General features: G+C 43.2%; 5 protein-coding genes, 1 long non-coding RNA gene and 2 pseudogenes across 9 annotated transcripts in view; 4 read left to right on the top strand and 4 right to left on the bottom strand.

Annotated features, from left to right (window-relative positions):
• LOC139532324 (collagen alpha-1(XXVIII) chain-like) overlaps window positions 1-7,848 on the bottom strand; it is a 38,255-nt gene extending 30,407 nt beyond the window's left edge. Inside the window, exons 1-5 of one of the 2 annotated variants that reach the window (XM_071329786.1) lie at window positions 7,515-7,848; window positions 7,166-7,326; window positions 5,652-6,226; window positions 2,457-2,477; window positions 2,267-2,326 (exon numbers count right to left, since the gene is read on the bottom strand). In XM_071329786.1, coding sequence (XP_071185887.1) covers window positions 2,267-2,326; window positions 2,457-2,477; window positions 5,652-6,226; window positions 7,166-7,307 — 798 coding nt within the window. In that variant the 5' untranslated portion in view covers window positions 7,308-7,326; window positions 7,515-7,848. The remainder of the gene's footprint in view (window positions 1-2,266; window positions 2,327-2,456; window positions 2,478-5,651; window positions 6,227-7,165; window positions 7,327-7,514) is intronic. The other variant, XM_071329785.1, reaches the window with a different exon arrangement.
• Window positions 7,849-12,849: 5,001 nt separating this feature from the next.
• On the top strand, window positions 12,850-18,597 carry LOC139532327 (ATP synthase subunit beta, mitochondrial). The gene is made up of 9 exons (XM_071329794.1): window positions 12,850-13,044; window positions 15,142-15,315; window positions 15,504-15,678; window positions 15,858-15,979; window positions 16,071-16,255; window positions 16,830-17,111; window positions 17,244-17,456; window positions 17,811-18,012; window positions 18,327-18,597. The coding sequence occupies exons 1-9, from the start codon at window positions 12,942-12,944 to the stop codon at window positions 18,422-18,424; spliced, it is 1,554 nt and encodes a 517-aa protein (XP_071185895.1). The 5' UTR covers window positions 12,850-12,941; the 3' UTR covers window positions 18,425-18,597.
• Window positions 18,598-20,195: 1,598 nt separating this feature from the next.
• Window positions 20,196-24,513, bottom strand: LOC139532331 (retinol dehydrogenase 7-like). Its single transcript, XM_071329798.1, has 5 exons — window positions 24,397-24,513; window positions 21,642-21,956; window positions 21,178-21,436; window positions 20,831-20,994; window positions 20,196-20,613 (listed from the first exon to the last, which is right to left on the bottom strand). Exons 2-5 carry the CDS (start codon window positions 21,952-21,954, stop codon window positions 20,390-20,392), a joined length of 960 nt encoding a protein of 319 aa, XP_071185899.1. The 5' UTR covers window positions 21,955-21,956; window positions 24,397-24,513; the 3' UTR covers window positions 20,196-20,389.
• A 6,802-nt stretch (window positions 24,514-31,315) lies between these two features.
• Window positions 31,316-40,539, top strand: LOC139532946 (bile salt export pump-like; annotated as a pseudogene).
• A 5,579-nt stretch (window positions 40,540-46,118) lies between these two features.
• Window positions 46,119-47,418, top strand: LOC139532944 (cystein proteinase inhibitor protein salarin-like; annotated as a pseudogene).
• Window positions 47,419-56,901: 9,483 nt separating this feature from the next.
• LOC139532278 (uncharacterized) lies at window positions 56,902-57,250 on the top strand. Its single transcript, XR_011666531.1, has 2 exons — window positions 56,902-56,986; window positions 57,099-57,250. It is a non-coding gene; the product is annotated as an uncharacterized lncRNA (long non-coding RNA).
• Window positions 57,251-66,114: 8,864 nt separating this feature from the next.
• LOC139532275 (uncharacterized) lies at window positions 66,115-69,828 on the bottom strand. Of its 2 annotated transcripts, none has more exons than XR_011666530.1 (5): window positions 67,579-69,828; window positions 67,419-67,490; window positions 67,189-67,278; window positions 67,029-67,100; window positions 66,115-66,505 (listed from the first exon to the last, which is right to left on the bottom strand). XR_011666530.1 is itself a non-coding variant. In XM_071329688.1 (5 exons), the coding sequence occupies exons 1-5, from the start codon at window positions 67,673-67,675 to the stop codon at window positions 66,297-66,299; spliced, it is 540 nt and encodes a 179-aa protein (XP_071185789.1). In that variant the 5' UTR covers window positions 67,676-69,825; the 3' UTR covers window positions 66,115-66,296. The 2 variants fall into 2 exon arrangements, 1 of the variants encoding a protein (XP_071185789.1); XM_071329688.1 differs by having other exon boundaries at window positions 67,579-69,825.
• A 17-nt stretch (window positions 69,829-69,845) lies between these two features.
• LOC139532277 (streptococcal hemagglutinin-like) overlaps window positions 69,846-70,682 on the bottom strand; it is a 5,425-nt gene continuing 4,588 nt past the window's right edge. For both annotated transcript variants that reach the window (XM_071329692.1, XM_071329693.1), the window contains 2 exons: window positions 70,361-70,459; window positions 69,846-70,257 (listed from right to left, as the gene is read on the bottom strand). In XM_071329692.1, the coding sequence (XP_071185793.1) occupies window positions 70,087-70,257; window positions 70,361-70,459 (270 nt within the window). In that variant the 3' untranslated portion in view covers window positions 69,846-70,086. The remainder of the gene's footprint in view (window positions 70,258-70,360; window positions 70,460-70,682) is intronic.

The following is a 70,682-nucleotide window of genomic DNA, read 5'->3' as shown; positions in this document are numbered from 1 at the left end:
TTGACAAACTGCTTTTTTGGTCTGTTATAGGATAATGGCAGTGATTACTGTGCACAGGCCCTAATATTAAAGTACATAAATGTACATCCAGTGAGGATTCCTGGTTTTGACCCTCTAGACTATAATATTCTACAATGTCTGGCCACCAAGGGAACAGTCTACAGTAGAAATTGTCAGTTAGGTGAAAGACTACAATGACCTACAGTTGAAGTCAGAAGTTTACGTACACTTAAGTTGGAGTCATTAAAACTAGTTTTTCAACCACTCCACACATTTCCTGTTAACAAAATATAGTTTTGGCAAGTCAGTTAGGACATCTACTTTGTGCATGACACAATTCATTTTCCCAACAATTGATTACAGACAGATTATTTCACTTATAATTCACTGTATCACAATTCCAGTGGGTCAGAAGTTTACATACACCAAGTTGACTGTGCCTTTAAACAGCTTTGAAAATTCCAGAAAATGATGTCATGGCTTTAGAAGCTTCTGATAGGTTATTTGACATAATTTGAGTAAATTGGAGGTGTAACTGTGGATGTATTTCAAGGCCTACCTTCAAACTCAGTGCCTCTTTGCTTGGCATCATGGGGAAATCAAAAGACATCAGCCAAGACCTCAGAAAAAAAATGTATACCTCCACAAGTCTGGTTCATCTTTGAGAGCAATTTCCAAATGCCTGACGGTACCAAGTCCATCTGTACAAACAATAGTACGCAAGTATAAACACCATGGGACCACACAGCCATCATACCGCTCAGGAAGGAGACGCGTTCTGTCTCCTAGAGATGAACGGACTTTGGTGCGAAAAGTGCAAATCAATCCCAGAACAACAGCAAAGGACCTTGTGAAGATGCTGGAGGAAACAGGTACAAAAGTATCTATATCCACAGTAAAACGAGTCCTATATCGACATAACCTGAAAGGCCGCTCAGCAAGGAAGAAGCCACTGCTCCAAAACCGCCAATAGAAAGCCAGACTACGGTTTGCAACTGCACATGGGGACAAAGATCGTACTTTTCTGAGTAATGTCCTCTGGTCTGATGAAACAAAAATAGAACTGTTGGGCCATAATGACCATTGTAATGTTTAGAGGAAAAAAGGGGATGCTTGCAAGCCGAAGAACACCATCCCAACCGTGAAGCACGGGGGTGGCAGCATCATGTTGTGGGGGTGCTTTGTTGCAGGAGGGACTGGTGCACATCACAAAATAGATCGCATCATGAGGGAGGAAAATTATGTGGATATATTGAAGCAACATCTCAAGACATCAGTCAGGAAGTTAAAGCTTGGTCGCAAATGGGTCTTCCAAATGGACAATGACCGCAAGCATACTTCCAAAGTTGTGGCAAAATGGCTTAAGGACAACAAAGTCAAGGTATAGGAGTGGAAATCACAAAGCCCTGACCTCAATCCTATAGAAAATTTGTGGGCAGAACTGAAAAAGCGTGTGCGAGCAAGGAGGCCTACCAACCTGACTCAGTTACACCAGCTCTGTCAGGAGAAATGGGCCAAAATTCACCCAACTTATTGTGGGAAGCTTGTGGAAGGCTACCCAAAAAGTTTGTCCCAAGTTAAACAATTTAAAGGCAATGCTACCAAATACTAATTGAGTGTATGTAAACTTCTGACCCACTGGGAATGTGATGAAAGAAATAAAAGCTGAAATAAATAATTCACTCTACTATTATTCTGACATTTCACATTCTTAAAATAAAGTGGTGATCCTAACTTACCTAAAACAGGGAATTTTTACTCTGATTAAATATCAGGAAAAATTAGTTTAAATGTATTTGGCTAAGGTGTATGTAAACTTCCGACTTCAACTGTATTTACTTATGTGGATATCGTGACTGCCTTTGACTCCAAAAAAACAAATGCATCCTTATTAGATCAACCGGAAACATACTTATTTATGTAACCTATAACAGCAGAATTCTGCAGATTTTCCCAAGCCGATATCTGTCCCAGCTTGCTAATCATAAAGTGAAGCAGGAATGTTAAGCATTTGCCACACTATCACTGCTTCAGGGAAGCAGATATGAATCGCCTCTAACCACACAAATCACTAAAGCCTACCAAAGCCCCTCAATTATCTCACGTGTAAGCATCAAGGCAGGCTTTGTGTGTTGGTACTGTACTGTCCTTCAGTTTTAAAGTAATCGTCTACTACAGGATGTTCAGTTCGAAAGGGGGCTGTGATCTCAATGTATTGATGTCGAGGGGAGCTTGAGGGTGATGTTGGTCATGTTCAGAAACTTACCTGGAGGCCAATGGGTCCCCTCTCTCCCTTGTCACATGCACACATCGGGACCGGAGGACACTTAAACCACAGGGACACAACATAGGGGGTCAGACAGGAGTTCAGACTCCTAAAGAGGGGAGTTCATTGACTAATGTGTGAAAAGGCTGCAGTATATCAAGATAAGTAGGCCTAGATAACTAGGACTTACCCCCTCATCAGCCAACTTTGTCTGTGAAATGAGAAAAACAAAGAATTGGTAAAAATTTAGTGCGCTTCATATTTTTTCTCTACATACAGTATCTCATGGCGAGACAATGACTGTTGAACAAAGTCAGGACATTCCTCTCCCACTCGGCGCAGGCGTTAGTTCAACGTCTAGTTTTGATTTAAATTTGGTTGAGGTGTCAACTAGCGTGAATTCAACGTGAAATCGACAAAAAATGTCACCATGTCATTGAATTTAGGTTAAAAGTTGGGTGTAAAAAATGCAATTCCCTCACGTTGATGACGTTTTTGCAAATCCAATCAGTTTTCCATGTTAATTCAACGTCATCACATTGAATTTTATTGTTGAAATGATGTGGAAACAACTTTGATTCAACCAACTTTTGCCCAGTGGTTCCTTTCCCTAAATTTTGGCGACAAACACGGATTGCTAATGTTTGCTTATGTTTATTCATGTTGCTTGCGATTTCAATCAGATTCCTACTTTTAGACAGCTCTCATACTGTTATACAGAAGATTAAACACAAGCAGCCTAGCTTTAACGTTTAACAACGTTTATTCGAGTTTAAAGGTACATTGTATCACCGACGTGTAGGCTACACCACCGCGGAATGCTTTGTGGACTGGTTATTTTAATGTTGATTGATGAAATACCTGTTTAGGTGCATTTTGGATTATCCCAGTGATATGGGGTTGGGCATCTAACCTGTTCAAGTTGTTCATTTCAGGAGAGTTTAGGCTGGAGTTGTAAGGTCTGCTTTCAACTCACACTCTCAAACACGTAGATCCCTTGAACGCAGCTCCCTTTCCAGCCCACTTTGCCTTTTGCCTATTCCCTGCCTGTACTTTAGCCTATCGGATTTCCTGTTATCAACCAATTGCCTGATCTCCTGGACGACGTTACTATCCTTTTCCCTGCCTGTACTGTCGCCTGTTTGGACCCCCTGTGTATGACCTTCTGCCTGCCCCTGGACCCAGCTACTTGCCGCCTCCTGTGGTCCTTTACAAATAAACACCTGCTGCGCTCTGCGCTTGAAACCAGCTCTCTGTCTCCCATCGTGTTCATTACAGGAGTGACAAGTTTTCCCAGGGCTCTCTAAACTCAGCTGTGTGACTAGTTATTCGTCCATCTCAATCTCTGCCTCCATCTCACTGTACAAGTCTACTACAACCTCCAGCACCTGATCCTGTCAGCTGGAGGCCTAATCCTAAAAAAAAACTGGTCGAAGAATGATCCTGTTGCCCAAAACCTGTTTTTCTCCAAACATTGTTTTTTTTGGTCTGGACATGAAAGCCAGCCACATTCTATATGGATGGGGAATGGTCGAAATTCAACAGAAACAAACACAAACCACATGCAATGGTCAACATAACGTCTCGGAGCATCCAAAGTATATTTCCGCTCGCAGAGAAGCACTTGAAGCCGCCACAGAAGGTCTGTTATTTTTACCGTGAGAGGATTGGAGCTGATCCCGCCGGAGACGGAAGCATACAAGAGATAAAAAGACAAGCTAATGGGACAGACAGCCTTATGACATACAGATGCTGCCTGAAACAGGATGAAGCCGCTGTGTTGACTGGGTGCTATTGGGTACCCGAACGCAACTCGAACCAGTCCATATGGATCTAGCAGTAGAGCGCGTAGCTAATGCAAATGCTGCTGGTTAATGTGGATTTGATGACCCGATTTTCTTGATCGTGTTATGTCGAACACCTTCGTCAACAATTGGTTGAGAAGTCGAGTGGTATGCGTGAGACTCGTTGAGCTATTCAGCAATGCGTGATCTTGCTGAGCTTCCTTCCTACTGCACACAGCAGTTTTCCACAAAGAGTTTTAACGTAGAACCATTGTTATAGTTAAACAGGTCCTGAACTCATATTGTGTCTCTAGACCTATTGTACTGTTTCATTCCCTAATTAGTCTTATTGGACAGACATCAAAGGGTTCATTTCCATGACTACTTATACCTGAGGTTTCAGTTAAAAAAGAATGTGGTTAAAATAGTTTGAAACACCAGAATGGTTTCCAACAAAATGCCTCAGAAACACCAGCCAGGGGCCACTGTCACGTCCTGACCAGAGTTCTTATGTGTTTTACTTGTTTAGTGTTGGTCAGGACGTGAGCTGGGTGGGAATTCTATGTTGTGTGTCTAGTTTGTCTGTTTCTATGTTCAGCCTAATATGGTTCTCAATCAGAGGCAGCTGTCTATCGTTGTCCCTGATTGAGAATCATATATAGGAGGCTTGTTTTGTGTTGGGATTTTGTGGGTGATTGTCTTCCGTGTCAGTGTTAGTACCACATGGGACTGTTTCGTTTTGTTTAGTCTGTTCGTGCGTTCTTCGTGTTTATGTAAGTTCACATGTTCAGGTCTGTTGACGTCGTTTGTTGTTTTGTAGTCTGTCTAGTATTTTCGTATTCGTTATTATTATTAAAATCATTATGTCTACACACCTCGCTGCGTTTTGGTCCGATCCATGCTCCTCCTCGTCTGAGGAGGAGAACGACTTAGACGAACGTTACAGCCACAGTCAAAAATATTGATGTCTGCATTTCCCCATGTCAGGTGAAGACTAAACAAGGTGCTAGAGCGATAACAGTATGAATATTAAGGTACTGTGTTTGTGATGACAGAGGGGACCAAATCACCAGGAACTATGACAACCGTAGCAGGTGCAGCGAGTTCAAACCACACAGGATGCCCCCAAAAAGCATCAAATATTCTTAGTCCTAGACTGTTAGGAGATGCTTAAACACTAAATATACAGGAGTCCTCTTCAACCGGCAAAGATAAAGCATGCAAGTCTTGACATGAGTAAGCCTACATAATGTTGTGTAATCCAAATATATTTGCATCCATTTCTTCTCAAGACATTTTCAAGGCCCAGCTTGTTGTATACATGGTAATATCCAAAGAGTGATTAGCAAACTATGGCCCTGAGGGCGACCTGTTTTGACAAAGCCTGATTTGTCATTCCAATGGTGAATGCCAATTCCCAAGAGGGAGGAGTCCACAGAGATTTAAAATGCCCTACCATAAGCAGTTATACAGCCATAAGACACATACAGCAAACTACAGAGACTTTTTTTTTCTAGACACCTGAAAAATGTGGACTGAATTTACATCTCAACGAACCACAACCTAAACCAGATGACGAAACGTGATGACGTTGCTCTTACGATCTCTTTGATGACCTTGTCCACGATGTCCCTGTCCTGAAGGTGATGGAGGTAGCGATTGGCTGGGGAGCTAGCCAGCTGGCGGAGCTGTGCCACGTTGGAGATGTCATTGGCCGCGGGCGTGATGCCCACCATGAAGAACTTCACGCCCTGGTTTTTGGCGTCGATCACGGCGGAGAAGATGTCTGGGTTCCTGGGGTGGGTGATGCCGTCCGTCAGCAGTATGGCCACCCTGATGCTCCCTGGCTCTGACTCCTCCATGTAGATCTTGGTCAGGTTGGTGATGGCATAGGTGGTGTAGGTGCCGTGGCCAATGTATCGGATGGGTGCGATGCGAGCCTTGAAGTTGGCCAGTCCGCGCCACTCCTTGAAGGTCTGCTCGATGATCACATGGCTGCTGAATTGCAGGAGGGCGGCTCGCGAGCTGAGAGCCCGGCCCGTCTGGAGATTGACTTCCTGCAGGCGTTCAACCACATCTGTGGCGAACGTCTTCTCCTGGGCGTAGTTGTCCTTGGCGCTCTCTGAGCTGTCCACCAGGAAGGCCAGCTCCAGGCCACAGTCATTGTTCAAAAGTGCTAAGAACATGAAAAGTGTTAACCAATTGTTAATTTATCATGTACCATGCACATTACACAAGACGTAGCTAGCTACTGCTAATTTGTCAGTCTTTGGTTGGCAGAGGGCAGAGCTGGGGTCAACCCCATTTCAAAGCAGCAGATCCGATATGGGTAAAACTGGGTACTTTCTCATGTCCACCGCTAACACCAAAGAAGGATCATTCATCAGTTCAATCATCATGTACGTACCGGGTACAACATTAGCTAGCTAGATTACGTAAGTGGTTCACAGAGCTAGGGGTCACTACCATTTCAAAACAGGAGATCAGACCTGGGTCAAACTAGGTACTTTGGTCTGGTCTAGGTTAGGCTAGACCAGACCAAAGTCAGAAGCTTAAATTCTGAGATACTGAACCTTAATGACTCCGAGAGAAGATTGAACCCAGAAAAGATCTGATTTATTTATCAAGGTAGAAGTGATGCTTGGAGGGGCGCCATGACTTGAACTGTGAACTGATGTTCCTGATTCCTGTCTGATATCTAAAAGGCTCTAGGAGAAACGAGTCACACAAGTGCTTACCTACAATATTTTTCAAGGAGCGAGGGCACATATCCAATATAAACCAGGAATAAATCATATTTATGTTCAAAGAAACGTGTCAGAAAGAAAGTGCCCGGGGATACCCAGATCTCGAAGGAAGAAAACGTTCAAGGAACAGAATAGTTGCCACTGAGATGGATGGGTTTCTAAGCCTGGCTGTGAGATATAATCATTTTTTAAGTGGATCCCATCATTTGCCAATGACTCTTTAAAATTTGATTTTCGGTGATGGATGCTTTACCTATGTAGTATTTTCAGAAGTGAAGATATCCTATCAATTCTAGCCAACACTATGTCTCAGAAAAGCTTTTCTGTGTCTCTCCTTTCAAACGAATAAATACTTTCGGGACTCTTACACTGGCCATTCTTGGGTATGACGTTGGTTGTCAGTAGTTTGTTCTTGGCTCTCCTGTCCACGGTTCTCTCATCATAGTCATCCTGAGCCCAGAGACTGTGGAGTCTACAGAGCAGCAAGAACCAGTACAGAGAAGGGGACATCACCACCTGTTCTCCTCCTCTGAGAGAGAGAGAGAGAGAGAGAGAGAGAGAGAGAGAGAGAGAGAGCCAGAACAGCAAATTCAGCTTGTGTTCAGGTAGAAACTTGTCTCACATGAAAATCTACACACCAACACAGAGGTGCAAAAGTCCACCATTGACTGAGACCCATAACCTGTATCATTGTAACTTGATCCTGCACATACTCACAATACAGTGCTGCAGGCTCAGGTCTCCAATATACTCAGCTCAGCGTTCAGGATTGGGAAAGATGAACGTGAGAGAAAGAGAGAATCAGAGGGAGCAAAAGAGGCAGAGGAAAAAATAAGACAGTTTCAAGTGTTGTTCAGGTTAAGTTCCACTTAGACTCCTGCTCTTGTCCTGCTCCTGTGATGGTGTCCAGTCTGCAGGATGGGAGCTGGTCAGATCAGGTAGGATGACTGCAGTACGGCAGCAGTGAGTAGAGGGTCTGTGGAGGTCTGTGCTCTGGTTCACACTGGGTTCCCTGAGTTTTTTTTAGCTGCAGACATCCTCACACAGACACAGTGAGTACAGTAGAGGCAGAACCAGCCCCCTTTTACTCACAGCCACTCCATGTTTGGAGAAGGGTGGGGCAAGGAGCTTTCACGGGGCAGGGCTAAGCTAGGGGAGAGTGTGGGGGTGAAATGTTATTTTTATAATAGTTTTTGTATTTTTATAAATGGGGGTTGGGTTGGCACCTGTGGGCTGTAATAACAAAGATCAATTTTATTAAGACTATAGTCGTAGTCAGTTTATGGGCCTCTGTCCATTTTGGTTTGTTGCCTTGTATCTTTTACTATTATCCACATATTGACCTGATGTCTCATTCTGGTAATAATAGCTTCCGGAAGCCTCACCCACAGAACAAAACAAAGCTTTTTTGTAAGGAGACTGGTAGTGATATACTTCTAGGGCTCTAGGCAGCGCACCTTGCTAGCACAATTTTCCTTGATTCACATTCATGTGAAGGCACTAGTCTTTGGCTGCAGCTGCAGGGGGTGAGGCAAGACTATAAAACTGTTTAGAAGAATAGCTGTAGCTGCTCCTCCAGAGAATTTAGCACTCCAACAATCCATTTCAGTTCACAATACCATGTTCACCTTGTCTTTATGGATTGGCATTTTTTAAATAGGAAAATATATTTTTTAAACTTTTGATTCACTCCACTCTGAGTTTTAAAAAAAATCAGGAATATAGAGCTCATGCAAAGGTAGTGAAAATCCAAACCCATTTCCCTGGCCGCCAGACTTCTGGCCGCCAGAAAGAGAATCACGCAGCTCTGCTCCAGCTGTGCACTTGGTGGTGACAGCATGTTTTTTTATAGCCCACAGTATTCCAAACCTGGAGGCAGAAAGCAATCAGAGGTGAGCTGCCACTCAAGAATGCCATCATGAGAAATAGGCCTGCTCAAATCTGTTTCAGATACCTCCCCCTTTCATGGGGAGACAAGTAAAACATGGTGAGGATCTCTCTAACACATCTTTTATGGTGCCGATCAGCCCAAAGGGATCTCTGCACAGTTCAATTCAACCATCAAGCAACTATAATGTTTCACGGTTTGGTTCATTTCAAGTTGAATTCATGCTTAATGACAAGATAGTGATCTGACGTCTTTTCCCAGTGTGATGTACATATCGTGTGGTGCATGTACACATGTGCAGTAAATTGAAAAGAAGTTTGGCAAGGACATAAATTCAGCTTTTCCTGATAGCGGATGACATAATTTTAACATAAACTCGAGCAGCCAGGTGGTTAAAAATCATCAATCCATAGCATCTCTGCACATTCTCAACCAATACTTAATGCAATTCACAATGTGCTTGCAATCTGTACAGAGTTGGCGTTCTCTTTGATTTCCTAGTAGTTTAGGACTTAGTGTAGGCATGTCCCATGGATCCCGGATAGCACTAACCAATCTAGAACATGTCTGTGGAAGGTCAAAGGTCTCCTGTAGATCGTCTCCCATCAAAGTGGTCATGTCACGGACTGTCATGAAACGCAGTACAAGCTGCTTTCATTATGATGAATGGCTGAGGTGTCGGTTGAATGCACCTCGAACATTGGTGTGAAGAAAAGCATGAAACAGCCGGTTAAATATTTTCCAGAGAGGTGTGGCAAACATATGAAAACCTAAATTTTGGTTGGCAGGGAATGTTGTAGCATCCAATCTAGTCCAGTGTCTGGCTTCTGATCCTATATGTACTTATGAAACTGCGCTTCGAAAGTACCAGTGCATATTTCAGTAACACTTTCAGGTATACTGAAAATGATTTATAAAGGGTTACAAACGGTTAGTTATCCGTTTATAGATACCAGATATGCCAAATACCAGATAGAAAGTTCCATAGACAACACAAGGCCACTGAAAATAATTTACGCTGAGTGTAAAAAACATTATGAACACCTGCTCTTTCAATTAAATAGACTGACCAGGTGAATCTAGGTGAAAGCTATGATCCCTTATTGATGTCACTTGTTAAATCCACTTCAATCAGTGTTGATGAAGTGGAGGAGACTGGTTAAAGAAGTATTTTTAAGCCTTGAGACAATTGAGACATGGACTGTGTATGTATGCCATGAAAGGGCAAGACAAACAATTAAGTGCCTTTGAACGGGGTATGGTAGTAGGTGCCAGGTGCACTGGTTTGTGTCAAGAACTGAAACTCGGCTGGGCTTTTCACACCCAACAGTTTCCCGTGTGTATCAAGAATGGTCCACCATCCAAAGGACACCTAGCCAATTTGGCACAACTGTGGGAACCATTGGTGTCAACATGGGCCAGCATCCCTGTGGAATGCTTTCGATTTCTTATAGAGCCCATGCCCCAATGAACTGAGGTATAGAGTGTGTATGTCTTTCTTAACCAGACAAAACCATCTTAAGAATGTTGAAAAGCCCTGACTCATGTGTAGACAAAGACTGAGGAGACAGGGGCATGGAAATCATTACCACAGTACTTCAGTAACATTCATCCATTTCCATAGTTAAGGACAGGAGAATATTTATTTGGAAGTTGGTGTGACAAGCTGGCCGATACCTTATCTAAAAGGCTTAAAAGAAGAACTGAGAAATAAATAGTTATAAAAGTACTTATTTTAAAAACTGCAGACTTAAAGTAAACGCACATGGCTGGTGGCTAAAATCAATGGCTCTTCCACACAGTCAGGAAACACACCTTTTCAAGAAAACACAGGCCCCGATTAAACATTACAGGCTCCTGTGCCGATTAGCCACTCCCACAAATTAGGCAATACAACAGGAAAAGTTTGGAGATTATAGAAAGTGAAGGTTATGGATCAAATGAATTATGAATTGAAACAGAAAATAAATAACATTGCAACACTATAATTTACAGTTTAAAAACTGCAATAAATACCTTAAATCCATATATTACAGTAAATTGTCCACAGTGAAGGCTCTCTTTCACAGTTGTCATGTAGCTTACTTCAGTTCCCATAACAGAGGATATTCCATGTATTACATTACTGGGATTCTAACACTGGTTGGTAGCATTCATGACCACACTTAATTCCACATGTTGCAACAAAAAAGAGAGCATGAGGATAGAGAGGAAGCACCAAAATGTATAGTGCAGCCCCACACTCTAGTGGAAAGACAGTGTATGTGCTGAAATCGAGCTTGTGCACACTGTATATAGTGTTCTAAACACAGTCTGGGTGTGGAGCTGTGTACAATGCCTTTGGAAAGTATTCAGACCGCATGACTTCATCCACATTTTGTTAGGTTACAGCCTTATTTTAAAATTGATTAAATTGTCCCCCCCCCCCCTCAATCTACACACAATACCCTATAATGACAAAGCAAAAACAAGTTTAGAAATTTTTGCTCATTTATAAAAAATAAAAAACTGAAATATCACATTTACATAAGTATTCAGACCCTTTACTCAGTACTTTGTTGAAGCATGGCAGCAATTACAGTCTCGAGTCTTCTTGGGTATGACGCTACAAGCTTGGCACACCTGTATTTGGGGAGTTTCTCCCATTCTTCTCTGCAGATTCTCTCAAGCTCTGTCAGGTTGGATGGGGAGTGTTGCTACACAGCTATTTTCAGGTTTAAAGTCCGGTTTAAAGATTAAAGATTGGTTTAAAGTCCGGGCTCTGGCTGGGACACTCAAGGACATGCAGAGACTTGTCCCAAAGGGACTCTTGTGTTGTCCTGTTGGAAGGAGAACCTTCGCCCCAGTCTGAGGTCCTGACCGCTCTGGACAAGGTTTTCGTCAAGGATCTTTGTACTTTGTTCTGTTCATCTTTGCCTCGATCCTGATTAGTCTCCCAGTCCCTGCCGCTGAAGAACACCCCCACAGCATGATGCTGCCACCACGCTTCACCGTAGAGATGGTGCCAGGTTTCCTCCATGCGTGACACTTGGAATTCAGGCTAAAGAGTTGAATCTTGGTTTTATCAGACCAGAGAACCTTGTTTCTCTTGTTTCTCAGTTTGCCTTTTGGCAAACTCCAAGTGGGCTGTCATATGCCTTTTACTTTGGAGTGGCTTCTGTCTGGCCACTCTACCATAAAGCCCTTATTGGTGGAGTGCTGCAGAGATGGTTGTCCTTCTGGAAGGTTCTCCCATCTCCACAGAGGAACTCTAGAGCTCTGTCTGAGTGACCATCAGGTTTTTGGTCACTTCCCTGACCACACCCCTTCTCCCCACCGATTGCTCAGTTTGGCCGGGCGGCCAGCTCTAGGAAAAGTGTTGGTGGTTCCACACTTCTTCCATTTAAGAATGATGGTGTTCTTGAGGACCTTCAATGCTGCAAAATTTCTTGGTACCCTTCCCCAGAAATGTGCCTCGACACAATCATGTCTCGGAGCACTACGGACAATTCCTTCAACCTCATGGCTTGGTTTTTGCTCTGACATGCTCTGTCAACTGTGGGACCTTATATAGACAGGTGTGTGCCTTTTAATGTCCAATCAATTGAATTTACCACAGGTGGACTCCAATCAAGTTGTAGAAACATTTAAATGATGATCAATGGAAACAGGATGCACCTGAGCTCAATTTTCGAGTCTCATAGCAAAGGGTCTGAATACTTATGTAAATAAGATATTTCTGTTTTTTATTTGTAAACATTTCTAATAACCTGTTTTCGCTTTGTCTTTATGGGGTATTGTGTGTAGATTGCTGAAGTTGAAAAAAAAAATCTATTTTAGAATAAGGCTATAACGTAACAAAATGTGGAAAACGTCAAGGGGTCTGAATACTTTCCAAAGGCAATGTATGTTTGTGTGTTGCTGTGTTTTGGGGAGATGAGTATTCACTTACTTACTGCATTACACACACAAACACAAACACACACACACACACCTATTGTGACCTTGAGTTTGAATGTTATCTAGGTTGTTAGAACATTGTACATGATTATTCTTGCTGAATTGACATGATACGTGATTTGTAATGTTGCGAAGACAATTACAAGTGTTGTAGTATGACAGTAATATGTGGAAGTAGCAATCAATGCAAAATAAATCACGAAGTGCGCCTGCTCAGTTTGGCCCTGAAGTTGCGCGCACGCTCAGTTCAGCTCCGCGGTCATTCATTATAAAGGCACAAGTCGTTTCGTCTCTTTCCACCTTCAGCCATTTTGACAATGTTAGGAGCTGTGGGACGCTGCTGCACCGGGGCTCTCCAGGCACTTAAGCCTGGGGTCCAGCCCCTGAAGGCCCTTGTTGGCTCTCCATCTGTCCTTGGACGTAAGTTTTGCAAGCATATTGCATGTTACAGGGGTAGCGAATGAATTGTAAAAACCGTTTGGCGCAGAACTGGTATTAGGCTAACTGCTAGTTAACTTTAGCCCAAAGCAAAACGCTGTCATCTGTGTAGCAGGCCTCACATTTTTTACCTTCCATAATTTCGCATACAAATTTTATGTTGAACGTGGAACTTACGCCATGCATTCGATTTAACTGTTATATTAATATGTGACTTAAGTACATATAGCTGAGTGACATGATTTTTGTGTAAATTGAAATGACCTTTGTATGACATGAAGTTTGGAGGCTCGCGCTAGCGAGTCTATACTGTGGCTAGTTAGCCAGCTAAGTGTCATTCAATTACTAATTGAATCACTGTCGGTGTTATTTCGTAGTCAAATAGCTTAGAACGAGTAGGAATGCATTTACTATTATTTTGCTTTAACTAACTAGCAATTTGACTTATTCACACGTTGTCTGGTTAATGTAACGTTACAGTAGATTGCTAGCCATCTGACAACTAGCTAGGGCTAATTTATTAGGCCAAGTTACAAAAATACCAATGTCACCTTAGTAACTCGGTTGGCTTGACATGTGTAAGTCTTCGAAGGTATTCGCTTTTTAAGAATTTAGGTAGCTGATTACTTTAATTGCTGAGCTGTAGCAATTCTCCTGCACGACATGGCCGAAAATACTTGACATTGAGTTTTCTTCGGTGTTTCAGACCTACCAACTTGCAACCATTTTGCATACCAAGTACGCAATTCTGTCGAGTACGACATCCGAGTTAAAAGTACTCAGAAATGAATAGGGCCTGAATTTGATTTGCAGTTTACAAAAAAATAAATCCACTGAGTAAATTTAACGTCCCGATTCTCGAGCTGCAACACAGATATGTACGGAGTTTGTCAACGGACATAGCGAGTAATACATCATTATTCGACGTAGCCCCTCCTGCTTGTTGTGATGCGGAGTTTGCCAACTGTACGTAAACACATGGACAAATCCCCTTTCGACTCCCTGTGTTGTGGAAAGGTAAACACTATTGTTTCAAGTTAACGTTAGCGAACATAACATGGACATTCAGTGGGCTCTGAAGTGCCAGCAGTTCACTCGCATTTGTTAGTGAAAGAAATTAAATGCAAATACAAAAAATAACTAATCTGATTTGTGCTAGTGTGATATAACTAATGGGACGCAGAATTAAATGTATTTTCCACGTAATATTACGATCACGCAACCAAATAGACTAACTGCATTTATGATCCACGTCATAAAACATTACTAAAGTATAATCAAAAATAAATACGCATCTTAGCATTAAATAAAGTCTGGAGTTTAGAAAACTGCGCGATGAAGAATTGAGTATCCGTTATTAGCTAAACGGCAATGCTTCTAAAATGCCTTTGCACTAGATTTGATATTTTCTCAATTTCGAAAATCTGAAATGATGTGTATGTGCGGCAAAGAAATACAATAGGCACCTTTACATAGGCTGAAACACTGGCCTCTTCTAGCGAACAGCGTTCAGATTCCCTTTGTGGTAGCCTACTTAAGCTTTGTGGAGCCAGTTTGCAGTTTGTTTATTATGGATAACATGTTTATTTGATACTGATGCTCTGCTTCAGACATTTGTTCTTATCATATCAGTTAATGGGTTTTTATTGTGGATAAGACTTTTGTACCTAAACATAACTTATTTGTTTAACAAAACAAACTCTGAGAATGAAGGCCCTTTTGTGTTTCTAGTTCTTGTTAGTGACTTTTACATGTGTAAATGGAATGCTGTCAAATATTCCAACATTTTTTGGGCTTCATTTGATACAATTCTATAATATAATTGCAATCATTCAGGAAAGAACCCCATTTTGGCGTGTGGTATGCATGTGAGTTGACTCCACTTTGCTGCGCGTGTCTGGTACTCTAAAGTTTGACAGGTCTGGTGTTTGTTCTTGTGCACATGGCTAGCTACACAGGTGATATTACATTTCCAACTCTGCATTGTGTAGGCTAGCTTGGAAATGGTCAGCAGACATTGCGCATTATTGATATTTCACTCACAAGGTCATACGGTTTTGGGTCAATGCACTTTTACAGGTAGAGACTACTCTGCACCTGCTGCTGCTGCCGCTTTCGCCCATGGAAGAATCGTAGCGGTCATCGGTGCTGTCGTCGACGTCCAGTTCGATGAGGGCCTCCCACCCATCCTCAATGCCCTGGAAGTTGCTGGTCGTGAATCCAGGCTAGTGCTGGAGGTGGCACAACATCTTGGTTAGTCATTTGGCCTGCATTTAGAAGCAGCCTAATTTGTCTCAAATTGTCATTTTTTGCCAATAACTAGGCAGAGATCAGAATTTGTCTACTTGTGTAAACACAGCCATTGTTTGCAAAAACATTGTACCAACATTGCATAATCAATAACATATTTCATCCCAATAAGCTGTTATGTTGACTTTCAGGTGAGAACACTGTGCGTACCATTGCCATGGATGGTACAGAAGGTCTTGTCCGTGGACAGAAGGTTGTGGACACTGGCGATCCCATTAGAATCCCAGTTGGTCCCGAGACCCTGGGCAGAATCATGAATGTCATTGGAGAGCCCATTGACGAGAGGGGACCGATCTCCACTAAGCAGTAAGCACATTGTCTATCAGCCAATTCATAGTTTTAGATATGGCAATCACAATATTTACATCCATATTCAATTATTTAATGCATGACTACTAGAATCGTCTTGAGACTATGAATGATACGCAATTGAAAATTGCTTGTTCGAAGTGAAGTGTTGGCTCTTATTATACATTTTTAATTAGGACCGCAGCCATCCATGCTGAGGCCCCAGAGTTCACTGACATGAGTGTGGAGCAAGAGATCCTGGTAACTGGCATCAAGGTGGTAGATCTGCTGGCTCCCTATGCCAAGGGAGGCAAAATCGGTACGTGGGACAACCAACATCCTCATTGTTACACGTTTTTGCAATTAGCTAATTACATTTTAATGACAGTAAATTGCTTTCCTTTCTATAGGTCTGTTTGGTGGTGCTGGTGTGGGCAAGACTGTGTTGATCATGGAGCTGATTAACAACGTGGCCAAGGCCCATGGTGGTTACTCTGTGTTTGCCGGAGTGGGAGAGCGTACCCGTGAGGGAAATGACTTGTACCACGAGATGATTGAGTCGGGTGTCATCAACCTGAAGGACGACACCTCCAAGGTGACCACCTGGTTACATTTGACTGTCATAAGCAGGTGCCTCTATTTAAGGAATCTTATACAGATTGATGGTATTTAAAGTTGGCACAGGGAAAAAATATCCCCCAGTTGAATGTCAAAATATAAGGTGCAATATACAGGAGTCGCTCTGACATTTCCTGGTTGCATAAATCCAAAGTCGGGTTTCCCAAAAAGTTACATATTGTAGCTGATCACCAGTCTGGAAAGTTGACCTCATTACCCACTTGATGCTCACATCAGCCTTTCTCCTTTACCCTTCGAACACACTGACAGCGTCATTGCATATTGGTACACTAGAATTGCATTCATTTCCATTGAAATGCTATGTTTGCCATGCAGAGGTAGTTGCAGTGTGTTTGGTGTGGTACATACGCTGGATTTATAGAATGCATGTGTAGACTGACAAATGTAGCAAAGGTGAATGTTGTATACATATCCAGATGATGCTGCATACTATTTTGCACAATGACTGTCAGTGTGTGCGAAGCGTCAGTTTCTATTACGGGTTGACCTAGATGTATTCTGTAACGGTGCCCTCTCCTCCAAACCCCTAGGTAGCGCTGGTGTACGGACAAATGAACGAGCCCCCAGGCGCCCGTGCCCGTGTGGCTCTGACTGGTCTGACCGTGGCGGAGTATTTCCGTGACCAGGAGGGTCAGGATGTGCTGCTCTTCATCGACAACATCTTCCGCTTCACCCAGGCTGGCTCCGAGGTGTCTGCCCTCCTGGGTCGAATCCCCTCCGCTGTGGGTTACCAGCCCACCCTTGCCACTGACATGGGTACCATGCAGGAGAGAATCACCACCACCAAGAAGGGTTCCATCACCTCTGTGCAGGTAAGCTGGAGTTCAAGCAGCATAGGCCTGTTGGAGGGCCATGCTAACATGGCAGTCTGTTGTACCTAATAGTCTGACATGGCTTCAAGACTGAAACGCTACTTGTGACTGTAACAACCTGTCTTCTCTAAGGCCATCTATGTGCCAGCTGACGATTTGACTGATCCCGCCCCTGCCACCACTTTCGCTCACTTGGACGCCACCACTGTGTTGTCCCGTGCCATCGCTGAGCTGGGTATCTACCCCGCTGTGGATCCCCTGGATTCTACCTCCCGTATCATGGACCCCAACATTGTCGGCGCTGAGCACTATGACGTTGCTCGTGGCGTGCAGAAGATCCTCCAGGTTAATGTCTTATAGCCCCCCCAGTGTATCGGTAACCCCAACATTGAGTGTTTTTAACAGGGGCAGTGCACATTAATCTGTTTCAGTAGAAGTGCTGGATTTAGCCACCTGGCAAATTTTAACTGCACACACTGGCAGGTTATTAAACCATTCCCATGACAATGAGCACATGCAGAGCAACGTAGAACAAGCAACATGTAGCATGCAGACAGAGCAATAACGATGGCGTAAAATGCTTAAAAGCAACAGTGTTACACACCTCACAAGCTCTGGAAATTGAAAGCGGCAGTATACAGATTCTAATAATGAATGACCGACCTTGCCCCTAACATGCCTACAATTCTCCCCTCTCAGGACTACAAGTCCCTGCAGGATATCATTGCCATCCTGGGTATGGATGAGCTGTCTGAGGAGGACAAACTGATTGTGTCTCGCGCCCGCAAGATCCAGCGTTTCCTGTCCCAGCCCTTCCAGGTGGCGGAGGTCTTCACTGGTCACGCTGGCAAGCTGGTGCCTCTCAAAGAGACCATCAGTGGCTTCCAGAGCATTCTAAATGGTATGTAGTACTTGTGATTAGGTTTAAAGATACTCTGCGATATGACGTAGATACGCAAAGTAAAAAGCTTAGTGGGTCAATTTCTACAACTACTAAGTGTTGGAGGTGTGAGGTTAAACTTCGCTGTTTTGTTGCCGTGGTGCCCATGTAACTGAGTCAAATCATGCGCAGAGTCTTGCAACTTGCTTATCGCAATAGCTGCAGTGCTGCTCTTGGCAACATTTCGGTCAGTCTACCTTTAAACTTAGGAATTTCCTTGTTGTCGGTGTGAAATTCTGATTCTTGAGCTAAGTGTGGTCATTCTTTCCCTCCAGGTGAGTACGATGCCCTGCCCGAGCAGGCTTTCTACATGGTTGGACCCATTGAGGAGGTGGTTGAGAAGGCTGCACAGATGGCTAAGGATCTCGCATAAGTTCATCTAACTGAGGGGAGGGAGAAAAGCAAAGAAACACAGGGTTGTGTAGAAGGTGCACTTGATTTGTAAGAATGTCACATGCAAAAATTATCTGTATTGTCATCCTGAAAAGTTATATTTAATGTTTCCAATGAAAGAAGATGGAATAAAGATCTGTCTTGACAATTTGATTTGGTCTCGACTGTATATTTTGTAGCATTTTTCAATGTATTGTAATGTTGCAATGCTATTCTGGTCTGGGTGCTGTCAGACTGGTTGTAAAATGTCATCCTACAGCACTGATCCACTAGATGGCGTTCAAAGGCTTTGTACAATGCTTCAGTGACTAAATTAAACGGCTGTTAAAGTTGAGGGGAGTTTGTCATTCCTTGCACAAAGTGCAGTGATATATTTGTAAGATGCTTTTTAGACCAGTATGTGATTTTATAAGAATAACGAACTATAAATTGCTGCAAATAAACCACTGCAAAAGGACACCAATAAGACTTGTTTGGGCCAAGAAACACGAGCCGGTGACATCAGACAGGTTGAAATCTGTCCTTTGGTCTGAGTCCACATTTGAGATTTTTGGTGTCTGTTAGACGCAGAGTAGGCGACCGGATGATCTCCGCAAGTGTGGTTCCCACTGAAGCATGGAGGTGGTGTGATGGTGCTTTGCAGGTGACAGTCGGTGATTGATTTAAAATTCAAGGCACACTTAACCAGCATGGCTACCACAGCATCTGGTTTGCGCTTAGTGGGACTATCATTTGTTTTTCAATAGAACAATGACCCAAAACATACTTCCAGGCTGTGTAAGGGCTATTTGACCAAAGAGTGTTGGAGGGCTGCATCAGATGACCTGGCCTTCACAATAACCCGACCTCAACCCAATTGAGATGGTTTGGGATGAGTTGAACTGCAAAGTGAAGGAAAAGCAGCCAACAAGTGCTCAGCGTCTGTGGGAACTCCATAACTGTTGGAAAAGCATTCCAGGTGAAGCTGGTTGAGAGAATGCCAAGAGTGTGCAAAGGGTGGCTACTTTGAAGACTCTAAAATATATTTTGATTTAACACTTTTTTGCTTACTACATTATTCCATGTGTTATTTCATAGTTTATGTATTCTCTATTCTAGAATGTAGAAAATAGTAAAAATAAAGAAAAAACCTGAATGAGTAGGCGTGTCCAAACTTTTGACCTGGTAGTGTATAAGGTAAAAATCTGACATGGGCTGCAAGATTGAAATAAGTGTGTAAATGTTTCATAGACATACTTATCTTCTACCAATATTTAAATTTTTTATAGAATTTTATATTTAATTCCTGAACGTAGAGGTATTTGAATCATAGCGGCTAATATCAGTGAAGTTGAGAGAATCTGAATGATTCAAAGCTTGTAAACTTCCTTTTTGGTCACTTATTGCAGGTTGACCTTCAACATACCAATATCAGCACACCAAGGACAAAGACTGTCAAACCTTTACCTTAATCCCCATTTATCTTGTAAAGTTTTCAAAAACCAACCCAACACTGCCCATGTCATACTGGCCAGAGATGGAAGAGGAAGCTAGACATCCCACAAATTTTCTGTTTCAATGGAAGTCAATGAATTAAGTAGACCAGACCCAGCTGCGATTGAATTGGTGTCCATGGTAGAGTCACTCCCTTAAGTAAACTGTAACTGAATTTTTTTCCAATGATGAACGGCCTGAGTGAACTGTCTTCAGTTATCCACTATCTTTGATACTGGCATAGAGAATGCACTGAATAAAAGAGGGGAAACGGGTGGTACCAAATAGCAATTATGGCTTTTATTTTGTTGTCAGAGGTTAAACCATGTCTGTAGCAAAGCTTACATCATACTGTATTTCAGCCTGCAGACCGGAGGATACAAGAGTGTTATATACATTAAAGACAAGCAATAGCACAGCACAATAATGTATTTGTTCTGACGGCATAAACACTGACAATCTTACGTCAGCCTTAGTAGACAGCCTTGGCTGGAATGATGGCTTTCCTGAGCAGTAGCCAGTCGACGAACCCGGTTGGCATGTAGGACATAGGGATCCAGAAGAGCTTGGCGTCCCACCCTGGCGAGTAACGGGTGCGAGGATGGACTGCAGAGACAGCGTGCTCCATACAGCTCACCACCTTCATCAGGTCGGCGTCGGACATCTTGTCAAGTTTCTCCCTCATCCTCACGTCCACTAGAAGGGACAGGGAAGTCTTTAGCTATTCAACATGGCCACTTACACTAGAACATCGGGGTGAATAATGCTTTCTGAATAGATCAAATCCTTTGCAAGACTGATGTCAGAGGGCAGACAGAATAAAAAAAAAAGCCCAATTTTGCATAGGCTATAGAAAACATTTGTGCAAATTAATATATTCCAGAATGTAGGAAAATAAAGATTTTATATTTACCCTTGTCCAAATAATCATGTCCATAATCATCTCTGACTTCTTGTGGCATCTTCTCCCACAGCTGCTTGAAGTTTTTCCCCAGGACTATCCAGTTGGTCATGGTGGTCTTGAAAAAGCCTGGCTCAATGCAGAGGACTTTGACTCCGAAAGGTACCATGTTTCTCCTGAAAAACAAGGTAACAAAACTTCTGTTTACAAAATTACCTCTGATATGTTACAGATTTTTATAGTTTCATTCGCTGAAGTCAAACAGTTAAGGTAGTATTGTTTATGGTTCACCATTGCTAGATTACTGAATGTATGTATAAAAAAAATATGGCATGGATAGGATGATGTTCTTGTTTCACCTGAGACTGTCATTGAAGGCCTCCACTCCATGCTTAGACACGGTGTAAGGTCCTCCACCTGGACTGATCCTGCCGAACACACTGGCTACATTGACCACGCGACCCCTGGCCTTCTTGATGAGGGGCAGCACACTCAGGGTGACTGCGATGACCCCGTTCAGGTTCACGTCCAGCATGGACTTGTAGTCATCAATGGTCAGCCAATCACAGGGGGCTGAGGGCATGGCCACGCCTGCATTGTTCACCACAGCCCACAGGCCTAGAAGGTGACAGGTCATTAGGTAGCTCTATGAACATGCATTATTTCACAGGTGTTTGGTAAGAAGAGGACATAAGGACAAAGATACCGGCACTCAACATGAATGTCAACACATGTAACTGAACTGGTAATACTGCATCATTTGACTGGAAACAAATGATGATGATAGGACTGTTTGCTTTTCAATATAAACACTGACACTCACCCCTAGCCCCAACTTTGTCTTTAATCAAAGCAGCTGCTTTGTCGACGCTCTCGTTCTTTTTGACATCCAGGTGGAGGGTAGTGAATCTGCCTGAACAGGCCTTCCTCAGATCTTCCTCTCCCTTCTCTGTGAAGCAGGATGCGATCACAGAGAAACCCAGCTCGTCCAGATGTTTGGCCAAAAGGTTGCCGAAACCAGAGTCACACCCCGTGATGTAGACATATTTGTCTCCTTTTTCTGGGACTCTGGGGATCTCCCGGAACCAGCGGTACAGGTAGTAAAACACCACCAGTCCAAGGAGGTAAAGAAACATGTCTGGGACAGGATGAGACAGACAGCCTTTTAATAAGTCATCTCTAGTTTATCAACATTTTAAGCTAAAGGTTCTGATCTGTTGTGTCAGCCACATTGTATAAAACAGGTTTTTAGATGCTAGTGGTTGTATTAATTTGGGATCTATCGCATCCCACAACTGTCCCAGACTATGTTTGGAATATTTATTTCTCACACAGAATTGAATAGTCAACTTTTGTACTATGGGGGATAGTAGACTGACATAGGCTAGTGATTTTGCTGTTCGTTAGGCCAACTCATCTTGTTGGCTGATGAAAAGTAAATGTGGACAGTTCTTCCAATATCTTCAATACGCAACACGAAATTGGATAAGGATGCACGCAGTTGCGTCTCCAATGGGTCTGTCTTAACTTGTAGCCTGTGAGAAAGACCCAATCACGCGATGAGGGCCTTGTGGATTGCGCAGCACTCAAGGAGAAGGGCACAACACAGCACCTGGGCCACAAAATGTATGGATTTTTTAGGGTGCATTACGGCCACAAAGGGGATGCTGCCGTTAAAATCGAGGCATTATCAAGTGCTTGTCAAATTGTGAATGAGCCACTATTGGAGTGTGTACAGCCTGCGCAAAAAAACTAAGCAGAGCTCATGCCTTTCAAGCGACTTTTTTCAAATCATCATTAGAGTCTCATCATGCAGCCTTACAATGTATAAAAATCAAAACAAATACCCCAACATTTGTAGAACAACTAAAGTTACATTAATAACTCTAAATGAAGCATATAGGAGTAACTATTTCTTTGTTAACCGCTCAACACAGAATTGCCGCCGCATGTGCGAACTCCCTCAAATCGTTTGGAAAAAATATTCATATTTTATTTCAGCTTTGTTCAATTTTATTCTTCATAATATAAAATAATGCCATGGAATTATAAGCAAATCTTGTCTGCTAAATGAACTAGTGTAGCCCAAAGCCATTTGGCATAGCCACATCAAGACAACTCAGAGTATGCTATTCATTTCTTCTGAAATATACTATATTTTCTTCATATCATGCTTTTTAGACCTGTTTAAAATAAATAAATGGATTTATTGTGAAAGTGTAGGCTACATTCAGTGGTGTAAAGTACTTAAGTAAAAATACTTTAAAGTACTACTTAAGTTTTTTGGGGGGGTATCTGTACTTTACTATTTTACTTCACTTCACTAAATTAACTGAAGAATAGGATGTACTTTTTACTCCATACATTTTCCCTGACACCCAAAAGTACTCGTTACATTTTGAATGCTTAGCAGGACAGGAGAATGGTCTAATTCACGCACTTAAAGAGAAAATATCTGGTCATCCCTACTGCTTCTGATCTGACAGACTCACTAAACACAAATGCTTTGTTTCTATATTATGTCCGAGTGTTGGAGTGTGCCCCTGGCTATCTGTAAATTAAAAAACAAGAAAATCGTGCGATCTGGTTTGCTTAATATAAGGAATTTGAAATGATTTATACTTTTACTTTTGATACTTAAATATATTTGAGCAATTACATTTACTTTTGATACTTAAGTATATTTAAAACCCAAATACTGTTTCACTTTACTAAGCCCCACCCACCATTCCTCAGTATACCAAACAAAGTGCTAAGGCCATCACAGCAAGTTACAGAAATATGCACATTACACAATATGCAGTTAGACATATATCAAGTGGAATGATAGGATCTGCCTTTTACAAGTTCATCACTAATATGCGTCTTGTAACAGTAGCTTATAGTAATAACGCTATTGTAGCTATAGTAGTCTGTCATCAGGGAAACACTTTGAAGATCAACCACAATTCATGGAGAGTTCATTGAAGCGCTTGGAATGTCAGATACACAGGCTGGAACAGAACAAGGATCAACTGTTATTATGTGCCGGTTTCAACGTGTACTCTTGTGTAGTTGCTCTTTGTAAGTGATCCACTACAAAAATGAGCCAATGTCTTGCCAAAATGGCCCTAAAACCACAACTAACAAATACTATTGAAAATGTGGTTCAAATAAACTGGAAGGAATATGTGCAACACTCCTGCATTTCTATCTGAATGTAATGTGAATCTCATGTTATATGCAAGTTCTCGGTGTTTCAACGAACACAACATGTACAGTCAGGGCGTTGACAGAAGTGAAAATCCAATGAAACCATATCAAAGTACTTTTTTACTATTGAAGAAAAAAAACACTGCAAGTAGGATTATATAGTGACGAGTTGACCTAAATAATGTCCAACTATTGTCATTAATGCATTTTTATTGAAAAAACAAGATTATTCGTGAGCGCTGTCAAACTCTCCATTTAAATCGCATGAATGCACACTGCCCATCACATAATAATAAATATTTGTTCGATCAATTATGATATATTGCCTATACTCAACTTTTGCATGTTCAAGAAGACTACAGTCTGGTGGAATATTGAAGTCTTACCAGTCGGAAATGTTCCACGCTAGCGCAACAAAGTAACAGTTTTCATAAACTACGCAAGACCACGCCAGCGCAACAAAGTAACAGTTGTCATAAACTACGCAAGACCAAACTATGCACAAGGACGTCACATGTCTAGCTCTGACCAATCGGAGCCAAGTTATGTCATTAGAATTAATTAGGTCAAAAATGATTTGATTACACCTCCTTTGACAGGAACTTGAAACCACTTAACATTCTCTTGACTTCAATATGGAAGGAATATGAAAGTATTCCTTCATCCATATTTCATCAATGTCTAATAGATGACAAAAAATGAAAGTAGGCCTACATATTACATTGCATATTAAATCCCGATATAATTAATACAAATATGATTTTTACAGAAAATGTGTTTTAAAATATGGTTGTCATGGATTATCATTTCAAATTTACTGAACAAAAATATGAACGCAACATGTAAAGTGTTCTCCCATGTTTCCTGAGTTGCGTCGAAAAACAACATTGATGAATACGCTGATTCGGTGAGCGAGTTAATTAGCAAGTGCATTGGTGATGTTGTACCCACAGCGTCTATTAAAACCTTCCCCAACCAGAAACCGTGGATTGATGGCAGCATTCGCGCAAAACTGAAAGCGCGAACCACTGCTTTTAATCAGGGCATGGTGACCGGTAACATGACCGAGTACAAACAGTGTAGCTATTCCCTCCGCAAGGCAATGAAACAAGCTAAGCGTCAGTATAGAGACAAAGTAGAGTCGCAATTCAACTTCTCAGACACGAGAGGTACGTGGCAGGGTCTACAGTCAATCACGGAATACAAAAGAAAAACCAGCCCCGTCGCGGACCACGATGTCTTGCTCCCAGACAGACTAAACAACTTCTTTGCTCGCTTTGAGGACAATGCAGTGCCACTGACACGGCCCGCTACCAAAACCTGCGGGCTCTCCTTCACCGCAGCCAACATGAGTAAAACATTTAAACGTGTTAACCCTCGCAAGGCTGCAGGCCCAGACGGCATCCCCAGCCGCGTCCTCAGAGCATGCACAGACCAGCTGGCTGGTGTGTTTACAGACATATTCAATCCCTTATCCCAGTCTGCTCTTCCCACATGCTTCAAGATGGCCACCATTGTTCCTGTTCCCAAGAAAGCTAAGGTAACTGAGCTAAATGACTACCGCCCCGTAGCACTCATTCCGTCATCATGAAGTGCTCTGAGAGACTAGTCAAGGACCATATCACCTCCACCCTACCTGACACCCTAGACCCACTCCAAGTTGCTTACCGCCCCAATAGGTCTACAGACTACGCAATCACACTACCCTAACCCATCTGGACAAGAGGAATACCTATGTAAGAATGTAAATGTTCATCGACTACAGCTCAGCATTTAACACCATAGTAAACTCCAAACTCGTCATTAAGCTCGAGACCCTAGGTCTCGACCTCGCCCTGTGCAACTGGGTCCTGGACTTCTTGACGGGCCGCCCCCAGGTGGTGAGGGTAGGTAACAGCATCTCCACCCCGCTGATCCTCAACACTGGGGCCCCACAAGGGTGTGTTCTCAGCCCTCTCCTGTACTCCCTGTTCACCCCACGACTGCGTGGCCATGCACCCCTCCAACTCAATCATCAAGTTTGCAGACGACCCTACAGTGGTAGGCTTGATTACCAACAACGACGGGACGGCCTACAGGGAGGAGGTGAGGGCCCTCGGAGTGTGGTGTCAGGAAAATAACCTCACACTCAACGTCAACAAAACAAAGGAGATGATCGTGGACTTCAGGAAACAGCAGAGGGAGCAGCCCCCTTATCCACATTGACGGGACAGTAGTGGAGAGGGTAGAAAGTTTTAAGTTCCTCGGCGTACACATCACGGACAAACTGAATTGGTCCACCCACACAGACAGCGTGGTGAAGAAGGCGCAGCAGCGCCTCTTCAACCTCAGGAGGCTGAAGAAATTTGGCTTGTCACCAAAAACACTCACAAACTTTTACAGATGCACAATCGAGAGCATCTTGTCGGGCTGTATCACCGCCTGGTACGGCAACTGCTCCGCCCACAACCGTAAGGCTCTCCAGAGGGTAGTGAGGTCTGCACAACGCATCACCGGGGGAAAACTACCTGCCCTCCAGGACACCTACACCACCCGATGTCACAGGAAGGCCAGAAAGATCATTAAGGACAACAACCACCCGAGCCACTGCCTGTTCACCCCGCTATCATCCAGAAGATGAGGTCAGTACAGGTGCATCAAAGCGGGGACCGAGAGACTGAAAAACAGCTTCTATCTCAAGGCCATCAGACTGTTAAACAGCCATCACTAACATTGAGTGGCTGCTGCCAACATACTCACTCAACTCTAGCCACTTTAATAATGGAAAAATGTATGTAATAAATGTATCACTAGCCACTTTAAACAATGCCACTTTATATAATGTTTACATAACCTACATTACTCATCTCATATGTATATACTGTACTCTATACCATATACTGCATCTTGCCTATGCCGTTCGGCCATCACTCATTCATATATATTTCTATGTACATATTCTTATTCATTCCTTTACACTTGTGTGTATAAGGTAGTTGTGAAATTGTTAGGTTAGATTACTTGTTAGATATTACTGCATGGTTTTAACTAGAAGCACAAGCATTTCGCTACACTCGCATTAACATCTGCTAACCATGTGTATGTGACAAATAAAAGTTGATTTGAGTTTAAATAAAAGATACCAGAAATGTTCCATATGTGCAAAAAGCTTATTTATCTCAAAATTTGTGCATAGAGTTCTTTTCATCCCTGTTAGTGAGCATTTCTCCTTTGCCAAGATAATCCACCCAACTGACAGGTGTGGCATGTCAAGAAGCTGATGAAACAGCATGATCATTACACAGGTGCACCTTGTGCTGGGGGACAATAAAAGGCCACTCTAAAATGTGCAGTTTTGTCACACAACACAAGTTTTGAGGGAGCGTGCAAATGGCATGCTGACGGCAGGAATGTCCACCAGAGTTGTTGCCAGATAATTGAATGTTCATTTCTCTACCATAAGCTGCCTCCAACGTCATTTTAGAGAATTTGGCAGTACGTCCAACCAGCCTCACAACCGCAGACCATGTTTAACCACGCCAGCCCAGGACCTCCACATCTGGCTTCTTCACCTGTGGGGTATTTCTGTCTATAATAAAGCCCTTTTGTGAGGAAAAATTTATTCTGATTGGCTGGGCCTGGCTCCCAAGTGCCTATGCCCTCCCAGGCCCACCCATGGCTGCTCCCCTGCCCAGTCACATGAAATCCATAGATTAGGGCCTAATTAATTAATTTCAAATGACTGATTTCCTTATATGAACTGTAACTCAGAAAAATCTCTTGCATGTTGCGTTTATATTTTTGTTCAGTATAGTTCAACTCAATACTAACTCAAGGTCATGCCTTGTATTACAATGATCACTAGATGGCGGCAAATACTTGTAGGCTATTGAAAACCGGCGTTATCAATAATATAAATACTTTCTGTTCATCCTAATTTGAGCCAGTTTGCTACAGCAGGAAAAGGATCCTGCAGCAACAGGAAATGTTAATTATTATGTGGATTATAATTAATGGACATTTCTGGGGGGGTTGATACATTTTTCGTATGGGAAAATCAAGTCTGACATTTCAAAGTGGAAATTATAAATGTCAGAAGCCTTTTTAAACCTCAAATACACTGCAAGTTTTACATTTCCTGCATTGCAGGAAAGTTCTCCTGCAACAGGGTGATCAAATTAAGATCCTACATCTGTACCTTCATTGACCCCAACCAAATCTGGGTCAGTTAATTATCTATCACCTTATCTACCACTCTAAATTAATTTCATAAAATAGGTTTTTAATTGACAGATTATGCTACATTAATTGATGAACTACTATAGACATAGGCCTGATCTAGGCAAGCTGTATTAGTAGTCAGTAAACATGACTATCTGCCAATCAATTTTAATTGTCATAGTTTAGCTACAGTAGAGCAGGAACAATGCTTGCAGTGGCCTGTAATGGTCTGCAAAGTGAATTATCATAATGTTGCTATAATGGGCAACACTACCTACTTTGGGAGTTAATCCTTACGTAACAAACTGTTCGCTTATTTGGGCATGTTTCAACGAGCATGTTTCCAGAACCTTTTCTTCACGTGTCAGTAGCCTTCACACGCACTGTGTCACAGCCCCAGGGGCACATAGGCCTATTCACCTGCTTCCCAATGGCAAGAGAAAACATACCATTTACAGTTACAATTCACAAACAAAAAGGAAAATTGGTTTGAGTTAAAGTACTACTCATGGAATAAGGTTGTGGGCTCAAATTGGAAGTGCTGTTGCTTGTTAGTAATGGCTTCCCAACCCCATGAAAGCAAGTAAAAGCAACAAAACATCCCAGTTAGGAGAGAACCTGTTATGACAAGACTGCTAAAATGCAAATGAAACAGAAATATATGACCATAATTTCAGACAGATCATATATGCTTGTTTAGGACTGAAGAGGACAGCAGCCCTGAGGGTGATGACCTGGAAGGTGTTTGACTTAGCTTCAACTCTTGGACAGTATCCTGTCTTCACACACTGTTTGTGTTCACACATAGACGGGTCGATAAACTGTAATATCTTTTAGAAGTCATCAATGTGATATGATGAATGTGTAACACTGAGCCCACTCATTGATGGATGTCTTATAGATTTTGCCATGGTCTTTGATCACTTTAATAAAAATGCTATAAGAGTTCTTTATTAAAAGTAGGCATACCTCAGATTGTGATGGTGATTGTGGCTTAATATCATTACTTATGTATTCTTGAAAATGATTACCTGACGTTCTCTTAACATCCATTTAGCCCTAATCTATGGTTGAATTTAAGAAAAACACATATCACCATGACAATTGCAAGTGCAATTGCAAGTGTAAAACCCTGATATGCAAATGATTTGACCTGATTCCTTTTCATTGCAAGGAGAGCTACTGTATGTAGTAAAGAGTCTGGATTGTTTTTTTGTACCATGCTCTCTCCTACTCATTGCATAGCTGGGTCATCGGTCCCTTGTGCAGTACGAACCGACAGGACACTTACCTCTAAACACGATCGTATGACCCCAAGTTCCAGCCTGGACCTGGCTTGCACGTGGTGCAGAGGGCCTCAGCCTCTTCCAGCCCACAGTCACCCTATCAGTCTACACTTTACCCACTATCAGTGACCACCTGCCATCTCTACAGACACACAGTGGTGTGTACAGACTGGAGAGCATTAGTGTACTGTACAATTGGATCGACTATAATGTAAAGAAGCAGAATCCTACACGGGTTTTAGTGCAAAGAGGAGATACGTTGTTTTTTTATTGGATTTGGGAAACAACAAGTTCGTTGGTATTGCAGTGAAAATACAATACTTTTCAAATGGGATGTATTTTGGCTTTGAAATTCATTTTTATTATATATCTTTCCTCTTATAAATGTATTGTAGACAGTCCAGGATGCCTGCTGGATCAGTGAAATGACACAGCATCAAAAAGCTGGGAGAAGAAAACAATGGTTTTGATGATGAAGGTACACCTGCATAAATATGATTATGTTCAATGCATCATTTTGATGTCATTTTCCTGACATAAACAATGCTTTAGAAAAGTATAATATCTCTTTATCATCTCTTTATTACAGAACCTAACGATGCATACATGTAAGTGCATCTTCCTCAGATAAAAAAAAACACTTGTCATGACTTATATTCTGTGTGATTTGGGTTCTTGTTGGTAAAATTGATAAATGAAACCAAAAACGTTTTTGGAATTTTTCATTTAACTAGGCAAGTCAGTTAAGAACAAATTCTTATTTACAATGACGGCCTACCCCGGCCGATGCTGTGCCAATTGTGCACCACCCTATGGGATTCCCAATCACAGCCGGTTGTGATACAGCCTGGAATTGAACCAGGGTCTGTAGTGACACCTCTAGCACTGAGATGCAGTCGGGAGCCCATTTCTTATCATGTTTCTCAGAATTGTGACACGTAAAAACAAGGTCACATTTAATAGCATGTTCTTTTTTTCTCCGCTGCAGGATGATGGGGAACCTGAAACAGGACACAAAGTATGTCCATCTTCTCCCCCTACATTTTTCCCACTCATGTCCTTTAGGCTTTGACTAATTTCTCTGTGATTGTCCCAGGTCTTCAAACAAGAAGAATGAAGCTGCTATTAGGATTGGCTTCTTTCAGCTGGTAAAGTATTTTATTTGTAATTATTTTCATAGAGATAAAACAAAACAGTATCTAACTCTGTGGTTCCTTCAGTGAATTCCCTGTGCGGTTGTGTAGTGTCGTGTGAAGGTCACATGAATACATTTTTATTTCATCTCATTTGTGTGGGAGAGCTGGTTCATAACTCTTGTACATAAGAACTTTAAATCACAACTGGACTGGAAATCATCAGAAACGGGTACAAGAATGGTAGGTACAATATGAGAATGGAGCATCATGGGACAGACTCATCACAAACAGGCAGGTTCCCATGGGGTGCCTTTGTTTTAGCAATGACTATATTACCATCTACATGGTTACAGTGGTTAAAGCATGCATATGTAGTCCAGGTAGTACATTCTGAGACGGTAGGTCAGATTATCAGAACACCTGTTGTGATGACTGACCCATTGGTTGGTTGTGTGTGTTCGGTGTGTGTGTGTGTGTGTATTTGCAGTTCCGTTTCGCCACATGCCGGGAGACCCTGATGATGGTGGGGGGTAGTGTGTGTGCCTTCCTCCACGGTTCCGCCCAGCCTCTCATGCTGCTGGTTTTCGGGATGCCCACCGACACCTTCATCGAGTTACAGGAGCTCCTGGACCCCAGGAAGGAATGTTTGGACAGACTGGCTGGATAGCAATAAGATTGATAAGATGAAGAATTTAACATGTGGGTAAGTCCTATTCGTTGCTGCACAGAAGAGTAGGACGTTGCTACACATGCTATTTCTATATCAAGGATTGAGAATAAAAATATATATTTTATATTTTATCCTACATCTGTATGACATTCATTCTCAGGCTTCTGGACATTGAGTATGAGATGACCAATTTTGCCTACTATTACGTTGCCATCGGATGCGCAGTTTCCTTGCTAGGATACCTTCAAGTAAGTATATAGTTTGCATCAACATACTGAGTTCAAGCAGTTTGATGACAGAGCGCTAGATCTTGATTGCTTTGAATGCCTTATTTCTCTTTTAGATCCCGTTGTGGGTGACGTCTGCAGCGCGACAGATCCAGGTCATCAGAAAGATGGACTTCAGGAAGGTGATGAGGATGGAGATCGGCTGGTTCGACTGCACCTCGACTGGAGAGTTAAACACACGCATGTCAGAGTATGTCAGAGTAAGAGAAAAACACAGACCAAATTCCCCTGTTAGGTTTTAATAGAAAAAGTTCTGGGAACGTTTTGCATTTCTTGTCATGCTTAGGACCAGTACAGATGTAGGATCTTAATTTGATCACTCTTTTGTTGCTGATAATTTTCCTGCACAGCAGGTAGTGTATTTGAGTTTTAAAACGAACTGTTAGGGAAATTCTGCAGTTGTATAAAGGTACTCAGATCCAATCATTTTGTTCCCTGGTTGGGCGTTGAAATTCCAGACTTTATTTGCCCTAACAAAACATGTATCAAGCCCTACAAACATGTCCATTAACTATGGTCCACATAATAATTCACATTTCCTGTTGCTGCAGGATTCTTTTCCTGCTGTAGCAAACTGGGTCAAATTAAGAATCTACATCTGTAGTTGTTCTTGAACCTGACCTGGAAAAACGTTAATGATTGTCTGTGGTGTGCCCCGCTATTTCACAGCGACATCAACAAGATCAATGACGCCATGGCGGATCAAGTGAGAATCTTTATCCAGCGCTTCACCACCTTCGTGTGTGGTTTTGCGATGGGCTTTGTGAAGGGATGGAAGTTAACGCTCATCATCACCGCAGCCAGCCCTCTCATTGGAGTAGGGGCCGCACTCATGGCTCTGGTAGGATTGGCAACGTCAATCAATGTGGTCACTTCCTGTTCCAATACACTGAAACGGTCCCTTTCCTTCCCTCCTCTCTGTTTACCCCTGTTAGGAATGGATAGATGAAAGCAATTTACTAGTGGTCACTTAGTAAAGGAGACAATGAAAGTTAAAGGCGACAAGGAAAGCTAATTTATGAGTATTAGGACTAGGCCTATGATTTACATGATTCATTTACTATGTGTCGATTCTCAATGAGCTCCACTGAGGTGGGAGTTAGTAAGTGTACTGTACTGACTGCACCTTTCTGCTTACCTCCTCTGCTCTCGTCTAGTTTGTGGCCAAGCTGGGCTGGGTCAGGAGCTGCTGGCCTATGCTAAGGCTGGAGCCGTGGCCGACGAGGTGCTCACCGCCATCAGAACAGTGGTCGCTTTCGGAGGAGAGCTACAGGAAGTGGAGAGGTAATATAATAACATGACTGAAACTGACCCAACATTTTCTTCTTTAGTTACTTGCTGAATTTGTAAGTGTCAATACTCGCCAGGCAAATTTGACATTCTTTACGTTGATCAGCCTCACTATATACTGTTTAATTCCATTAATTGTTTTCTCCTTAAGGGGCAACTAGTAGCACCGCCTTACATATTATATCCAGTGCTGGGCCTCTATCCCAGTTTAAAGGGACGCTCCAGAACTTTTGTATAATTTCAGCAAGTAGTTTTGAAAGTAGTGCTCACGAGCCAAAACGGGTCCCTGCTTTTTGTGTACTACGTCATCCAATTGTGTACTACATCATCCATTTAGTATGATATGTTACGTCCTGCAAAAAAAATCGCGATTGTTTGTTGGAATTCGTGTGATATGTTACGAATCCAATTCGTATGATATGTTACGATTTTGTCGTGCTTAAGATCCCGGATTGCATCTTTAACCCTCTATTCCTTTCTCTCTCTCGCCCAGGTATGACAAGAACCTGATCTCAGCTCAGCGTTGGGGCATCAGGAAGGGCCTGATCATGAGCTTCTTCACAGGCTACATGTGGTTCATCATCTTCCTGTGTTACGCCCTGGCCTTTTGGTACGGGTCCAGCCTAGTGGTGGACACACAGGAGTACAGCCCTGGAACACTGTTACTATTTTTTAGGTACTATTTTGTAACCATACGGCCAACACCATGAAGGTATACTTTATTAAGAGTCCATAAGTAGTTCAGCTATAGACTGTGAATCAAATTTCTTTGGTTTATGACTTAATAATAATCACCTCATCTGTCCTGTGTCTCGTCTGTCATCGCAGGTTTTCTTTGGTGTGCTGATAGCAGCCCTGAACTTAGGGCATACATCTCCATGTCTGGAGGCATTTGCTGCAGGAAGAGGAGCTGCTACCATCATCTTTGAGACCATCGACAGGGTGGGAATCTCAACATTGTTGGAGAATTTCATTGAGCATTCAATTTAATGTGTGCACGCTCACTTTAAACAGCCCTGGTGGTTAACACTGACATTTGTCTGGCTGTGTCACTGTGCCTAGGAGCCAGACATCGACTGCCTCTCAGAAGAAGGGTACAAACTGGACAAGGTCAAAGGGAACATTGAGTTCCATAACGTCACCTTTCGCTGCCCATCCAGACCTGAAGTCGTGGTATTGTGGCTTAGTATTTCCTATAACGACGACATGCATCTGATTATTGTATCGCAGGGCGATCGTGGAATATTTCCCTAAAGATGCAGTCTGTAATTTGTTTTGTGCCGTGTCAGATCCTGGACCAGCTGAGTGTAGCAGTGAATTCTGGCGAGACGACCGCCTTTGTGGGGCCCAGTGGAGCTGGGAAGAGTACTGCCGTGCAGCTCATCCAACGCTTCTACGACCCCAAGGAGGGTAAGTTATCTTCCATTACATAAACTCAGAAAAAAAAGAAACGTCCCTTTTTCAGGACCCTGTCTTTCAAAGATAATTCGTAAAAATCAAAATAACTTCACCGATATTCATTGTAAAGGGTTTAAACATTGTTTCCAATACTTGTTCAATGAACCATAAACAATTAATGAACATGCACCTGTGGAATGGTCGTTAAGCCACTAACAGCAATTAAGGTAGGCAATTAAGGTCACAGTTATGAAAACTTAGGACACTAAAGAGGCCTTTCTACTGACTCTGAAGAACACCAGAAGAAAGATGCCCAAGGTCCCTGCTCATCTGCGTGAACGTGCCTTAGGCATGCTGCAAGGAGGCATGAGGCCTGCAGATGTGGCCAGGGCAATAAATTGCAATGTCTGTACTGTGAGACGCCCAAGACAGCGCTACAGGGAGACAGGATGGACAGCTGACCTGACTTGCAGTGGCAGACCACGTGTAACAATACCTGCAGAGGATCAGTACATCCGAACATCACACCTGCAGGACAGGTACAGGATGGCAACAACAACTGCCCGAGTTACACCAGGAATGCACAACCCCTCCATCAGTGCTCAGACTGTCTGCAATAGGCTGAGAGAGGCTGGACTGAGGGCTTGTAGGTCTGTTGAAAGGTAGGTCCTCACAAGACATCACCGGCAACAACATCGCCTATGGGCACAAACCCACCATCGCTGGACCAAACAGAACTGGCAAAAAGTGCTCTTCACTGGCGAGTCGCGGTTTTGTCTCACCAGGGGTGATGGTCGGATTTGTGTTTATCGTCGAAGGAATGAGCGTTACACCGAGGCCTGTACTCTGGAGCGGGATGGATTTGGAGGTGGAGGGTCCGTCATGGTCTGGGGCGGTGTGTCACAGCATCATCGGACTAAGCTTGTCGTCATTGCAGGCAATCTCAACGCTATGCGTTACAGGGAAGACATCCTCCTCCCTCATGTGGTACCCTTCCTGCAGGCTCATCTTGACATGACCCTCCAGCAGGACAATGCCATCAGCCATACTGCTCTTTCTGTTTCCTGCAAGACAGGAATGTCAGTGTTCTGCCATGGCCAGCGAAGAGCCCGGATCTCTCACGTCTGGAACCTGTTGGATCAGAGGGTGAGGGCTAGGGCCATTCCCCTCAGAAATGTCCGGGACCTTGCAGGTGCCTTGGTGGAAGAGTGGGGTAATATCTCACAGCAAGAACTGGCAAATCTGGTGCAGTCCATGAGGAGGAGATGTACTGCAATACTTAATGCAGCTGGTGGCCACACCAGATACTGACTGTTACGTTTGATTTTGACCCCCTCCCTTTGTTCTGGGACACATTATTCCATTTATGTTAGTCACATGTGTGACTCTCTTTCTCCTTGTTTATGCCTTGTCTCAGGTGACATTGGATGGCCATGACATCAGAGGCCTGAACATCCAATGGCTACGTTCGTTGATGGGCATCGTGGAGCAGGAGCCCATGCTGTTTGCCACAACCATCGGCGAGAACATCCGCTACGGTCGCCTGCATGTTCTTTGTGCTGGTCGGAGTGACTTCCTTCATCACCCATATGCTCCAAGTACATGTTCCTCCCTCCCTCCCTCCCTCCCTCCCTCCCTCCCTCCCTCCCTCCCTCCCTCCCTCCCTCCCTCCCTCCCTCCCTCCCTCCCTCCCATTCTTTATGCTCACCTTTCTTTTGTTACTTGATCCAAAATACATATTTAATCGTCACATCAACCGGATCCTTTCTCCTGCTTCTCTAAACTCTGTGAAAAGAGAAGCCTATTTCATCTGTGTTTTTGTCATTCATTTCCCATAACCTGATCTGATGGTGTCGGTGTCTCCCCCAGGGCTATGCCTTCTCTAAGTCTGGGGAGCTGCTGACAAGGCGATAGAGGAGGATGGGTTTCCACGCCATGTTGGGTCAGGAGGTGGGCTGGTTTGATGACCACAGGAACAGCCCCGGGGCTCTGACCACACGGCTGGCCACTGACACCTCCCAGGTCCAAGGGGTCAGTATGGACCTCATATAGTCCTCATATAGGGCAGTTACCAGACCCCAGACCAAATAGTATGTGTCTTTCAAATACTTGATTTAATGGAGTGCTATGGAACTAATGCAGCAGGCCCAAAAGAAAACCTCACCCATCTGGCATTCTGGGTAAATAACCTAATCCGACCCAAAGTGATTGACACCGCTCCTTCGTCCTCTCCTAGGCCACGGGCTCTCAGATCGGCATGATCGTTAACTCTCTGACGAACATTGGTGTGGCCGTCATCATTTCTTTCTACTTCAGCTGGAAGCTCAGCCTGGTCATCATGTGCTTCCTGCCCTTCCTGGCTCTTTCCGGAGGCTTCCAGGCTAAGATGCTCACTGGCTTCGCCAAGCAGGACAAACAGGCCATGGAGGATGCAGGACGGGTAGGCTACAGTACTCCACTGACTCACTGGCCAGGGCTGTTCGTAACACAGGCTGGAGTCACATAGTGCTACCGTGACTGGAAGTGAATTGTCATTGAAGCAAGGTTGTACACTAACTTCTCACATTAGTTATCAATACGTTATCAACATGTTTCTCGATAGCTTCAAGCAAAGTCACTACCACAGAATTTCCCTTGTGTCATATTGTAAGATATTTCAGCCTGTAGCTATTGTAATGTATGTTATAGACATCAGGTGAGCGCTTCCTGAAACCTCGTCACAGTAAACCCACTGGAGAGCTTATCTTACAGTGTGTTAGAGATCATGCGTAGTTAGTTCCTGTACTGTAGACAGTTCCTACTTCCTATTCTAGACTTACACGGTGGTAGTGGTGGGCGGTTGTGACATCTCTGTGGTATCTTTTGTAGATCTCCGGCGAGGCCCTGAACAACATCCGCACCATCGCGGGGCTGGGGAAGGAACAGAGCTTTGTGGAGATGTACGAGGCTCACCTGGAGGCTCCGTACCAGGCCGCCAAGCAGAAGGCCAACGTGTACGGCGCCTGCCACGGCTTCGCCCATTGTGTTGTCTTCATGTCCAACAGCGCCTCCTACAGGTTTGGAGGGTACCTGGTGCGCCAGGAGGGCCTCCACTACAGCCTGGTCTTCAGGTGAGAGAAACTGTCTGTCTGCCTGTCTACCTGTCTGCCTGTCTGCCTGTCTGCCTGCATACCTGTCAACAACATAAACAGACCATGAAATCACATTGTCCAAGATGTATTCCACTACCTCCACAACCTTTCCACCACCTTTGTTAATTCCTATATATTAACTTGACTAAACCCCATCGTCTCTCTGTGAATGGTTCAGAGTGATCTCATCCATAGTGACCAGTGGCAAAGCGCTGGGCCGAGCCTCTTCCTACACCCCAGACTACGCCAAGATCTCAGCTGCCCGCTTCTCCCAGCTCCTCGACCGCGTGCCAAAGAACAGCGTCTACAGCAACGAGGGGGACAAATGGGTACATGTCGCGCAAGCGCACACAAACACACACTCACTATCTCTCTTGCTCACGCCCCCTCTCTCTCTCTCGTCCAGCCTGATTTCAGAGGGAACTTAGAGTTCATTGACTCTTCATTGAACATTAAGTTCACGTACTCGACCCGGCCAGACATCCAGGTGCTGAACGGCCTCAACGTGTCGGTAAAGCCCGGCCAAACACTGGCCTTCGTGGGCAGCAGCGGCTGTGGGAAGAGCGCCAGCGTCCAGCTACTGGAGAGATTCTATGACCCCGACCAAAGTGGCGAGTCCTCAGTTTCTCTCAGCAGCACGCAATATCCCCATATATGTCTCTAGAGGTATAAAGACTACAAGAGGGTGGGGGTATCCTGGGAGCTGGATTAGTTCACAGGATAGTTGACTGGATTTTCCATGTTGCATTGTAGATTATTGATGGCCATGACTCGTACCTGCGGTCAACGTCTCGTACCTGCGCTCCAAGATCGGCATCGTATCCCAGGAGCCCATTCTGTTTGACTGCAGCATCGGAGACAACATCAAGAACGGAGACAACCTGCGCGAAGTCAGCATGAATGACATCATCTCCGCATCCAAGAAAGCCCAACTCCACGACTTTGTCATGACGTTACCTGAGGTAATGCTGCTGTCAGTGTACTGACTTAAAACAACACTGACATTGTACAAACTTAAAACAAGACTTAAAACAACACTGACAGCATACTAACTTAAAACAATACTGTCAGCGTACTAACTTAAAACCACACTGTCAGCGTACTAACTTAAAACGATACTGTCAGCGTACTAACTTAAAACAACACTGTCAGCGTACTAACTTAAAACAACACTGTCAGCGTACTAACTTAAAACAACACTGTCAGCGTACTAACTTAAAACAACACTGTCAGCGTACTAACTTAAAACAACACTGTCAGCGTACTAACTTAAAACAACACTGTCAGCGTACTAACTTAAAACGATACTGTCAGTGTACAACTTAAAACAATACTGTCAGCGTACTAACTTAAAACGATACTGTCAGTGTACAACTTAAAACAATACTGTCAGCGTACTAACTTAAAACAACACTGTCAGCGTACTAACTTAAAACGATACTGTCAGTGTACTAACTTAAAACGATACTGTCAGCGTACTAACTTAAAACAATACTGTCAGCGTACTAACTTAAAACAACACTGTCAGCGTACTAACTTAAAACGACACTGTCAGCGTACTAACTTAAAACAATACTGTCAGCGTACTAACTTAAAACAACACTGTCAGCGTACTAACTTAAAACAACACTGTCAGCGTACTAACTTAAAACGATACTGTCAGTGTACAACTTAAAACAATACTGTCAGCGTACTAACTTAAAACAATACTGTCAGTGTACAACTTAAAACCACTGTCAGTGTACTTAAAACCACACTGTCAGTGTACAACTTAAAACAACACTGTCAGGGTACTAACTTAAAACAACACGGTCAGTGTACAACTTAAAACAACACTGTCTGTGTACTAATTTAAAACAATACTGTCAGTGTACCAACTTAAAACAACACTGTCTGTGTACTAATTTAAAACAACACTGTCAGTGTACTAATTTAAAACAACACTGTCTGTGTACTAATTTAAAACCATACTGTCAGTGTACCAACTTAAAACAACACTGTCTGTGTACTAATTTAAAACATCACTGTCTGTGTACTAATTTAAAACAATACTGTCAGTGTACCAACTTAAAAGAACACAAAATTGCCACTGAAGTTTGTAGCACCATTAGGAAGGAAATGCCAACGATTTAGATATGTCATTTAAATCAGTTGTGGCAAGTCACTCTAACATCTTTGTTTCTATCAAAGATACCCGCACACTAAGATCCAAATACAAATGTCCAGTTTCTGTGCCAAACTTCTAGTCACAAGAAGTCTGTCAGAGTATACCCGGCACCTATAGCCCTTTGTTTGGCACAGTAGTCTTTTAAAGTTTTAATTTCTCCCTTTAGAAATATGACACCAACGTGGATTCCCAGGGCTCCCAGCTCTCTCGGGGACAGAAGCAGCGCATAGCAATCGCCAGGGAGATTATCCGCGACCCTAAGATCCTGCTACTGGACGAAGACACTTCAGCCCTGGACACGGAGAGCGAGAAGGTAATGTCTCCATGACAACCGCCTGTCATCACCACGAGCAGTAGAAGAAGTCCTGAACCTGATGAGGATAGATTCAATTTATACAGATAGCTTTATTACAGATAGCTATTTCAAATAGCTTTAGAATTGGTACGAGGCAAGGCAAGCATGCAATTTGCCTGTGCCTTAGGTCCATTGTATGAGGCAGAGGCAGTAATCATGGTGAGTAATGGGTGATTGTGAAATCAGCTCAAAGCTTTGTGTGTGTGTGTGTGTGTGCGCGCTACAGACGGTGCAAGAGGCGCTGGATAACGCGAGGGAGGGCCGAACCTGCATCGTCATCGCCCACCGTCTCTCCACCATCCAGAACTCTGACATCGCCGTTATGTCCAGATGCTTCGTCATCGAACAGGGTCCACATGACCATCTCATGGCTCTCAAAGGGGCCTATTACAAACTTGTCCCCACCGGTGCACCAATCAGCTAACTCCTCAGGGTTATAGGAGCCAAACCAGGAAATGCCTGTTCAGGTCATCACACCGGGTCATATAGTATTTATTCTGCAGAAGGGATCCTGTCAACCGTCACACATTCTTTCGTGTTAATTGGTCATGTGTATTCATTTGTTGTCGTTACATTTAAACAGTATGTCGGAGACATACTGTAGGTCTGAGTGGCTACCTTTAATCTTTGAGTTTTGACTTTTTTTGTAATGAACTGTATTGCATAAGAATAAATTGAATCCAAATATCTACATTGAGGGTATAAAGTAACTGTTTATGATTGTCGACCATTTGTACTGTGTTTACCATTATACATTTACGATTTAAAATGTTTTGGATTTTAAATGGAACCTTTTATTCTTTAAATCAAATATGGTGCATTTAAGTTGCCTGCAGACGATAATACATTCTACAGCAGTTGATTTTCCTTAGTCAAAGGTTAAGATAACAGACTCATTGAGACTCAGACTCAAGAGCCTGGAACAGACTAGTACTACAGACTGGTACTACAGACTAGTATTACAGACTAGTACTACAGTATTCCCTACACCAGGTCTTGTTGATGCTTCCATGACTGACACCGTGACACCCTGACCTGACACCAGGATGAGATTTGCTGCGTCCATCCATCAGCGGTAATGTGTGATCACACCGCTCTGACCTTATGGAATTGAGTCTTCATCAGTGCATCCCAGATTCCCAGCACCCAGACAAGGGGTGAATTAGTATGCCGGTGAAGCAATATAATCTCTCCTGGCTTTCTGCTCACAATCCGTCCGCTTAGAGGACACTGTTTGACTTTGTGCCATGTAGCGTCAATACAATATTGATTGATAACGGCGAGCCGGTATCCTGGAATCAAGTGTGGTGGTGAGTGTCTGGGTCTCTGTTGACTTAGTGGGTGAGAAGTGGGGCTAACGTGCTCTAATAAGTCTTGCCCAGTGCGGAAGTGCTGAATTTGAGCCACTTGTGTGTTTTCAATCTCAAGTCATCAACCTCCACGATGTCATCCACTCCTAAAGATGAGTCATCAACCTCCACGATGTCATCCACTCCTAAAGATGAGTCATCAACCTCCGCGATGTCATCCACTCCTAAAGATGAGTCATCAACCTCCACGATGTCATCCACTCCTAAAGATGAGTCCTCAACCTCCACGATGTCATCCACTCCTAAAGATGAGTCATCAACCTCCGCGATGTCATCCACTCCTAAAGATGAGTCCTCAACCTCCGCGATGTCATCCACTCCTAAAGATGAGTCATCAACCTCCGCGATGTCATCCACTCCTAAAGATGAGTCATCAACCTCCACGATGTCATCCACTCCTAAAGATGAGTCATCAACCTCCACGATGTCATCCACTCCTAAAGATGAGTCATCAACCTCCACGATGTCATCCACTCCTAAAGATGAGTCATCAACCTCCACGATGTCATCCACTCCTAAAGATGAGTCATCAACCTCCACGATGTCATCCACTCCTAAAGATGAGTCCTCAACCTCAACGATGTCATCCACTCCTAAAGATGAATCATCATCCTAGACCTTATTGTTGACCTAGCTCTGATTTGAAGTCCTATACTGTCTCTGTCCCACTTGTCCTATACTGTCTATGTCCTACTAGTCCTATACTGTCTCTGTCCTACTAGTCCTATACTGTCTCTGTCCTACTAGTCCTATACTGTATCTGTCCTACTAGTCCTATACTGTATCTGTCCTACTAGTCCTATACTGTCTCTGTCCTACTAGTCCTATACTGTATCTGTCCTACTAGTCCTATACTGTCTCTCCTACTAGTCCTATATTGTCTCTGTCCTACTAGTCCTATACTGTCTCTGTCCTACTAGTCCTATACTGTATCTGTCCTACTAGTCCTATACTGTCTCTGTCCTACTAGTCCTATACTGTCTCTGTCCTACTAGTCCTATACTGTCTCTGTCCTACTAGTCCTATACTGTCTCTGTCCCACTAGTCCTATACTGTCTCTGTCCTACTAGTCCTATACTGTCTCTGTCCTACTAGTCCTATACTGTCTCTTTCCTACTAGTCCTATACTGTCTCTGTCCTACTAGTCCTATACTGTCTCTGTCCTACTAGTCCTATACTGTCTCTGTCCTACTAGTCCTATACTGTCTCTGTCCCACTAGTCCTATACTGTCTCTGTCCTACTAGTCCTATACTGTCTCTGCCCTACTAGTCCTATACTGTCTCTGTACTACTAAACCTATACTGTCTCTGTCCCACTAGTCCTATACTGTCTCTGTCCTACTAGTCCTATACTGTCTCTGTCCCACTAGTCCTATACTGTCTCTGTACTACTAAACCTATACTGTCTCTGTCCTACTAGTCCTATACTGTCTCTGTCCTACTAGTCCTATACTGTCTCTGTCCTACTAGTCCTATACTTCCTCTGTCCTACTAGTCCTATACTGTCTCTGTCCCACTAGTCCTATACTGTCTCTGTCCTACTAGTCCTATATTGTCTCTGTCCTACTAGTCCTATACTGTCTCTGTCCTACTAGTCCTATACTGTCTCTGTCCTACTAGTCCTATACTGTCTCTGTCCCACTAGTCCTATACTGTCTCTGTCCTACTAGTCCTATATTGTCTCTGTCCTACTAGTCCTATACTGTCTCTGTCCTACTAGTCCTATACTGTCTCTGTCCTACTAGTCCTATACTGTCTCTGTCCTACTAGTCCTATACTGTCTCTGTCCTACTAGTCCTATACTGTCTCTGTCCTACTAGTCCTATACTGTCTCTGTCCTACTAGTCCTATACTGTCTCTGTCCTACTAGTCCTATACTGTATCTGTCCTACTAGTCCTATACTGTCTCTCCTACTAGTCCTATATTGTCTCTGTCCTACTAGTCCTATACTGTCTCTGTCCTACTAGTCCTATACTGTATCTGTCCTACTAGTCCTATACTGTCTCTGTCCTACTAGTCCTATACTGTCTCTGTCCTACTATTGCTATACTGTCTCTGTCCTACTAGTCCTATACTGTCTCTGTCCTACTAGTCCTATACTGTCTCTGTCCCACTAGTCCTATACTGTCTCTGTCCTACTAGTCCTATACTGTCTCTGTCCTACTAGTCCTATACTGTCTCTGTCCTACTAGTCCTATACTGTCTCTGTCCTACTAGTCCTATACTGTCTCTGTCCCACTAGTCCTATACTGTCTCTGTCCTACTAGTCCTATACTGTCTCTGTCCTACTAGTCCTATACTGTCTCTTTCCTACTAGTCCTATACTGTCTCTGTCCTACTAGTCCTATACTGTCTCTGTCCTACTAGTCCTATACCGTCTCTGTCCTACTAGTCCTATACTGTCTGTCCTACTAGTCCCATACTGTCTCTGTTCTACTAGTCCTATACTGTCTCTCTCCTACTATTGCTATACTGTCTCTCTCCTACTATTGCTATACTGTCTCTGTCCTACACTGTCTCTCCTACTCTGCCTCTCCATCTGCCTCAGCCTTGACCCCGGTGAAAAGTCAAGCCTCAGAAGATTTAACACACTTACCATGTCATTACTACCTACTGGGTGGCTGGTAGCATAGCGGTTAAGGCACTGGGCCAATAACCGTAAGGAACCTAGTTTGAATAAAGGTGAAAAATCTGTTGACGTGCCCCTTAAGCAAGGCACTCAACCCTAACTGCTCCAGGGTTGCCGTTGATAATGGCTGACCCTGTCTCAGGGAGAGCGGGATATGCGGAAAACACATTTCCAATTCACACATGCGTATTTGTACAAATACAAGCACCCACCAAGTTATTATTATTACCTACTGGGGGGTTGAACAGTAAATGAGTTTGTATTAAACAGCGACAGTAAATGTGATTTAGAGACCGCTGTATTTCTAATGGTCCATCATCCATCGGTGACACAAGGGGCCTCAATGTGAAATACCACACATCTCCACCCCGCTGATCCTCAACACTGGGGCCCTACGTGTGTGTTCTCAGCCCTCTCCTGTACTCCCTGTTCACCCGTGACTGCGTGGCCATGCACGCCTCCAACTCAATCAAGTTTGCAGACGACACTACAGTGGTAGGCTGGATTACCAACAACGACGAGACGGCCTACAGTGATGAGGTGAGGGCCCTTGGAGTGTGGTGTCAGGAAAACAACCTCACACTCAACGTCAACAAAACAAAGGAGATGATCGTGGACTTCAGGAAACAGCAGAGGGAGCACCCCCCCCCCCCCCCATCCACATCGACGGGACAGTAGTGGAGAAGGTGGAAAGTTTTCCCTGAACAAAGGGGGGGGGAGGGGGGGGGGGGGGGTCAAAATCAAAAGTAACATCAGTATCTGGTGTGTCCACCAGCTGCAGGGCATCTCCTCCTCGTGGACTGCACCAGATTTGCCCGTTCTTGGTGTGAGATGTTACCCCATTCTTCCACCAAGGCACCTGCAAGTTCCCGGACATTTCTGGGAGGAATGGCCCTAGCCCTAAAATCAAAAGTAACATCAGTATCTGGTGTGTCCACCAGCTGCAGGGCATCTCCTCCTCGTGGACTGCACCAGATTTGCCCGTTCTTGGTGTGAGATGTTACCCCATTCTTCCACCAAGGCACCTGCAAGTTCCCGGACATTTCTGGGAGGAATGGCCCTAGCCCTCACCCTCCGATCCAACAGGTCCCAGACGTGCTCAATGGGATTGAGGTCCGGGCTCTTCGCTGGCCTTGGCAGAACACTGACATTCCTGTCTTGCAGGAAATCACGAACAGAACGAGCGGTATGCCTGGTGGCATTGTCATGCTGGAGGGTCATGTCAGCATGAGCCTGCAGGAAGGGTACCACATGAGGATGTCTTCCCTGTAACACACAGTGTTGAGATTGCCTGCAATGACAACGAGCTCAGTCCGTTGATGCTGTGACACACCGCCCCAGACCATGACGGACCCTCCACCTCCAAATCAATCCCGCTCCAGAGTACAGGCCTCGGTGTAACGCTCATTCTTTCGACGATAAACGCGACTCCGACCATCATCCCTGGTGAGACAAAACCGCGACTCGTCAGTGAAGAGCACTTTTTGCCAGTCCTGTCTGGTCCAGCGACGGTGGGTTTGTGCCCATAGGCGACGTTGATGCCGGTGATGTCTGGTGAAAACCTGCCTTACAACAGGCCTACAAGCCCTCAGTCCAGCCTCTCTCAGCCTATTGCGGACAGTCTGAGCACTGATGGAGGAATTGTGTGTTCCTGGTGTAACTCGGGCAGTTGTTGTTGCCATCCTGTACCTGTCCCGCAGGTGTGATGTTTGGGTGTACCGATCCTGTGCAGGTGTTACACGTGGTCTGCCACTGCGAGGACGATCAGCTGTCCATCCGGTCTCCCTGTAGCGCTGTCTTAGGCGTCTCACAGTACGGACATCGCAATTTATTGCCCTGGCCACATCTGCAGTCCTCATGCCTCCTTGCAGAATGCCTAAGGCACGTTCACGCAGATGAGCAGGGATCCCGGGCATCTTTCTTTTGGTGTTTTCAGTCAGTAGAAAAGCCTCTTTAGTGTCTAGGTTTTCTTAACTGTGACCTTAATTGCCTTCTGTCTATGCTGTTAGTGTCTTAACGACTGTTCCACAGGTGCATGTTCATTAATTGTTTATGGTTCATTGAACAAGCATGGGAAATAGTGTTAACCCTTTACAGTGAAGTTATTTGGATTTTTATGAATTATCTTTGAAAGACAGGGTGTAAAAGGGACGTTTCATTTTTTGCTGAGTTTATTTACTAAATGGACATGTTTTTAGGTAAGACCTATAACTCCACCGAGGAGGAAGCTAAGCGTAAGGATATCTGGTTAGCTACTAGGGCAAGAGTGATGGAACACAAGAGAGCAGAGAATGGCTCAGAGCTTCACCATGGGGATGAATTACTTCTGACATGGTAAGGTGGTACCATTTATTTATTGTCAAATAATTATCAAATTGATTAAAGTCTTTTGAATATTCTGCTACAAACAGCTTGTCTAACATTTTACTGTCTGATTTGAGTCTGTCTTTTTACACCTCCAGACTTTTGAGGAGGTTCCTGAAGGACGCCTTATGGTTGTTTCTGCCTAGAGGTGGAGTGGAGGAAGCAGAGGTGCATAGAGTTTGACACGTGGAAGGTTCAACACTGTAAAACTGGTTCAATACTCACTGAAACAAAAATAGTCACCAGTGATAGTTGACGACAACAGTTTGAATGATAGATGTTATCTGCCCATTTGCAGGGAAGAGCTATGGTTCCCCGGAGGAAGCCAAGCATAAGGAGGTCTGGGTAGCTACAAGGACGAGAGTGATGGAACACAACAAGCGAGCAGAGAATGGCTCGGAGACCTTCACCGTGGGGATGAATCATCTTTCTGACAGGGTATGATCACCGTCAGGAAGAGGCCTACTATACAAAAACGTTTAACTCGGAGGTTGCTTATTTGGTTACTAATGATACTTTTCTCATAGGCTTACTTGATACTATGCATGTTGCTTCCTTTCACAGACTACTGGGGAGGTTACAAGATGAAGGGTAGGGTGATGCATTATTGCAATTCACTGCACTTATATGGTTCATGAATATATGAATCATTCATTTGTGGTGGTAATTGTATGATCGAGACCTCTCTTATTCCTTAGCCTCAAGATAGGGAGGAAGCAGAGGTGCACAAGGAGTTTGAAACATGGAAAGTTAAATATGGTAAAACTGGTTCAACACTAACTGAAATAGATATTCCCAGTATACATAAAGTCAAATTCCTTAAACAAAAATCCGTCCACCGAGGAGGAAGCTAAGCGCAAAGAGATCTGGCTAGCTACTAGGAAGATGGCGAGGGAACACAACAAGAGAGCAGAGAATGGCCTGGAGAGCTACACCATGGCAGTCAGTCACCTTGCTGACTTGGTATGGTATTATTCATTCAGATTAGTCTGAAAGAAATCTGGGTTGATATAAAATTTCACAAACAAGTCTAAAGTTGTTTGTTGCCTCTTTGTTTCCAGACTACAGAGGAGGTTCCTAGAGGACTTTTTCCCATGGTAAGGTACCAGAATATGAAAATGTAACGTGTTTAATGCTACAATGTAAATTAACTGAACATACAGTGATGTAAAGTTTGTTAAGCTCTGTTTCATCACAGGGTATGCTTCCAGTCACATTAGTCACTAACATTGCACTCACTACACTCCTATTCACAAACCTTAACTACAATGACCATAGTATTAAAAAAAGATTAAAGAACCCTTAGCATTTACTAATGTTACACTCCTAATTCACAAAACAATCAGATATCGACTAACTGTTTCCTCCATCAGAATGAAGACTAGACCCTATGCGGAATTAACTATTTTTTAATTTACAATAAATATAAATACTACACTTTCAATTCCTGTGTCCCTTTTTCCCTTTTTTCCTTTTTTTATACCAGCCAATATGGCAGGGTTCCCCAAATGGTGGGCCAAATTTGGCCCGTGGGTGGTTTTATTTGGCCCCCCAAGTTTTCAAAACAAATATATAAACGCAGTGTGTTCGGAAAGTATTCAGACCCCTTGACCTTTTCCACATTTTGTTACGTTACAGCCTTATTCTAAAATGGAAACAGCTTTTTAGACATTTTAAACTGCACCGAGTGGTGCAGCGGTCTAAGGCACTGCATCTCAGTGCTAGAGGCATCACTACAGACCCTGGTTCGATTCCAGGCTGTAAGTGGATTGGAGGCAGGGCAGGAAAGGGATTAAAAATCCAGTTGTCACCCGTTTCGGGAAAGTACCTATGTAATTGCGCACCCAACTCACTCAGGTGCTTCGCTATTAGACATTGTCCGTAAGCGTGAGTTAATTTGCACAAAAAAATCATACAATGATGTAAAGACCTGTGTTGTCCTTGTTAATGCAGATAGAAAAGAGCTCCAACTTCTTAATCTTAGTATCAATTTTATCCCGCACATTAAATATAGTTGCGCAGAGTCCCTGTAATCCTAGATTCAGATCAGTCAGGCGCGAAACATCACCCAGATAGGCCAGTCGTGTGAGAAACTCGTCATCAAGCTCGTCATTCAAGCTCGTCTCTCAATTTAAAAAAAACGTGTCAATACTTTACCCTTGATAACCAGCGTATGTTGTAAAAGCGTTACATGGTCGCTGCCAGTATCATTGCATAGTGCGAGAAATACACAAGAGTTCAGGGGCTTTGCTTTATCAAAGTTAACCATTTTCACTGTAGTGTCCAAAATGTCTTTCAAGCTTTCAGGCATTCCCTTGGCAGCAAGAGCCTCTCGGTGGATACTGCAGTGTACCCAAGTGGCGTCGGGAGCAACTGCTTGCACGCGCGTTACCACTCTGTCTCCCTGTCGTTGCGTTTCCGCCATCAATACAGATACCAACACATCTGGACCACCAGTCCATTTGTCACAAAGCTGTCCAGCACTATAAAAATATCCTCATGTTGTCCTGGTTTCCAGTGGTTTTCAGAAGAGGATGTCTTCCTTAATTGACCCCCCCCCCCCCCCCCATAAACGTAACGGACATATACCAGGAGCTGTGCCAGGCCCGCCACGTCTGACTCATCCAGCTGTAATGCATATAATTCACTGGCTTGTATGCGAAGCAGTAATTGTTTCAAAACATCTCATGCTGTGCCACTGATGCGTTGTGAAAGTGTTTGAAGGCATTGTCTCTTTTTTGGGGGGGTCTTGTCCCCCAGCATTGTCCCAGCCATATCTGCAGCAGGAAGAATTACGTCCTCCACAATAGTATGGGGCTTGCCTGTCCTAGCCACTCGGTAACTCGCCATATAAGACGCATCTAGCCCCTTCTTATTAATGGCATCTGTTTATACATGTCTTACTACTCGAAAGTCGTCTATATTCTCGCTCAAACTTCTGTCTTATTTTTCAAATGGTCATGATTAGTTTCTTAATGTCTGCGCAAGAGTGAAGGTTTCCCGCGAGAGAGTAACGGGTAATTACTTGACTAGGCCACCTGTATTTGACATTGTTATTTCGCTGGACACTAGATGGTTAAAATAATTTTTTGGGCAGGGAACCGAGGCTACTGAGGTAAGAAAAAAAACTCACCCAAATGTATAGCCCCGTTAAATCCAAATGTACTGTTTGAAAATGTGAAGAAAACGGTCCGGTATGGCCACTTCGCATGCTAGAATCTCAATTATTAAAATGAATGTCCTCCCTCGTATCAATTCAATTTGAGTTCCATAATACCACTGCCTCTTTCTGTCACACCCTGATCTGTTTCACCTGTCTTTGTGAATGTCTCCACCTCCTCCAGATGTCACCCATCTTCACCATTATCCCCTGTGTATTTATACCTGTGTTCTGTTTGTCTGTTGCCAGTTTGTCAAGACAACCAGCGTTTTTCATCTCAGCTCCTGCCTCTCCCCAGTCTCTCTTTTTCTCGCACTCCTGGTTTTGACCCCTGCCTGTCCTGTCTCTGAGCCCGCCCACCTGCCTGACCCTAAGCCTGCCTGCCATCCTGTACCTTTCTCCCACTACTCTGGTTATCAACCCCTGCCTGCCTTGACCGGACGTTTGCCTGCTCTGTTGCCGTAATAAACATTGTTACTCCGACAGTCTGCATCTGGGTCTTACCGTCAAACCTGACACTTCCTATATAAACTATTGGTCTAAACCTGACTCTGTCATAAAAAAAGTTCATTTGGGGGAGAAAGAGACCACAGATTAAACACAACACTACAGAGAACAGAAGCATCAGGTGGACTTGCAGTTCCTAATCTAAACATTTATCACCTATCATTCCAAATGAATTTCCTAAAGACCTGGTTGAACCCAACAGCTTCTGTTCCCTGGCATGCTATAGAAGATTCAATATGTTCACCAATTAGATTACAAGATGTATTATTTTCTGGATTGACTCCTAAAAAATGTGCATTGTTTGAACCCATTTAAAATAAATTATTTCACCTTTATTTAACCAGGTAGGCCAGTTGAGAACAAGTCCTCATTGACAACTGCGACCTGGCCAAGATAAAGCAAAGCAGTGCGACAAACAACAGGTACTAATAAACAAATGTACAGTCAATAACACAATAGAAAATAAAAATAAAATATATGTAGTGTGTAGAAATGTTGGGAGGTAGGCAATAAATGGGCCATAGAGGAGAAATAATTACAATTTAGCATTAATACTGGAGTGATAGATGTGAAGATGATGTGCAAGTAGAGATACTGGGCTGCAAGAGGGTAAGTAATAATATGGGGATGAGGTAGTTGGGTATGCTATTTACAGATTGACTATGTACAGGTACACTGATCGGTAAGCTGCTCTCACAGCTGATGCTTAAAGTTAGAGAGGGAGATATAAGACTCTAGCTTCAGAGATTTTTGCAATTCGTTCCAGTCATTGGCAGCAGAGAACTGGAAGGAAAGGCGGCCAAAGGAAGTGTTGGCTTTGGGGATGACCAGTGCAATATACCTGCTGGTGGTGCTACAGGTGGGTGTTGCTATGGTGACCAGTGAGCTGAGATAAGGCGGGGCTTTACCTAGCAAAGACTTATAGATGACCTGGAGCCAGTGGGTTTGGCGACGGATATGTAGTGAGGCCCAGCCAACGAGAGCATACAGGTCGCAATGGTGGGTAGTATATGGGGCTTTGGTGACTAAACAGATGGCACTGTGATAGACTACATCCAGTTTGCTGAGTAGAGTGTTGGGGGCTATTTTGTAAATGACATCGCCGAAGTCAAGGATCGGTGGGATAGTCAGTTTTACGAGGGTATGTATGGCAGCATGAGTGAAGGAGGCTTTGTTGTGAAATAGGAAGCCGATTCTAGATTTAATTTTGGATTGAAGATGCTTAATGTGAGTCTGGAAGGAGAGTTTACAGTCTAACCAGACACCTAGGTATTTGTAGTTGTCCACATATTCTAGGTCAGGCCCGTCCAGAGTGGTGATACCAGTCGGGCGGGCGGGTACGGGCGGGCAGAAATCGGTTGAAGAGCATGCACTTAGTTTTACTAGCATTTAAAAGCAGTTGGAGGCCACGGAAGGAGTGTTTGTATGGTGTTGAAGCTTGTTTGGAGGTTTGTTAGCACAGTGTCCAAAGAAGGGCCAATGTATACAGAATGGTGTTGTCTGCGTAGGGGTGGATCAGAGAATCACCAGCAGCAAGAGCGAGCTCATTGATATATACAGAGAAAAGAGTCGGCCTGAGAATTGAACCCTGTGGCACCCCCATAGAGACTGCCAGAGGTACGGACAACAGGCCCTACAATTTGACACACTGAACTCAATCTGAGAAGTAGTTGGTGAACCAGGCGAGGCAGTCATTTGAGAAGCCAAGGTCTGCCGATAAGAATGCCGTGATTGACAGAGTCGAAAGCCTTGGCCAGGTTGATGAAGACGGCTGCACAGTACTGTCTTTTATCGATGGAGGTTATGATATCGTTTAGGACCTTGAGCGTTGCTGAGATGCACCCGTGACCAGCTCGGAAAACAGATTGCATAGTGGAGAAGGTACGGTGGGATTCGAAATGGTCGTTGATCTATTTGTTAACTTGGCTTTTGAAGATTTTAGAAAGGCAGGGCAGGATGGATATAGGTCTATAACAGTTTGGGTCTAGAGTGTCTCCCCCTTGAAGAGGGGTATGACCGCGGCAGCTTTCCAATCTTTGGGGATCTCAGACAATACGAAAGAGAGGTTGAATAGGCTAGTAATAGGGGTTGCAACAATTTCGGCGGATAATTTTAGAAAGAGAGGGCCCAGATTGTCTAGCCCAGCTGATTTGTAGGGATCCATATTTTGTAGCTCTTTCAGAACATCAGCTGTCTGGATTTGGGGGGGGGGGGGTTGGGCAAGTTGCTACAGGGGGTGCTGAGATGTAGGGGTAGGGGTAGCCAGGTGGAAAGCATTATAGCATACTCAGTAAATGTGTGGAAAGCTACAGAGAAGCAAATTAGATCTAATCCTAAAGGGCATTCATACTCTCCAATATGGCGTAATAAAGAATTCTTAGCATGTAAGAAACCATTTATATCATATTCTTAGTCTAAGAAGGGTATTTATACTGTACTTTCAAAGACATATTCAATGTGAATGGACTCCTCAGTTTCCAGGAAATCCACCAGTGTTTTAATGTCCCAGGTTCATCATTTTGTCTTTACCTTCAACTCCGCCTATCCACCCAGCCTATGGGGTCCCCTGGGGAGCAGAACTATCAGTACACCCATTGGTCAAACTTCCATCGGACAGGCGCCCCTCAAAAGGAGTTGTTTCTGATATCTATAGTCAATTAATTCTAGCAGCCAAAAGCCATTATGTCTATCCACTGTATTGGAAAATGATTTTATACTTGCTGACAGACAAATGAATTGGGAGACAGTATGGAAAAATATATTTGGATCATCTAGAAACCCCAATCACCAATTCATTCATATTTTTTTTTGCCATAGAACCGATCTAACACCTCAAAAAAGACTTCACATGGGTATTAGTCCATCACCATTATGTGAGTTCTGCACCACAGGGGACCTTGGTATTTTTCAGCATGTGCTGTGGAAATTCCCGGGGGGGGGGGTGAATTCTGGGGGAAAGTCAACGATGTCATCTCTGTACTTAGATAAAATACTGCCATTGGATCCAATAGGGATGTTGCTTTGTGTTGACTCTGATTTGCACTTGTCAGAACGCTTACGGAGAGTGTCGTTGGCAGGAACCACAGCTGCTAAGAAAATAGATTGTACAAAGGTGGATTCCACCTCATCAGTTACCATTGCAACAATGGCTGCTCACATTTAAGGAAATTGTACTTATGGAGATCTCCAAGGCCAGGATCCACACGGCCAAGGTGTCCACTCTGGATACATGGAAAAAAGCAGCAGCGGACATTTCTGAACTTAACCAAAGGGCCTTTACATCCATGAATGTGTATCAATAACTTGTCACTATTTCTGAGGCTATATGATGTATTGTTCAGCGGATTTACTATGTAGTATTAATTTATTTGTTTTTCTCATGATTTATTTTACCTGCTATCAGATTGCTGGTGGGGGGGTTTGAAAAAAATCTCTGTAAATGTATTGTATGAATCCTATGAATTGAAATAATAAAAACTTTGGACACCAACACAATCCAGGGTTCTTCATTATTTTGACTATTTTCTACATTGTAGAATAATAGTGAATACATCAAAACTATGAAATAACACATATGGAATCATCTAGTAACCAAAAAAGTGTTAAACAAATCAGTATTTATTTTATATTTGAGATTCTTCAAAGTAGCCAACCTTTTCCTTGAAGACAGCTTTCCACACTCTTGGCATTCTCTCAACCAGTTTCATGAGGTAGTCACCTGGAATGAATTTAAATTAACAATGTGTGCCTTGTTAAAAGTTAATTTGTGTAATTTCTTTCCTTCTTAATGCATTTGAGCCAATCAGTTGTGTTGTGACAAGGTAGGAGGGGTATACAGAAGATAGCCCTATTTGGCAAAAGACCAAGTCCATATTATGTCAAGAACAGCTCAAATAAGCAAAGATAAACAACAGTCCATCATTACTTTAAGACATGAAGGTCAGTCAATACGGAACATTTCAAGAACTTTGAAATTTTCTTCAAGTGCAGTCGCAAAAACCATCAAGGGCTATGATGAAACTGGCTCTCGTGAGGACCGCCACAGGAAAGAAAGACCCTTGCCTGTGCTGACCCTGAGCCTGCCCGCCTGACCACTCTGCCTGCCTGCCGTACTGTACCTTTGCCCCGTCTCTGGAGTACCGACCTCTGCCTGACCTGAGCCTGAACCTACCTGCCGTCCTGTACCTTTGTCCCTGTTGCTGTAATACACATTGTTACTTCGACACGGTCTGGGTCTTACCTTTATCCTGGTACATTCCAATAGAAGCAACAAGATGAAGCCTACTGAAGTACATTACATCGACATGCACATGACATCTTAGTCACTAAGCAGACACTCATCACCCAGAGCAACAATACAAGCATTCAAATTAGCAGGCTGAAACAACCGCACAACACAAGTATCCACCAATCGCAGCACTTGAGACATACGGTGCAATGAAATAAAGTAGTACAGCAACACAAAGTAACACAAAGGAGGAGCAAGAAGATAAAGCAGAACACATGATCGGTCCAATGATTCCATTATGAGTTGCAGAAGGGCTCTTTCCTTCCTTGCTCTGAGCTGTCATTACAGTCCCCTCAGGTGTGACAGCCAGACATTGGGAACAGTGATTTGTCATGATTGGGTAAGTGTAGAGCCCCTCTAAGTGTTTTGAGTCAATACAACTCCAGGAGGGAGCCTTTCAGCTGACACTGATATCATTCAGCCCTGTGTGTGTTTTTGTGTGGTGTCAGCATGCAGGTGTGTGTGTGTGTGTTTGTGTGTGTGTCCGCCCCTGCGTGTGTTTGTTTGTGTGCGTGTGCATGCTTGTGTGTGTCTCACCTTGCAGTGCCAGTCGAGGTACTGATTATTACTGCCATAAAGAGCCTCAGTGCTATTCTCCCGTTAGCCATTATCCTATCCCAGATTATCTCCCCATCAGCCCACAGAAGCCATATCCCCCACAATCCCCCTGTGACAAGAGCCCACTGCCAATCGCCTTAATTACATTTTCCCATTATCTTCCCCAGCAGAGAAGCCGGGACGGGTATCTTCCCCCAAATTAAATGGATTGGAAAGGTTAGATGACTAACACCCAAAGTTATGTAATCACTGACCTTGTGTTAGTCCAAACTGGTATTTTTGATATTGCACTTTTACTTTAGCTCCTCTAACCTAAATCAAATCTAATCAAATCTAATTTTATTTGTCACAAGAGCCGAATACAACAGGTGTAGACTTTACAGCTTACTTACGAGACCTTTCCCAACAATGCAGAGTTAAAAAGAGTAAAAAAATGTGCTATTATGAAATACTAACACAATAAACAACAATAACGTGGATATCTACAAGGGGTACCGAGTCGATGTGCAGGGGTAGTTTAGGCAATACGTACATGTTGTCACATCCTGATCTGTTTCACCTGTCTTTGTGCTTGTCTCCACCCCCCTCCAGGTGTCGCCCATCTTCCCAATTATCCGCGGTGTATTTATACCTGTGTTCTCTGTTTGTCTGTTGCAAGTTTGTCTTGTCAAGCCTACCAGTGGTTTTCCCGGTCCCCCCCCCCCCCCCAGTCCTTATTTTTTTATATTTTTTATAACTTTTCCCGGTTTTGCCCATTCTGCCTGCCGTTCTGTACCTTTCAGACTCTGCTCTGGATTACTGACCTCTGCCTGCCCATGACCTGTCGTTTGCCTGGCCCCCTGTTTTTATAATAAACTTTTGTTACTTCGAACTGCCTGCATCTGGGTCTTCTCCTGAGCCGTGACACATGTAGGTAGGGGCAATCAGGATAGATAATAAACAGAGTAGCAGCAGGGTATGTGGAAAGTGTGTGTTTTTTGTGAGCGTATGTAGTGTGTGTTGGAGTGTCTGTGTAAGCATGTGGGAGTGTGTGGGTAGAGAGTGCATAGAATCAGTGTAAGAGTGTCAGTGCAAAAAAGGGTAAATTCAATAATCTGGGTAGCCATTTGATAAACTGTTCAGCCGTCTTGTGGCCTCCCGAGGGGTGCAGCAGTCTAAAGGCATCACTACAGACACCCTGGTTCGAATCCAGGCTGTATCACAACCGGCCATGATTGGGAGTCCCTTAGGGCGGCGCACAATTGGCCCAGCGTCATCCGGGTTTGGCCGGTGTAGGCCATCATTGTAAATAAGAATTTGTTCTTAACTGACATGCCTACTTAAGTAAAGGTTAAAAAAAAAAATGTATGGCTTGGGGGTAGAAGCTGTTCAGGAGCCTTTTGGTCCAAGACATGGTGCTCTGGTACCACTTGCTGTGTGGTAGCAGAGAGAACAGTCTATGGCTTGGGTGGCTGGGGTCTTTCACAATTTTCCTGGGCCTTCCTCTGACACCACCTGGTATAGAGGTCTGGGATGGCAGGGAGCTCAGCTCCAGTGATGTACTGAGCCATCCGCACCACCCTCTGTAGCGCCTTGCGATCGACTGCAGTGCAGTTACCATACCAAGTGGTGATGCAGCTAGTCAATATGCTCTCGAATGTGAAGCTGTAGAACCTTTTGAGGATCTGAGGGGCCATGCCAAATATTTTCATCCTCCCGAGGGGGAGGGGTGTGAGAGGACCATGTTAAAACCTCTTATGGCTCAAAAATCAGCAGTAAGTATAAGCAGTGGAAAGAGGTGGCCATTTCAAACGGCCTCGTACTCAATTCTTGCTCGTACAATATGCATATTATTTATTACCTTTGGATAGAAAACACCTTCTAGTTTCTAAAACAGGTTTAATTATTTCTCTAAGTGAAACATAACTCTTTTTACAGCCCATTTTCTGTAAAAAGTGACATTTCCAAGAAGCTATGTCTCTCTTCAAGATACTCTCTATAAAAGGCCTTGGCACTTAGGACTGTACAAACACGTCACACATCTTCCCCTGGTTGTCATGCGGAAGTGAGAGAAAAAATGACTTGATTATCTCTGTCAGGGACTGAAAAGAACATCTTTGAGTGATAAGTGCGCACTTTATATTTTTTTCTGGGCGCGAAGTAGGAACTGGACTGCGCTCCTGGAAAACACTCGTTATAGGTGAATATGACCTCCAGCTTCGATTTTCTTTGATACATGTCACAAAATCATCCTAAAGTATGTTTTTTCAATATACTTTAATTATATTATTGAAATTTATTCTGGACTTTAGACGTGATGCGACGCAAGAATTTTGTCAAGACGGAGAGGTTAGCACGGCATGGCCAGTGTGTCATGCTAATTCAACAGGGACATCGTTCGTTCTAGGTCCAAATGAACACGGTTCTGAACAAAGGACCCTTTGGAGAACATTCTGATGGAAAATCAACAAAGATAAGGACCCAATTTGGGATGCTTTTTCATATATCTGTCGAACTGTGCTATCGCTAGCGTTTGACTAGAATCAATGCTGCTGTGTGTTAGCTATTGTAGTAAGCTAATATAACGATATATTGTGTTTTCGCTGTAAAACACTTCAGAAATCGGAAATATTGTCTGTATTCACAAGATCTTTCTCTTTCATTAGCTATCCACCATATATTTTTCTGAAATCTTTTCTGATGTGAAATTAGTAGTTGACGTTGGTGTCTGTTTTCTCTGGCTACTGCCGTGCGATTTCTGACTGTAGCTATGATGGTGGCTAAGATGGTAGCAGTAATGTAAAACTGATTTATAGCTAAAATATTCAACTTTTTCGAACAAAACATAGATTTATTGTGTAACATGTTATAGGACTGTCATCTGAGGGAGTTTTTTCTAGGTTATTTAGGTTAGTTCTAGGTTAGTTAGGTTGGCTTTGCATGCTAGCTGCATGCTAGCTGCATGCTACCGGTGCTGTGAAAAATATCTGTCTCTCTTTTTGTATTTGGTGGTGAGCTAACATGAATATATGTGGTGTTTTCGCTGTAAAACATTTAAAGAATCTGAAATATTGTCTGTATTCACAAGATCTTTCTCTTTCATTAGCTATCCACCATATATTTCTCTGAAATCTTTTCTGATGTGAAATTAGTAGTTGACGTTGGTGTCTGTTTTCTCTGGCTACTGCCGTGCGATTTCTGACTGTAGCTATGATGGTGGCTAAGATGGTAGCAGTAATGTAAAACTGATTTATAGCTAAAATATGCATTTTTTTGGAACAAAACATAGATTTATTGTGTAACATGTTATAGGACTGTCATCTGAGGTAGTTTTTTCTAGGTTATTTAGGTTGGTTTTAGGTTAGTTAGGTTGGCTTGTGCATGCTACTTCATCCTACTTGTGCTGTGAAAAATGTCTGTCCTCTTTTTTATTTGGTGGTGAGCTAACATAAATATATGTGGTGTTTTCTCTGTAAAACATTTAAAAAATCGGACATGTTGGCTGGATTGACAAGATGTTTATCTTTCAAATGCTGTATTGGACTTGTTAATGTGTGAAAGTTAAATATTTTACAAAAATAGATTTTGAATTTCGCGCCCTGCACTTGCAGTGGCTGTTGTCATATTAATCCCGATGTCGGGCTTGCAGCCTGAAGAAGTTGTTTAAGTCCTTGTTGATGTGGACACCGAGGAACATGAAGCTCTAGACCAAAGATCCATCACTGTCAGTGTGACACTCCAAACACTTCCAGTCATCGTATCCCCCTCGCGCTCTCTCTCTGAAATACCCTTGTTGCTTTTGGGTTTTGGACAGGAGACTGATGAACAGATGGTGCCAGCTATTTTTCTTTCTCTCATGCTTCTTTCTGTCCTCACAGCCACATCCCTGTCTGCATATAAAACACCTGCCCTCTCTCTCTCTCTCTCTCTCTCTCTCTCTCTCTCTCTCTCTCTCTCTCTCTCATACACACACACACTCGCACACAAACATACACATATTTTCTTTCCTCTTAAGTTGAAGAAACATCATGACCTTGAGCCAAATCCCCTTGAAATGAAAAATGACACGGCCAGCTATTAATCTTTCGGACAGTTGTATGTGTTTAGCTGAAACGTCCCATAAAGGTGGAACTCCACTGTGACAATATGAGCATGCTGATCTGAGAGCTGATCTTCAGATGTTAGATTGCAGTCAGTTGAGCTTGGAACTGATAATCACAGTGATCAGATAAAGACAAATACTGTTCACAGATCAGGGCTTACATGTATCTATATAAGGGAGATATAGTAAAGAGACATAAAGAGGGATGATAAAGTTTAGAAAGTTGTGAGGGGAATATTTCTTTGTCAGTCAATACATCCCTCGTCCACTTGCTGTTGCTGCGTACCTCCCTGTCCTACACAGGTAAATACACAGCTGAATCACCAGCCCTTCCAAACACATGAAATCAAAAAGGTGAGCTAAATAAATCCTATTTTTTTTTTTAGATTTGGTTTCTTTTTCAATTAATCACGTGCCGTCATTATCATTTGATAGGGAAGGAAAGAAACAAATGCATTTGTCTCAAAGGGGGCACATTTAATCCAATTGAAATTGAAGGCACTATTCGGGACGATTAAATTACCTTGGAATCGGCGTTATCTTTTCATCCCCACAAAGCTACAAAGTATCGCAGGCGAAGTAAGTGCCACATCCTAATAGATATTGATTGGATTCGCTTTATTAGTTTCTATTTGCAGATGAGATGAAACTGTTGTCTCTGAGGGCATCTTTCCCAGTAGGATGAGAAAACAATTATGGTGGCCTAGAGGAAGTATAGGAACAAAGACAAGGAGCTAGGGAATAGGAAATAGGAACTCTTGTGTAGGGAGTAGGAAGCATAATTGACATGCGTTTGACTATGAGGATGCTGTGCAGAGGCTTATAATATTATTAGGTCTATAAGCAGCACTGCTGTGATGATTTGATAAGGGGCCAAAGGTGTGAAGACGTTTCAGACCGGCTCTTCCTTAAAGCACTCTCCAGAGATTGGTTTAGGAGGGCTGTTGAATAAAAAACAATGAATTCAACTCTTCATTGAAACTCAATGGAAATCTCTGCTGACAGAAATGCCTGATCTCCCGTGCATAGCTTCCCAGAAATAGCCCTGTTATGTTTTCCAAGCTGTTCTGGCTGTCTGAAGCCGACACACACAAAGTCTTGTCCCGTCCTCTGTGATGCAATCTGTCAACAGCTTCACAGGCATCTGCTGGGGATTTCTCTCTCTGTGTGGACGATGGAGGGAGCCTTATAGGAAAAATTTGGAAACTGGAGAGAGGTAGGGATGAGGAAAACGAAGAGAGAGAGAGAAAACAGATTGTCACACTGAGTTCAAGCCCTGGGTTATCAGATTACTCTCCTGTGACCCCACAGCAACTGGGAAAGTGACAACCACAGCATCACCAAAAAGTGAGTGAGAGAGACAGAGAGAGAGGGAGAGAGAGAGAGAGAGAGGGAGAGAGAGAGAGAGGGAGAGAGATGGAGAGAGGCGGAGAGAGAGAGAGAGGGAGAGAGAGAGAGAGGGAGAGGGAGAGAGAGAGAGAGAGAGAGAGGGAGAGAGATCCATCTAGTGCCTGTCACCTCAGTCTTAAAGCTAAAACACACTGACTCTCTGAGATGCATTCCTTACATGACAAAAGTGAGATAGAAAGGAGTGTTTGATATAATCCTCCCTCCCTTCCTTCCTCCGTCTCCTCCCTCTTTCCTACAGAGCTCCATTGCCCTGCTCAGTACTAAGGCGTGTTTGCTGCTGGATTGCCAGCATTGCATCCTGGGATGTAGGTCAGGTGAATAAGAGAGCAAAGTGAAGAGCAGGACGGAGATGGAAGAGATTTGAATAGAGATTAATTGCCTCCCAAATGAGTCACCTAATTCTCCTCCTCAGCTCCCCGCATCTCATCTGCTCAACACAGGCCTCTGTTAATGATCGTCTGAGAAATTCAATTTCCACTTTTATCTTTCTTTTACCGCAGTGCCCGACCACTTAACTGGGTTTTAATTATTATTAATGGTATTTAAGAACTCTGTAGATAAAAGTTAAAAACTTGAAAGACACCAATCTAAAAGAACATCTGAAAAGATCAGGCGTGATGATATTGTATCAACGGAGCTTATGGAAAGAGCCGTTTGAGAGGGTTGATTTCAATGCAGCGATTGATCACGACGATAAGTATTTTTAAGCTCTTCTTGTCGTGCGTCTTGCATATTGAGACTAGCCTGAGGCGATAGTGAGACGTCGACATCGTACAAGTTCTGCTGAACTCCTACTCTGAAGCACTCTGTATTCTGAACGAATCCTGTCAGTCTTATGTCGACATCCTAATCAAATAATCTGTCAACACGTTGAGTAATTCATCAATTCATTCGCTTCCTGGTGAAACATTTTGAATTACTACTGAGATCATTAAAGTGTCAGCAGAAATGTATCAAAAGCAACGGCAAAGTTCGTTAAAAGCTTATCAATTACAATCTACTTTTAACAACAATAACAACATCAATGGACGCTATAAATAATTGTGATGAATGATCAATCCTTTTGAATGCAATACCTCCCAACTCAGACAACCAGCGGGATACGATTGTGATCCGACACGTGACTGCAGTTTAATACCCAGATGTTGTATACTGTACGATTCATAAAGCTAGGACTGCCCCAGAGCTATCCCAGGGCTGAGTCTCTTGGCTGGGCTAGTGTAGACTAGAGGAACCCTCCTAGCTGTCCGGATGGGTTAGGTATGCTGCTGTGAACACTGCTGACTCTGTCATGGTCGGGAGAACAGAGGAACACAGCCTTGACCCCTATCAGTCCCACTGAGACAACACCACATAAACACTGTGATTCACCATGGTACAATACTAGACATGGCCTCAAAACAGGATGTTGTAAGCAGCAGGCTTACCTTATAGAATGTCTATTATCACAAGGGGACTTCAGGTCTGGTATTTCTCAATATCTTCTTTGTGGTTTGGGGGAAGGAGTCAGAGGAGACATGGGAGGCATCTGACACATAATAACTTCCTTGTGACATAAGTAACCTATTACTGTTTCTGTCACAAGCGATGTTCTGGGGTCTAACGGCATGCGACTGTAATGTTAAGCAATGGAGTGCTGCTGGCTTTAGGATGGATTCTGTAATGGAGTTGCCTTGACACGGTGTGCTTCTGTGTGGTACCTGGTCTATTTAGCATCAGCGGTGGTCTGAATCACCCTCTTTATGAATCCCATCAGGTATTTATGGTCGTCACCTCCATGGGCACGACCGCCTCGCCTCGCACAATCAAATAAAGCAGGGCTGCCTCGCCTGAGGCGGTGGGAGGCTCTAACCATAAATACGAGTCAGCTACTGTCCAATGCATTGAAAAGAACTGAGTCGGAGGAGGAGGAAGGTGGAATAGGCCTAGCTCACAGCCCATCTCCATCACATCTAACAGAATGGGTTCATTCTGCACTTTAAAGACTTCATTTATCACAGGAGCATTCCTCTGTTTCCTTGGGTGTCACAATTATCTGTCAGAGTCTCACTGCGCTCCTCCTAGTCTCTGGCTGATGTATGCGGCCCATTTAAATCCCATCCATCTGTTATGTATGACAGAGCATAATTCACATAGGGCTGGATCCTGTCTATCCACCACGGCTGGTTGGTGGTTTGCAAATGGCGTCTCGGTCTTGGACTAAATTAAATGGAGTGAATACTATTACGCAAATAGTTGAAGCTGTTGAATTCGCAAAAAAGGCATGTGATGCATACAGAGCCATCTTTAAGATTGCAATCTAATCACTTTTAGGAAAGTGAATATGGTGTTGTTCAACTAAACGGATGGAGGGACAGAGAGCGAAAGAGACAGAGATAGAGATAGCGAAATCAATTTTTTTTTTAGATGCAGACAGGCTTGTGGCGTAGAGAACAGAAAGAGAGGGAATGAATGTCAACAGTGCAGTATGAGCAGTATGAGTCGGAGTTGATTCAGTATGAGTCAGAGTGGATTCGGTATGAGTCAGAGTTGATTCAGTATGAGTCAGAGTTGATTCAGTGTGAGTCAGAGTTGATTCAGTATGAGTCAGAGTTGATTCAGTGTGAGTCAGAGTTGACTCTGTATGAGTCAGAGCTGATTGCGTGCTTAGACGACACGTCTTTAGTGAGCCAGGAATATTACGTTTTTATCCTCTAACTATTGGACTACTGAATGTTCAAAGCAGTCAGGGTCTCCATGAACGCCGTATTGCATTAGCTTTAGGGATTACATGTCAACAGGATGTCTTACAAATATAAGATATGTCTGAGGAAATGTCTGCATGTGATTTGATGTCATATATGCAAAGCCTACCTTCACAAGCCAGTACTGGCTTCACAAATCGTCTTGGGGCAAATATAAAGTGTTGTTTGAAAAACGAGGCAGACAAAATCCCTTCCCTAAAAACTGCAGTGACAGGCATGATATTATCGTTGTGGTTCAATGGAGTAAAAGATAGCTGACACAAGAACACAAACCCAGCTTGTCTCTCTGCTTGCCTCTCTTGTAAGTATTCCGATTGATCGGATTTGCAGGGGGGCAATGCAAATACAATCCCAAAAACCTTCCGATCCAAACAAATCGCCTTTTGTTTCATGCATATTTATCACACTTTTAAAATCCAGCAACTGTGACAAAGATTAATAACATGTGAGAGGATCATTGCGGCACTGCATCAAATCCTGATCGTTAAGTGAGTTCTAATTAATAAGAAAATGTCACCAACTGCCAAATACAGTGTGCCCTCTCCAGAGTACAAGACCGTGTCAATAGATGTTTGGAACTACTCGGCACTGAGGATTGAGTTGGGTTATTTACCCATGTGGTGGAGTATTGCTTTGGCATGTGTAGGCCTACAGGCACGCACCGACAGGCCTGCTCACATACAGCACGCCACGTAGCTTTGCAAGACAGTTCCAGAGGAGATAGCTGTTGATTGGCAGATGTGGAAAAAACGTTGGATTTTAAATTTCACATAATCAGCTCATTTTCTCTGCTTCATCACAGTGTGCATGGGGGAGCTTGTCTCCTAGGAGATTGGTACTAGAATAAAAATGTCTCGTTCTTCGATCATTTCTATTTCAAGGCTTTTCCTCAACACTCACAACGAGTGATCTGCACTCATCTGCTCAGAAAAGCAGGGCAACAGCACCCCCCCCCCCCCCACAGGCTCAACACAAAACAGTTCACAATGAGTAACCTAGATAACTTCTCCCTATTAGATCCACCAATGCCCTCTGTGAAACAGATGCAGAAAATCCCTATGCATATTCCTCCCACTGAACAACACCAACACACAGCACCCACTCCATAATCCCATTGTATATTCAGAGAGAATCCTGTGACACAATAGCATCACCGAAAATAAAAACGATTGTGTGCCCAGCTGCTTTCAGTGACCCCTCATCTGAAGGAGCCCTTTGCTACCACGGCAGATGGTTCATGCTGCCCTCAGATTGGTACCATATTCTTTAACTTGGGCTGCTCATTTTTATCTGGTTCAGTTTTTTTACTTACATGCACTTTGAATGTGATAAACGTTTACTAAGAAACTTGTATCTCTTTATTTTCCGATATATTTTTTTTACCGATGGCCTAGAGTCCCATTGCGATAAACACACAAATTAAATCACTTCAAAGACTCACCAGAACTACCGTTATCTGTCAACACAGCAGTTTGCCTTCTCCGCCTGTCTGGCTGATGCCTCCATGTCTCCCATGTCTTCCATTAGCACAGTATGTTATTCACAATTGTTCCGTTTATTGCACAACACTGCAAATATAACTGCAATCTAAGGAACACAAAATGAGTCATATAGTGAATGCATCACCTGTGAGTCATTTAATAGAAAACCATCAGCTAAATGGTCATACTACTGAACAAGCTCTGGGAATGAAGGCAACACGTTGTACAGTGGACGCATTTTGAATGGAGCAAAGCCATCAAAACACCATTTATCTACAGTACTAAAAGTCCAATTATATTTCAAGTGGTTTCAAGTTGATCACAAGTTAACCGAATAGATTTTCAACCAGAACAGCATCTGGGAATACTCCTATTGTGAAGAAAACAGGTTAGGACATAGAGATGTGTCTGTCCCCAAAGATTTCATGTCCATATTGTTTGTGAGAACACTGTAAATGTTTTACCACAGTGTGTCGTTGTGTGTTCAACATATATACTGTTGAGAATCCCATTTGTTCTATATAGAATCTATCTAACTCCCCAGAGGCTCCTAGCAGCTCCCAGGAGCCATGTTGGTAAACGTGTGTTTCAAAGTGTTCTCACCTCCGCCACACACACACCTGTCTGCATCTGACAAACCTGCTCTCACAGATAGGAAGAACCAATTACTGGAGCTCTATTCTTACATCACACACACACACACACACACACACACACACACACACACACACACACACACACACACACACACACACACACACACACACACACACACACACACACACACACACACACACACACACACACACACACACACACACACACAGTCTTGCATTTCTAACCAATTTAGGACTCCTCACATTTACATACCTTTTTAGGACCCTGCTTTCCAGACATCATAGAATCACAGAAATTACACTCATGAGCTAGAAAAAAAATCTAATATGAGGAAATCACCGAAAGTTGCCGACATCTTGAAAAAAGATCACTTGTAATTTTACCACCTACTTGAGACCGCACATTGCAAATCAAATCAAATCAAATCGGTCAAATACACATGGTTAGCAGACGTTAATGCGAGTGTAGCGCATTGCTTGTGCTTCTAGTTCCGACCGTGCAGTAATATCTAACAAGTAATGTAACAATTTCACAACTACCTTTTACACACAAGTGTAAAGGAATGAATAAGAATATGTACATATAAATATATGAATGAGCGATGGCCGAACGGCATAGGCAAGATGCAGTAGATGGTATAGAGGACAGTATATACATATGAGATGAGTAATGTAGGGTATGTAAACATTATATAAAGTGGCATTGTTTAAGTGACTAGTGATACATTTATTACATCGATATTTGATGCATTCATTCTATTTTATGACTGAAAATATTGCATGTAGAATGCCACAATGATGCAACACGGATGGCAACTCAACGGCTGTAGTGTAGTTCTACTGTAGTGTAGTTCTACTGTAGTGTAGTTCTTCTGTAAAGTATTTAAACTGGAACAACCATTTCAGTAATAGAGTCATTATATCCAAGTAACAGATTAATAGTTTAGAATTTTTTTTTTAATTTTTCTGTAACATTCAAAGTCAGCAGGCTTTGTATTCTTGAGACCTTAATCACTCCAAAAGTGAACAACCCACCTGGGAAAACTTCCCCCAAACAGAGTGAGATGGAGGACATTCATTAACTGCCTATGAGCTTAAGTCAAGTAAGTCCCATTAAATCCTCAGAGGTACACCAAGATAGAAGCATCTTATACACTTATTTTCTCTGATCTGCAACTATTCTGTTGTGTACATAGAACTTTACTGCTCTCCAGTCCCTGTTTACTAGCGCTTGGCCAGAAGCAGCAATGCATTTCTCACAGTCTTGTTTTCCAGGCGTTTTTCCCATTCGGATAAAATTCATCAAGGAATCTTCAACTGCATCCACCTCTATTGTCGACCAAAACCTTTTTGTTCCTTTGGCACCTTTGGAAAGAGATGACATTATGAATGACTACATTAAATAAAGGTTGAGTACAATACAGTATGTGTTCATCTCTGTATTAACTCTACAAGGTTGCAGCTGTTTCTGCAAAGTGTGTTGAGGTTAAACTAACAATCCCAACTAAATAACTACATAGATAAGGATGTGAGAGAAGAATGTGCAATGCTGACATCAAGGCAGACTCAATCTGTATGGAATCTAAGCCCATCAAATTGTTTGCAATGTAAACCTTCTAATAAAAGCAATACTTATTAAATTAAGTTCCCTCCCCCAGGAAAAACAATGTAAAGTGTGGTAATCCTTCTGTGTTATCATCTATCCTGACACACTAGTTCAGATCTAACGTCTTGACTTGTGTCCAATCCAAACTAATCCGTTCTGTACTGGCATGGTTGGAAATACACCAACTGATGAAGACAGGATTGATCTGGACCAGCACTGTACTATACGTTGACACTACAGAATGAAAATGCACTGACTGAAGACAGCAGGAAACAGTCTAACCATGTGAGCCTCTCTTTTGTCCCAGCTTTCCCTTGGTGATTGGCTGTTTGGCCCGAATCGCTGACATCTCTCCTGGAAAACATCAGTGGAAAACATGTATTTTTCGAAAAGGACATTGTAATTAAGAATACGTCCATATCTATGTAAGGTATAGGCATACCGGTCAGATTTTCTTCATAGGATTTTTCAGACGACTCCTCTCTCTCAGAGTCGTTCTCTGATGCACAATCAGTGGCTGCAGCATCAATTTCTTCAGACATAACAGTTTGTAAAAGACAATAAAAACAAAAGCAAATTGCAGCAAGTTAAATCAGTGCACAAGAAATTAGAGTCAGCATTTTTTGCCAGAGTGAAAATGCACTGACTGAAGACAGCAGGAAACAGTCTAACCATGTGAGCCTCTCTTTTGTCCCAGCTTTCCCTTAGTCATTGGCTGTTTGGCCCGAATCGCTGACATCTCTCCTGGAAAACATCAGTGGAAAACATGTATTTTTCGAAAAGGACATTGTAATTAAGAATACGTCCATATCTATGTAAGGTATAGGCATACCGGTCAGATTTTCTTCATAGGATTTTTCAGATGACTCCTCTCTCTCAGAGTCGTTCTCTGATGAACAAGAGTCTGCAGCCTCATTATTTCCAGCCATGCTTTTTTCTAAAAGATGGCCAAAAGAAGAATGCTAAATTGAGGCAAGCTAAATCTGCGCAAAACAAAACCTTTGTTTTTATTGTCAGTGTAAACTTTTTGCCATTAAACTAAACACTGGGGGTAAACTTACCACTGGGACTGATGGTTATTTGATCCAGACTTTTCCCCTTGAACTCTGCCAATCTGCCCTGTTCACATGCCATCAGTATTTTACTTATTTTGGCCAACTGAAGCGTTCCCTCTGGAAGACGGTAGAACTTTCGATGAATCCGAATGTCGTGACCCAAGAAGTCAGCAAACTGGTCCTGTTCTGTATCATTGAGATTTAACACTCTGGAGAGGGTGGCAACCTGTTTTCGTAGTTTAGTTGATGACAATGCTTCAGGTAACTTGGCACCACATTGTTTGGCATAGGCGCGGATGCAGTCATTCCCCCGAAAATGTGTATCATATCCTGGCCTGGCAAATAAGTAGATATTTCCTTCGCTCACTCCACATGAGCACCGCTCTTTGATAAGCAGCTCTAAAGATTCCACCATCACTGGAGTAAGGATTACAGGCACCTTCCTGCCACGCTTCCCACAGGTTTCAATGCGTTCAAAATGCGCACAGAGTAGTCTCTCAACCTCTGTTAGCGCCACTGCAACATCTTTGTTAAGTGGGGATTTGTCCCTGGAGTGAAATGTTGCCACAGACATCTTTGACACCTCTCCCTCTCTTTTCCTGTTGAAGATAATCATCTGAGCCAGTATCACTTTTGCTAGATTGCTCCATTTTCCTGAGGTTTTCTCATCGCACAGTTGGTTGTAGTATTGTTTCTGCTTTTCATCTAAGTACATGTGTATTTTTTTAACGTCATCTGCTAATGGAATAAGCTGCGGTGCGTTCCATTTCTTCTGTTCAAGTGTACGATATGCAGCAGAAGAGATCATTTCATTCCAGCGAAGACGGTAGATGCCTTGGAAGTCTCGGACAAGCTTCAACTTTTCTTCATTCTGGGTAATAAGAGCTTCACCCTCCATGATGTCTGCAATTTTCTGGATGCTTTGCCCAAGCTTTGTCGCCAGGGTTGCTTTTTCGAATTTGTTTGTCTTTTCATCATAGCCAGTCACTTCTTTGACAGCTTTTATGATGTGTTGGAAGTGTTTTGGGTTGATATAATCCTTCATCTTTTTCAGTGGTGTCACCTTTCTACCTTTAATCACAAGTCTCCCTAGTTCTCGCAAAGTTTGACGAATGTGCTGGTGTTGTGAGGGGTTCTCCCCTTTCTTGTTGTACATTTTTTCACCCAATGCCAAGATGTATCTGTCTTGTTTTACTGCATGGGCTACATCATCTTGAGCCATGTTACTCACAAGTTTCCATACCTTTTCACTCACTCCTTTAGCAACCGGTTGAGCATTAGCACAGAGCGCCTGTATTCTGGTTTTGCCAGGCATCTCCTTTCGAACGTGTTGTGCTAGTGTGCACCTTGCCACATGCCTCCACATAGATTTGCGTTTAAAGAGCCCATGGCAGGCAAAACAATGCTGATAGTCCTGGTGATTGGTCTTGTCATTACTTGTTTGTTTACATGGTACCAAAACCCCCTTTCCTTCTTTAAGTGCCTGAATGTTGTGTGCCCGATTCCCCTTCTTGCGAAGAAGATTCAGCTGAAGTCTCCTAGCTTTTGATCTCTTTGCAAACCGAAGTGCAGTAGCTACTTCTATTTCATCCCCATGTTTACGTTGTAAATGACGGGCAATTTTGGATTGCGGTTGCTCGCAAAACAGACAGAAGTGCTTTTTTTGGTGGTACTTTTTGGATCCATCTAATTCTGAGACATTCATTACAAGCAATGATTCACTGCTAGTGTTTGACATTGGGGAACTAGTACATCTCTTATAAGTATTTGCATATTGATTCTTTCTCTTGAGTTCTGTTTCTTCATTTGAGCTGTTTTCTTCTGAGGAACTTCTGCATCTCTTGCTAGTCTTCTTGTAGTGATTCCTTCTCTTGACTCCTGCTATTTTATCTGAACTGTCTCCCTCTGAGACTAAATCAACGTGTTTACTGCTGTCCACCCTTGTCTTTGGTTCTGAAAAATCATCAGAATTGTCTTCCTCTGATGATTCTGATGGCCCTGGGACATAATCACCTTCACTGTTGTCAATGCTGGATATTGAGTCATCAGTCTTGTATCCAAGCATAGCTTTGGTCAACTGTATTGAAGAAAAAAATTATATTGGATAACTAGACAGATTACAAAGTATTTGGACACCGGCACATTTTGATTAGTTACGACTGTGCTCCTCTACTTGTTTATGTTATAATACTATGAATATGGGATGAAAGTGCAGACTTGCCCATCTTTGATTTACAAAGCTGATTCACAAGAACTTACAGTATGTGCTGGTGTTGAATGACACTTTAACTTACGTATATACTGTCTGTTCTGATCAACGGTGGTGCATCATCCAACACATTGACTATCGACCCAGAAGTACTGGCAGCCTCAGAGGTACTGGCAGCCTCAGAGGTACTGGCAGCCTCAGAGGTACTGGCAGCCTCAGAGGTACTGGCAGCCTCGGTGTCTGACATCTAAGGATACAATAAAATGATATTAGTCATGTGCAAATTAGGCAATAGGATATGATAACGATTCAACCATCCCCAGTATCCTCATTCTAAACAACTGACAAACCTGCGCTTCGGGATTTATCTTTTCCTTTTCAAATCTGGCCTCACAAGTTGAACTATGCTTCTTTAGATTTTCCATGCGCCTTCTTAGCCTCTGCAGTGCCTTTGTAAAGGAAGACAAAAAGAAACGTTGAGACTTAATAGAATGACAAGATTGCTCGGCACACAACAGGGGATGGGCTGGGGGACACCAATGACTGTTATCATTGACTAATAGAGGGGCTGGGGGACACCAATGACTGTTATCATTGACTAATAGAGGGGCTGTTATCATTGACTAATAGAGGGGCTGGGGGACACCAATGACTGTTATCATTGACTAATAG

This window comes from Salvelinus alpinus, chromosome 10 (genome assembly GCF_045679555.1).
Source record: "Salvelinus alpinus chromosome 10, SLU_Salpinus.1, whole genome shotgun sequence".
NCBI lineage: Eukaryota > Metazoa > Chordata > Actinopteri > Salmoniformes > Salmonidae > Salvelinus > Salvelinus alpinus.
The sequence above is the reverse complement of the archived record's forward strand: the minus strand, read 5'-3'. Positions and strand labels throughout refer to the sequence as shown.

Bases quoted from the DNA above. Each gene is read 5' to 3' on its own strand.
- LOC139532331 (XM_071329798.1), bottom strand. From the start codon at position 21,954: ATGTTTCTTTACCTCCTTGGACTGGTGGTGTTTTACTACCTGTACCGC. The intron at 21,437-21,641 runs GTGAGTGTCAGT...GTCACCTTCTAG, and splicing joins AGACAAAGTTGGGGCTAGGG to GCCTGTGGGCTGTGGTGAAC. The intron at 20,614-20,830 runs GTAAATATAAAA...TGTCCCTTCTAG, and splicing joins ACATGATTATTTGGACAAGG to TGGACGTGAGGATGAGGGAG.
- LOC139532327 (XM_071329794.1), top strand. From the start codon at position 12,942: ATGTTAGGAGCTGTGGGACGCTGCTGCACCGGGGCTCTCCAGGCACTT. The intron at 15,316-15,503 runs GTTAGTCATTTG...GTTGACTTTCAG, and splicing joins GGAGGTGGCACAACATCTTG to GTGAGAACACTGTGCGTACC. The intron at 17,112-17,243 runs GTAAGCTGGAGT...GTCTTCTCTAAG, and splicing joins GTTCCATCACCTCTGTGCAG to GCCATCTATGTGCCAGCTGA.
- LOC139532275 (XM_071329688.1), bottom strand. From the start codon at position 67,675: ATGGCTGGAAATAATGAGGCTGCAGACTCTTGTTCATCAGAGAACGAC. The intron at 67,491-67,578 runs GTATGCCTATAC...GATGTTTTCCAG, and splicing joins CTATGAAGAAAATCTGACCG to GAGAGATGTCAGCGATTCGG. The intron at 66,506-67,028 runs GTTAGACTGTTT...CTCTTTCCAAAG, and splicing joins ACAAAAGAGAGGCTCACATG to GTGCCAAAGGAACAAAAAGG.